Genomic DNA, 61,564 nt, shown 5'->3' with positions numbered 1-61,564 from the left:
GTAAAGGCTGCTCAGAGTAACTATACAACGGAAGTCCTTATCAACGGTAAAGTCATAAAGATAGCTTCCTACCGTAAAGCTACAAAGGCGCCACCTCAGCTTCAGCCACGATTTCCCTGACCTGCAGGATTAACCCCTACACCATTTCATTGAATAGTGCATCGGGTTGCCACACAACAAACCCGGTAAGCTTATGAAGCTCGTATGAGTAAACTCAAAACCACAAAGCAAAACACATTTCTTAAGTCACCACAACCTAAACAACGATAAGCACACATCTCACAATCATCCATTCCATATCCTTCCATATTGTGCTTACATAAGTCAACTGGTGACTAAAGCCTCATACTCAGAACCTCAATCCTAGCATCCAATTACACAAATTTCGGTCAAACAAGACTTCCTCAAGCAATGTTTGACGCCATCCTAACGCACTACAGCGAATTCCAAATCACACTCATTCCCTCCCCCCCAGGAGCTTTTTGTCATCAACATGACATCAAGGTGAAAAACAATGAATCACCTTCATATCCTCACCACAGAGTACAATTCATCACCACTATGGCTCTTAATATAAATCAAACCATCAATCAATACAATCAAGGAGAGACAAGGCAATCACATATCAAAACAAGCAAAACAATTCATAGTAACCCCTACAGATAATTTAGTTCAGGAGGTCACATTAAGTCAAGAAATTCAAGTCAAAGTAGTCATCAAAGTCCCACACTCTGACGTCTGTAGGTAGCCCCAACCATCACAGCAGTCCTCTCGATCTTTGTTAACTTAATAACAATTCAGCTCCGTTACCGAGCAGTCATCACACTGATCATCGCACAGATTTCACCAATCATCACGCAGATATTCATCAACCTACTGATCATCACATAGATTTCGAGGATCATCACATAGAGAGCAATTGTCCAGCTGATCATCACATAGATTTTTCCGGTCATCACGCAGATAGTAATCGTCATACTAATCATCACCCAGATATTGCTGGTCATCACATAGATAGCGATCATCACATAGATTCACGCAAATATCGCCAGTCATCACACAGATAGCGATCATCACATAGATTCATGGCTAGTCATCACACAGATATCAAGCATCCTACTAATATACCTACACAAGCTACACAGATATTTCTACACAAGCTTTACATGACAATCATCACAAAGATTCATCATACTGATGTCTTCGATTCATTACACAAATATTCCTACACAAGCTTCACATGGAAATCATCACAAAGATTCATCAATACATATATATTTCACGTAAAAAAAAAAATATATATATATATATACACACACACATACGTAGTCATTCACTTAGGAATACCACTAATATCAACTATAGTCGTAGTTAACCTAATAACTTCAAGACAATAGGGTAATCTCGCTCATAACAAATATCGATCATGCTCATAACAAATATCGATCCTGCTCATAACAAATATCGTGAGATTTACTCACTAAACGATAAAGGTAATCCATTCATTAATGAAGCATGTGAGATTACTCACCTCGAAACTCCCGCTGCGTGTTCAACACAGAACAAAGCAGCCAATCCACAAAATAGCAGTCCAAAAATACCTCGCCAAGTACCTAAGGAAGTACAGCTCTAATTCAGTCAACGAATCACAAGGAATAACGTTAGAAACCCTAAATCGAACAAAAATTCCCAAGGTGACGCCAAATGAGGCGAAACCACATCCGAGACCACCCAATGTCTTCGGAATACTTATACGATCGATATGACAAAATCACAAGTCGATCGGACGCTCAAATCCTCACGGATCGAATCATCAAACGGTCTGAAACATTAAAAATCATAACTTAATCATACGATCTCCAAAAATTGCATATTATACATCGAAACACTCGTATCGACGAGTAGAAGATATATAATACCAAAAACTATCCCTTACATGGCCCGAAGGCCACCATAACGCTGCCACAGTCAGCAGTGCAACCATCACAACCACTACTGGCCAAAACTCAAAACCACAACAATCAAGCCATCCAGAAATGGTCATCACGGAGAATAGAGCAACTTTCATACCTGGAGCTAAGTCTGGTTCGGCCCAGATCATCCTAGATCAAGCTTGTAAGATCAGCCAATTGCAGCCGTCTGATCGAGCCCCAGATTCGTTGTGCACCGCAGATTTTCAAACCTTGATCTTTCACTCCACACTCAAAATCGTCCTTCAAGGTAGGTATGAGGATGATCAGGAGGAGGAGGAGATTCCAAAACCATGAAGGATAGGCTGAGACGTCGCCGGAAAAGTGATCTTCAGACAGGGTCACGATCGCGTCGACTGTAGCTACTCCGATCTCCACTTTCCGGTGAACCACCGTGCAAACCAACACCACAGAGCAAAGCATGACGCTGGTTTGAGTAGTTTTCGGCTTGTCCCGTCGCCGGAGGTGGCTGGAGGTGAGAGAACCAGTCGGGTCGGGTCGGCGGGTTTCCGTTGGGTCTGGGTTGCGTGGAGGAGAGAGAATGAAACTTTCTGGAAATGGAAATATGAAATTATGAAATTATTTAAGAAAATTCCCTATTTATACCAAAATGGAAACTTCTTCCAATGGCCACACTACAAAAAAAAATTGCAATAGCCACGGCGCCTTGCCGTAGCGAAAAGCTATTTTGCCGTAGCAAAAAAGCATTTGCGACGGCTCTGCGACGGCAAAGCTTCCGTCGCCGTTGATGGCGTCGCCAATATCTTTTGCCACGGCATTTTGCCGTAGCAGACCACTTTTGCGACGGCAAAGAGTTTTGCGACACTTACTCTGCGACGGTTTTATGCTACCCCTAATGCCGTCGCCATTACAAAATATACTACGGCAAATTGCCGTCGCAGCATAATTAATATTAAGATAATTATATTACTTCCCGCCAAAATTTGTTTCCTACTAAATTTTTTTCCCGCCAAATTGTTTCCCGCCAATTTTTTTTTGCTGCCAAACTAATTTGCTTCCCGCCAATTTTTCAATAGGAAATTTTACTACGGTCTCGTTGCCGTAGCTTCGGTGTGGTGTTATATAGAAAAATATTCTTGGCTACCGCAATTCACTGATGTTAGTAGCTAACCAATATTTTTTTTTTAACAAAACCTGTATTTTTGCAATATCCAAAAATGGGATAAAAATATCATGAATACACAACACATATATTGTTCATTAGCTCATCTATTTCATTGCAATGTAATTAAATTGTTGCAGTGTCAGTATAGGTAATTAGAAGAAGTACAAATTAATTTATATATGCCCAAAATCAAGTTCCTAATGAAGACAACTAAGAGTAACACTTAACAAAAATATGCAATAACATATTGAAACTCAGCCCATTGCTCTATCACTGCTTGAATCTGGATTCCTTTCTTCTCCTACAGACTCTCTCCGAATTTCATGCATGGTCACTAGTTGCATCTGGAACCTAAGACATCAAAAAAAAAATTAAATATATCATGTATGGCTTTGCATATCACCCTTTTTCAATGTCACACCGTAACCCAATTTCAATAATGAACATCGCAGGTTACACCATTCTTTATAATCATATTACAAAGAGAATGGCAGTATGAGAGGAAATTTCAAACCAAGTGTCATCAAAGCTAGTGTTTCTTTTACAAGTTGATACTAGTATGTATATTCATCATTGATAAATTAATAAAGGTATATATATGTGAACAACAACAACGGGCAAACAGATGCTAACAAATATTGGCAATAATGTATCACTTGAAACAATTGTAGGACTGAGGACACAGACATCCAACACATGAAAAAGATAAGGGTTACCTGCAATTCCCCAAAAAACAAAATTCATGCAAGCTAGCTGAGTTCCTGTAGAAAAGAAAAAGAAACAAGCAAACTTTCCATCATTGCCAATTTTTTTATAACATCATTCAAGCATTAGGCATATAACTAATCTAATTAAAATTGAAATAACAAATAGAGGAAGATCCATAATGCTTTAATGAATGCACTAGTACACACTAAGAAGAACAAGTGAATAAGAATATTTACCTGTTCCCCCACCTAGCACGCAGCTCTAGAATTGCAATGATTGACTTATGGCATGGCAACAGAGATAATGAGAGATCCTGCAAGTATGAAGGGGCGTCTTCTTCCCATTTTCAAAGAGCAGTTGTCACTCCAAATACCACCGCAGGGTTGAACCTTAAAAAAACAATAAATTAAACAAATTAAGATAGAAGAGGTACAAGTACAATTGATAAATATCAATATCAGCATCAAAATAAACCCAAGTCCAGATAAAAAGAACACAACATATTAGTATGCAATGAGGACATTAACAACTGTATGAATGACAATCACAGCATATAGATGAATAACTAGTTCCCCAAAGTCATCACGTTATGCAGTAAATCCACTGATACGAGCACAAAAGAGGTGGTGAATTACAGCAAAGGCTACATATTCTCTCCTTATTCGTTTTATACATCCACAAAAGAGTCAGAATCGGAATGAAGTGAAGTTGCAACCTGAATTAAGTTGAACTTTTCTTGCAGTCTATATTAGTGTAGATTATGCAAGAAGTCATTATAAATCAGACTAGGTATAACCAAAATAAAAGCAAGATCCTATCTAATTTTTCTGAAGCAGATTGCAGTTTCTATAATTTCAAGTAAAATTGAATTCAGAAAAATGAGAGTTCATGAAGTCAAATTCTCAAACTCATATCGTTTGCTCACCAATTACTCAATTGAAAACCCTAAAATCACTTCAAATTCAAACTGACCCACAAATTGAGCACAAAACTTTCTAATTCAAGCCTTCAATTTACAAAACAATGTTTATATGAGAGATAGAACTTTCTAACCTTTTCAGTTAAAATAATGTCACTTCCTAGCTTTAGACTCAATGTCTCAGGATTTCCAGCCCTCTCCTTTCCTTGCAAGAAGATTGTTCCCAAATAAATGCTAATTACGTCATTGCCAATAGGCCTTGAACTGTTCAAAGCACAAGATATCACTATATAATCAGTAATTTATATATTCAAGACCTCAAACATATATAAATTCCTCATCCAACACATCCAGCACTAAATCAAGTAAACCATGAATCAAAAACTCAAACAGTATTCACCCCAAATAAGCTTACCTTATACACTGCTGATCCCTGCAATTCCCAAAAACAACAAAGCTGCAGGAAAAATGAAAGTAGGAAGAGACTACAGCAAACATTCTGTTATGCTGCAGCTTAGAATATATTGATCTCACATCACAATAGCGAAGACAATAACGAACAAGAACAAAACAGATAACTCTAATGCATTTGTAAATGAAAAGAAAAAGTAGTAACCCTTAGCATCCATTCCACTATGAAATCCAAAAATAAACAAATGACACAATTATCCATGGCATCTACCCCAAGTAAATAAGCACTAAGCAGAATCCCTAACAACTGATATTATAACTAATGACATACTTCAAGGTGGTGTTTGTTACGTGGGACTATTATCACCCACATTATTTTCTATAATAGTCTAGGACTCTTCTAACCTGGGATATGTTATGTTAATATCTGACCCATGTTTGGTACTGCTTAGGACTAAAGAGCAGAATAGTCAAAATAGTCTTATCCCATGTTTGTTTGTGTATTGGACTAAAAGTTGGTAATTTGCAGACATGAACAATTTTATGAGTTTGTGAGAAGAAAAGAAATTGGAATGAGAAAGCTGAAGACAAATCCAGAAATTGTATCCCTTACGTGACCAGTTACAGTGACATGGTCAGTTACGTGACCAGTTACTTGGTCAGTGACATGGTCAGTTACTTGACCAGTGACATGGTCAGTTACTTGACCAGTGACATGGTCAGTTACTTGACCAGTTACAGTTACTTGGTCAGTGACATGGTCAGTGACATGGTCAGTTACTTGGTCAGTGACATGGTCAGTTACTTGGTCAGTGACATGGTCAGTTACTTGGTCAGTGACATGGTCAGTTACGTGACCAGTTACATGACCAGTTACAGTTACTTGGTCAGTGACATGGTCAGTTACCTGGTCAATTACGTGACCAGTTACATGACCAGTTACATGACCAGTTACAGGTACTTGACCCAGAATTGATCAACATCCAAAATCAATGAAAACAAACAACCAAATAAGAAGATAAAAACACAGACGTTGTTGAAAGAAAGAAAAAACCCAGAATTGATCAACATTCAATTGAGTCCTCTAATCTCATTTAATTGAGTCCTCATGTGTGCCAAACGTGGGATGAGTCTTATTTTCTTACATAAGTTACTCCAATCCAGTCCAATCCCATGTAACAAACATAGCCCAAAAGTATAAACAGAAAAGCTAGTAAAAACAGAAACAAAATGAAGAAATTATACCATGAAATTAGATTGCTAGCAAGGTAAATATGCAGTTCCCCAACTTTAGATAACAGAATTCTCGTACAAGTCAAGCTTTAGATAACCACCGTCTTTTCCTTGTTTTCTTCCACACCAGAATTGTTTACCACTACCCTGTTCAGGAACCCCCAAAAAAAAAAAGGAAAGAAGAAATGCTTAATCACCACACAGAAAACAGAAAAAGTACAATTATAATAGAATCAACCACTAAACCTGAACCAAAGTATTACAATTAAGGAGTTACAATAGCCCATGGACAACGTATTAAAAAAAGAGATTATACAGACATTAGCCCATCGACACGAAAAAGAAAAAAAATGTGCAATTTGGGAAACCAAATTAGTTAAATGGAGAAGAACAGAGGGGTTACCTGGAACCATAATTGCTCAAATACCTGCAAATTTCAAAGAAAACCACAGGAAAAAATCAATTAGGTAGGAAACTCCATGGTATCTGGGTTTTTCATGTGAATCTAAATTCTTCAGTTACATAATCTCTGAAATGCCGCTTAGTGTCTTCTTTGGCAACGTGGTTCTTGACAGCTTTGAGAAGGTGGCGGTATGCCTTAGCAACTTGCAAAGCTTCAGCATTCATTTCCAACAACTCTCTAGCTTATACAACCTCTTCTATTTCTCCACCCTGCATCATCAATTGAGGGGTTTCTCATCATGAATGGGCATACTCATAAGTCAATTTTGAAAACTCCACGGTAACAACAGATAAACGAAAACCAATTCATAAAACACAGACTCTAATTTTGAGAAAGGCGAATACGAAAGTTAAAAATCAACAAAAACATTACTCAAATCTACAGGAGGAGAAAAACAACAGAAGAAGCAGAACCATTAGCAAAATTACACAACCAACAGATGCATACAGATGCTATAAGACATTAAGAGCTTAATTCGAAAAGAAGGGTTATGGGTGCCAATGAAACAAGATTGAAACTTGACTAGAGTCTAGAATCCAACAGTTCAAGCACAATGAATCATAAAAAGGGTTGAATTTCACAAAAACTCACAGAAATTAAATTAAAGCATGAAACTTTCTATGTTATCTAATTGAAAACTGCGAATTGCAAATCAAACGTATCAATTAAAGTTTGAAAGGGTTGAAATTTCATACCAACGAAGAGCGATTTAGGGCTAGATGTGAGAGAGGCTGAGAGAGAAGGCTTTGGGGGTTTTCTTTTGGTTCGGAAAGATCTGGTTTCAGTCTTCAGAGCAGCCGCGCGCGCAGAGAGAAAGAGAGAGCAAGAGCTACTGAGCGATGAAGAAGCTGAAGCCGCCGGTTCCGATCTGGTTCTGAGCCGCTGAGACAAAGTGATATGTATAAGAGAGAGAGAGAGAACGACAACAACTGAGCCGCTGAGCGAGAGAGAGAGAGGACTGAGCGGAGAGACTGAACACGGAGGACCAGCGACGGGAAGTTCCGATCCGATCTGCTTCAGTGAGATCGAGAACAGAGAGAAAGAGAAAGAGGGATGCGGTAGAGAACAGGGATTGAGAGAAATAGGCTAGGGTTTTTTTATGAGAAAATAGATTTAATAAGAGAATTGGGCTCGTAGTTGTTCTCTAGTTGCGACGGCATTTTAGACGCAGTCGCCAAGCATTGGAAGTTTGCGACTGCAAACGTTCGCCGAAGATAAATATTAAAGTTTGGCTACCCCATTGCCACGGCGTAGCAACTCAGTCGCAAGTTTTACGACGGCGTAATTTTGCCGAAGCAAAAAGTCAATTTTTTGCGACGGCAAAAGGGTGCCGACGCGAAACGGGGTAGCCGTTGCAATTATTTTTTGTAGTGCCATTACTTCTTCATACAAATTTCGATTTTCGCGCTCCACATATCCACGAACTTGTATCGACGCGCTCTACAACTTTCGTGAAGGAAGTTTTTAGAGAATCCCAACGTATAAAAAGTCAACCCTTGCAACCCCCTTAAAACCATATTCTTCGAATAATTATTCTCCCGAAACACTTCCGCTCCATCCACGAGCCACGAAATCGTCCAAAAATCAGAATTTAGATTCCGAAAAATCCTCGGAAAATAAATACGAATTTCCGGGGCAACACAAGTTCATCTCGAAGAAGATTAAAAAAGAAATTTTATGGCTCATAGTGTTATATTTTCCAACACATCAAATGTTGTCTATTTTTGAAAAGCTACAACACACAGTACATAGTCCAAGTCAAAAGTGGTTTGATGGTGGTCGTGCTCAGGGGCGGAGTCACGTGGGAAGCCAGTGGGTCTTGTGCCCCACAGACTTTTATATTTTTTAAAATCAATTTATGTATATGAAAAACTCAATAAGTAGCTTAGAGTTTCTCCAAAATCATTACCAACCAACTTGGTGTAGTGGCAAGCATGCATGAATTTTGCAGCTAGTTCCAAGTTCGAATCATGTTGGGAAGACTAGTTTTTCAATTTTTTTGTTCTTTTTAGTTTTAAAAGTTAAAAATAAACTATGAAGACTTGCTTACTTAAGAGACAGTTTTTAAGGAACTATGAGGGACAAGTGTATCTGACAGCTGAAAATAAATGCACAATTTTAAGTTGTTATAATTTTTGCTTTTATATTTAATACATGTGGTTGAGATGCATTTGTCTCTCACAGTCTCTTAAAACTGTCCTTTAGGTGAGCGAACCTGATAAATTATGTATCTATAATGAAAAATTGTCTAATATCTATAGCCACAAATTTTATTAAAATATGTAATTTAAAAAAAACATTAATCATACGACAATTTTATTTTAATTTATTATCTTTTACAGATTTGCTCACCTAAAGAACAGTTTTAAGAGACTGTGAGGGACAAGTGCATCTCAACTACATATATTAAATATAAAAGCAGAAATTATAACAACTTAAAACTGTGCATTTATTTTCAGCCCTCAGATTCACTCTTTTATTAAAGTTTTGACATATATTTTAAAATTTCAATTTTTTTTTTCCTAAAGCTTGTGATTGCCCCATTTGATATGCTTTGTCGTGCTGGCCTTGGCCAGTCACCGACTCACCGCGGCCTGGTCAGCATATGTAGAGCCGACGACAAAGTACAATGATATGATGGAGCCAATTAGTTAGTTAAAGATGAAATATAAAACAATGGCGACGCGCAAATGTTGTCGTGCCGTGGCTGTCAGACCTCGCGAAGCTCCATCAGGTAGAAACAAGGCACAGGCAGCATTGTAAGCACCCAACTCCCTTTCCCACATTGTAAACCCTCTTTTGTTGTTTCTCAGTTGCATCATCGCATACCTCATATTCTTGTGCTTGTCGGCATTTTGGCTGAACTTTTTAAGACGTTAGATTGGAACCCTCGTAGATATCAGGCCTCGATTGTGAAATCATTATAATATACGACTTGTATAGTGACTTTTCCCCAGTTGAGCCAATTGGCATGCATAGATTTATGGATTTTAGCGCATATAATCCGTGGTCATAAATCCAAAACATCAATCTGATTCATTGTTGCAGTGTACTACTCAATAGGGGTAATATTTTTATAATGTGCAAAGTGATGATTTGATAGATAATAAGGAGCTTGAGGGTTGAGGGAAACATTTTCACTTTGTTCATGCTTAATTTCTGAAGCTGCACTAGAATAGTGAGCGCAAATTGTGAGTTAATTTCCTTTTCAAGATGGCGAATACTATGTCTTCTTTTGGGGAGTTCAACTTTGGTGGATTTCAGGATAAACTTGGCTCCACTGTTGAGAATATGGAAGTGGAGAGCATTGGGGGGAAACAAATTTATGAAGCAGAAAATTGGGGTGGATTTGGTTCCCTTTGTTCTGATTATGGAATTTATGGAAATGGCTTCTCGGATTTTACCAAATACCAACAACAAGATCAGCAGCAGCAGCCACAATTGATTTCCGACTATGGGGTCTTCGATGACATGCAGTTTCAGTTTGGTGCTCTCTCCCCACCACTTCAAGCATGCTTGGAGGAGATTGCTAAGCTTGAGAGTATCCCAACTTTAGTTCCACATGTTGAACCACCCAAGAAAGAATTAAAGAGAGACTCTTTTTCTGTAGCAGGGCTTGATCTCTTAAACAACTATGGTAGCGGGTTTAAACGCTTGAATGGAGAAAGAATTGTTGAGCCTAACCCTTATCCAGGGTACACAGAGGTGAAGAGTAGCAAGTTATCAACAGAAGAAATCGTGAGGGTGGCAGGAGCAAGGTTCGTTCGTACTGCTTCCCAAGTGTCGCCGTCTGATATACCCTCCATGCTTAGCCATCCTTTTGAACTCTCCTTTGCTGGCCTCTCCAATGAGGAGAGTAGAGATGTAGAACTTGTGGAATTCCTTCTTGCTTCAGCTGAGAAGGTAGGATATCAACAATATGAGCGTGCAAGCAAGTTGCTTGACCTCTGTGAGAGGTTGTGTTCTGATAGAGGAAATCCGGTTGAACGAGTGGTTTTCTACTTTTGTGAAGCTCTTCGAGACAAGATTGATCGAGAAACTGGTAGAACCACACACAAAAAGCAGTCATTTGATATTGATAAGGCAATGATGATCACAAATGAAACCTCCCTTGCATGTCACAACAAGATCCCTTTCTGCCAAATTGCACAATTTGCTGGAATTCAAGGCATAGTGGAAAAGGTGGTTGAGGCTAAGAAGGTTCATGTAATTGATCTGGAAATCAGGAGTGGGGTGCAATGGACAGTTCTGATGCAAGCCTTAGCATCCCGTGATTTCCCACTTGAACTTCTCAAGATAAGTGCTGTCGGAACTTCTAAAGAAACGATTCAGAATACAGGTAAGTGGTTGGAGAGTTTTGCCAAAACCATGAACTTACCCTTTTCTTTCAAAATGGTGTTGGTACCAGATATGCTAGATCTCAAAGAAGACATGTTTGAGCTGGATTCTGAGGAAACAGTTGCAGTCTACACTGAGTTCGTACTGAGGTCCATGGTCCCGCAGCCAGATCGCCTGGAGTCTTTAATGAAAGTGATAAAGAACATCCATCCATCTGTAACAGTGGTCACCGAAGTTGAGGCGAATCACAACTCACCTGTATTTGTGACCAGATTCATTGAAGCCCTTTTCTTCTTTAGTGCATTCTTTGATTGTGTGGAAACTTGTATTGAACAAAATGAGCCAATTAGAAAGAGTTTGGAGTCGCAATACTTTGGAAATGGAATTAAAAATATTGTGGCAACTGAAGGAGAGGAAAGGAAGATACGTAATGTGAAGATTGATGTTTGGAGGGCCTTTTTTGCTCGCTATGGAATGGAGGAGATGGAGTTAAGCTCATCATCCTTATACCAAGCCGAGCTGGTGGCTAAGAACTTTCCCTGTGGGAATTCTTGCACCATCACTATGGATGGGAAAACCCTGATTGCCGGATGGAAAGGAACACCTCTCCAATCTCTTTCTCTTTGGAAATTTGTTTGAAAATAATAAAACGGCATCATTTCTTTCTTGGTAGAGCTTCAAGCTTTAGCTTCTGTTTTGTAATTATGATCAGGGTTACATAGGTTATTCTTTTGCTAACCTAGCACTTTATTCAGCTGAAATGGTGAATATCACTTATGATGAATGATAATTAAACATGTTCTGTTGTTTCGGTTTCTTTTTTATGTTTATTTATGAGAATCTATTCTCCTTTTACTGCTCCTTATAATGTTTCTCATGAGGATACAGGATATACAACAGGAGTGTAAATGCCAGCACCAAAATTCAATGGCTGTCACATATATTTCTCATTAGTGCATTTGCTCAAGTATATTGCAGCCTATATAGTTGTCGTGATCTGAAAGCTAAGTTCACCCTGCTTTGCTAACATTAAATCCAATTTTCATACTCTTATGAATTTTCCTGTGTCTACCAAGATGACCAATGTGCTATATCTGTGTCCTGAAGCACTTTATACGGGGAAAGAAAAAAAAACTGCTCCATTAGGAGAGAAACCTGTTTATGACATTTCAAATAGGAATATCTAAATGATTACTTTGTGTGTGTGTCTGTCTACGTGTATGTGTGTGTGTGTGTGTTCGCACACACGCGCATATATGTTTCCTACCAATCAGAATTAAGTCATTATTTGTCTCTCTTTTACCAGTCACTTTACTTCTTTCTTCTGAAGTGCATAGTAAGATTAGCATACTCTTCATATGTTAATGAGATGGGTTACCTTAGTTAGAGAGAAGAATGCTTCTTTCTTATCTTCAAATGTTAACGATGATAAACTTTCTTTTTCTATCGCTGGTGAAGAAGTGGACATCTTCTCAAATTTGAATGATGATCAATCTATTTCTGTGTATCACTGACAGAAGAGTAGCACTATGAGCAGCCACATAGGACACTGCTGACTATTTATATGCTATTTTGACATTCATAAATCATAACCCATAAATGAAGGGAGCTTCATAGTGTACCCAAGATGTGGTACACATGTCGATTCTCATTAAACGATTACTGCGTGCTACCAGGTAATGTCCGAAATTGAACAGAATCTGTTGTTGGTCTAATGTGTGTTCATGGTATGCCAGAATCTAGTTGACTGATGCTGTGCTCCTATCCATTTGTCTTGATAAAATATAATGTAGTTAATATGTCCATCAAAGAGATGGTCATTGTATTTGGAAGAGTCAAGCAAACTAGCTTTAGTTTCTGTTTTAGGATTGTGATCAGGGCCCTGTCCAAGTTCTTCTTGTGCTAACCTTGAGCTTTATTCAGCTGAATGGTTGAATAGCACATATGATAATGATGATGATTAAACATTTATCTTTGTATTGTTTACTTTTTTGAAATTATCTGCAAGCATCGATTCTTCTTTTTGTGTTATTCATAGTGTTTCTCATGAGGATACAAAATTTACGACAGAAGTGCAAATGCAAATCATTTGACGGCTGTTTCATTGATATCTCATTACTGAAGTTGCTCAAGTATATTGCAGCCTCATTGATTGTCGTGATCTGAAAGCTAATTTCACCCTGATCTGTTAATATTAAATCCAATTATGAGAATATCTGACTGGTCCTCTTTGTCTATGGAGATGATCACTATGCTCTGTCTCCAAAACTGCGCCACTAGGAGGAGAAACTGTTTATGACCAACGCATAGATTTTAAATAGGAATATAATCTCCACTGGCGCTGTACAACTGCAAAACATATCTCTAAAACCATTGTATGATTGTATCATAAGTTCATAACATGTGACTGCACCGTGACTGCACTGGCGGGAATCCAGAATTCACCATAGAAGATCAGATAAAATACATTTGATTCAAGTATAAATTGAAGCTAAATACCATTTGTGTAGATTTTAAGGTGTCCTTAAAATTAATATATAACTAGAACTAGATTACACTTAATATTTCCCTTTGCAGCCAAAATCTGTCCTATACATGAAGTATCTTGTGTGTCAAGCTAGTATTGAATCTATTGTGTTTTGCATAATTTACTCAACCAGATGGTTTGAATTTTGTACAGGAAAATATGCCATGCTGCGCTGCTGGATAAAAGCGTTCTTCCATTTTGTACTTTCATCTCTGTATCGTGTGATTTTCTTGCTTTGTCTTATTTACTTTCCTCATTCCCTTATTCTTCTACAGCTTATTCCCTTATTCTTGAACTGCACAAGATGCCGGCTGGTGTCCTGTACACATGCTTAGTCAAATATATCAGACCCTTGTTATGGAGAAAAGTACTTTATCAGAAAAGTAATGTTGCTTGGATGAAATCGTCAAATACTCCTTGCAGTAAGACACTGTATCTTTTGGATGTATTGATATGTGCACAGTTTGTTGTGGATCACAAGAATCATTTTTGGGTACCGGAATAATCTGTATTATACTAATTGTTTTTGACATTTCAGTTTCTATACAGCTGTTGACAGCTTTTCCACGAAAGCTTGTGAAACCCAAGCCTAGGATCAATGCTACAATTTTGTCAACCTATCAAAAGTCATAGCTTTCAAGGTCAGCTTATATATATATTGCACGGATCATGAATGCATATACGCTTCTACAATAGAACCCTAGCTTTATACACTTGAACCATGAGTTCTGTTTGCAGATTATCAACTGTAGAAATAATGAGAGCAGCAGGAGCAAGGTTCATCCAATTCTCTTCCCAAAAGTATGCCGATGACTCCATACCTAAACATGTTTTAGGCTGTGCTCCCATAGGTCTCTCAGACCAGGAAGTCAAAGAGGTTGAGCTTGCACACCTTCTTTTAGCTTTTGCAGATAAGGTTGGAAAGCAACAATATGATAGGGCGAGAAAACTGCAGAATCTATGCCATTTCCTATCTTCCAGCACTGGAAATACTGTTCAGAGAGTTGTTTATTATTTTTCTAAAGCTCTTCGAGAAAGGACAGATAGGGAAACTGGGAGAAACACGTCTAAGGGCTCAGAAAGTAAGGATTTACTTGCAATGCATTTAGAAAACACAATTGCTTGTTGTCCTGCTTTCTTTGCTTGTTTCCTCAAACTTCCCTTCTATCAAGTAACTCAGTTTGCCGGGATCCAAGCAATTGTGGAAAGTGTAGCATCGGCCAAAAGAGTTCATTTCATTGACCTTGAGATCAGAAGTGGGGGGCACTGCATAGTGTTGATGCAAGCTCTTGCGTCAAGATGTGAACAACCAATTGAGATGCTAAAAGTTACTGCAGTTGGAAGTGGAACTGCATCAAGACAAAAGCTAGAGGACACCGGCAAAAGGTTGGCTCAGTTTGCTGAGGCATTACATTTGCCCTTTTCATTTAAAATAGCAACGGTTACAGACATCAACAACCTCAATGAAGATGGATTCGAGTCTGAGGATGGTGAAGCAACTGCAGTCTACTGTTGTCTAATGCGAAGCAGCATGAGGACCCTACCTGATTGCTTGGAATCTGCAATAACAGAGCTCAGAAAGCTCAATCCATGTCTAATGGTGATCACAGAAATCGAAGCAAATCTCTATTCACCAGTTTTTGAAGACCGTTTCAATGCAGCGGTCTTCTACTATAGTGCTTATTTTGATTGCCTTGATGTCTGTATGGATAATTCCAGTCCATACAGGAGGGAATTGGAAGAGACTTTTTTGGCGCAACAGATTACAAATATTATAGCAAGTGAAGAAGAGAGGAAATTCAGGCACATGAAGATTGATGTTTGGAGGAGTTTGTTTGCAAAGTTTGGAATGGTGGAAGCGGAGCTTAGCTTGTCATCGTTGTACCAAGCAGACCTTACTGCTAAGCAATTTGCATGTGGGAAATCATGCACATTGGATATGAATGGGAAATGCCTCACCATTGGATGGAAAGGAACAACAATTCTCTCTCTTTCTTCTTGGAAGTTCCATGCAGCCTAAGACTTCTAAATATCTCATGTAATGAACATTTTGGGAAGAGCAATTGAAGATGAGCAGAAATATTTTTCTTTTTTGGGTTTTCTTTTGTAATATGTTTATTTTTTCCCCTTTCCTTTTTGTAAAGCTTGCAGATTCTTGACATGTCGTCCCAGCTTTACCATTCATTATCTGATCATAACCTTCAATTGGTAATGCATTATCTGTTGATAACCTTGGATAGTTGACTAATAAGGCATTAATTGTCTGATGTCCTCGATCCATTGTCCACGATACTAATACTATTTGATTCTAACAGTTTCAATTCAGATATTTTAATTGGTTCCTCAGTATCAATAGTCTTGTTACTTTCTGTATACAATGAATCTGCTATTGGCTTGTATGGAAGGATCCCTGGCCTCTTGTTTTCAGTGAACTGCCAAGTTTGACGTTTCTATCTGTCTGGTGTCTGGGAATAGATTCTTATATACAGCAAGCTTCCGAGGAAGATGGAAAAAGTTACAAGTCATTGATCTAAGATACTGATACCTGCTTCGATTGGCAATATGACAGCCCTCACTGTTTTTTATGTCGAAGGTGGGATTCCGAGTTCCATAGGTAAACTTTGCAACCTGAACCTTTTCTACGTACCTATCAATTGAGGAATAACTACCTTACCTCAGGTTCCGAGAAGAGGGAACTGCATGCATTCTAGGGGTCCATTGCCTAGTCTGCAGTTCTTGGATTTGGGAAACAAATCAAGAATTATATGGTTAGTAATTTACCAGAATGGTTGGTTCAGCTTGACGGACATTTGAACCAACTGTGGACAATATTTTACTCATATATTGTCCCGTACGTACCAGTTCTTTGTGGTCATTGCTTCGTATTTCGTGGCTGAGTTTTCGACTGAAGAACTGAATGGGACACTGCCAGATGGTTTGGGAACTCTTTCTTTCATGGCTGATATTTTGATGTTTCTTTCAACCATTTGACAAGTCCAGTTCCTAGAACTATGCACTTGTATTTGATTCCCAAATGGTTTTGGGAAATTTCATTTAACCTCGTTTCTGTTGTAGGAGAATAGAATTGTGTGTTATCATTGATTATAGAAGCCCTTTAAATAAAGGGTTACAAGGTACCCAAAAGGTAATAGAATCCGATTACAATTGAATACCTAAAACACATTCCTATTACAACTCTAAACCCTAGTTTGTAGAGGCACACATTATGTTGATATCCTTCAACACTCCCCCTTGTGCCGCTCAAACTTGGTGATGACGCTTTGATTGTTGCCTCGTTAAAAACCTTGCCAGGTAACAAAAACCCTGTGGGACAAAAATAACCTTGGTCGAAGGACAAAAAGAGCACAACACGTCCTTCACTCTTCGAGATCGAACATGTAGACATCATGCCTCCCCCTGATGTCAATATCTCCCCCTGATTGCTACAATCATGGGAGTTCGGATAACTTTCTCAATCCGATGCTCTTCACATGTTTCTCGAAGGTGGATTTTGGTAACGACTTAGTAAATAAGTCCGCTACATTATCCTCTTATCGGATTTGGTTCACTTCAATATTTAGAAGTGCTTGTTGTCATTTTGATGGAGGGGAGGAGGAGCACGGAAGGTGGCATTTTGCCTCGTGGGGTCCGATCCCACACTTCCGTCGTCTCTTTTCTCTGTAGGGATAGAACAAGCCCATAGACAGTGAAATCCCTGCTTCTATAAAGCAAAATCCCATATCCTGGATTCATTGATCTTTCAAATTCCATATTAAATGGAATAACTCCACCTAGCATAGTATGAACACCCTATCCTGGGATATTCCTCCTAGCTCCTTAGTTCAGCTGAATATGCTTCAAACACTGCATCTAAGTGACAACAAAGTCCCCAAGCATTGCCGCATTCGAGGAGTTTAAGTCTCAGAAATAACAGCCTAACAGGAAGTACCGTGGATCAGGAAAGACTTTGAAGTCTTAGAATTTTAAGTTTGAGGTCAAATGAAATTTCTGGAGACTTTCCGGCCATGCTATCAAATTGTAGTTCATGACGAGGCAGAAAAATTACTTGAGTAGGAGCACTCCAGCTAGTTTTGAACATCTCAAAGCTATGGCCCAGGTGAGAAACTTAAACCACTAACTATACTACGAGCCCTGGCTGGTCACTAATATGAAGAAACTAGCTTAACCATGAATTCAAAAGGATTGCCACAGACATACATTACAGACTCCTTGTAATCAGCATTGACATGGATTTAAACCCAAAAAAGAACAAATAAAATAATATTTCTGAAGTTTATTATACAATACAGAAAATGTTCGTCCTTGCATGGTGCCTAGGGTTCACTATTAGTCTAGTAACGATGGATCATTCTAAAATCTAAAGACATTAATCGATCATGCCCAAGTTCATGTTGTTTTGCAGGGTACATCCGGTACATGGAGTTTCATGTACGTACCAACTCCACATTAGAATGTCTAAGGATGTGGAAATGGTAGGAAGAACAACGGGATACAACATTTTATATGAAATTACAACAGAACAAGGAACCTCGGTGAGGAACCTCTATGAGTTCAATGGAACTGGCATGAAGTTGAGCTTCCACCTGATGAATATAAGTAAATTAGTAAAACATCAAATGAAAGAACAATCCTTGAGTACATAGTATTTTCTTCCACAATAAAGAGCAATAACCAATTAGATAAAACTTGATCATGTAACACAATAAGTTTCAAACTGTCAAATCCTAAGAAAACCACATGATACTCCAAATATTAGAGTGAATTCTAAAATCAACATCTTGAACTGGACCACCCTTTCCTCTAGAGGGTACTCATGACCAATTTCCAGAAACCAAAAACTACCACCTGAAGGTAGAGTACTTTTAAATTTATATTTGCAAAGAAATTTCTGAAACAGGTCAATACTTCCATTAAATGCAGGATCTTAGTTTAGAGCAATCATTTTAATTGATGCTAGTACAAAAGTTGCAAATGCCATGTGGCTCATAACCACGACTTGATTCTCTACCGGGTAAGACATAAACAGTTATCCGTATTTCACTACGATCGCCCACTTAACATTAGGTTACAACAATTCAAGCATGCACACACAAAAACTAAAATGAAAATTAAATATTATGTAACAGCAAGAACAACAACAACCAGAAGTTGTCCTAAAAAATTCCTACTTTCATAAACATTTTACTTTCCCAGACTTTCTTCATAAAATCATAACAAAAAGCCTTAAGGTTAGATGCAAGAATGTCCCGCCACTTATATTGTCTAGACTCTATTTTTTTTTTTTTTTTTTTTTTTTTTTTTAAAAAAAAAAAACCCCACTCCATTCCCACCCTTGATGGGGCTCGAACTCCTGACCTCTTATATATGTCCCGCCACTTATATTGTCTAGACTCTAGAGCCACGTTTCTCCATAAGTCTTTATCCCATAAGTCTTTATCAGTTAAGTCCAAACTATATCTTCTTATGTAAATTCTTAGCCTTTCCTGTCTTCTCTTTGCTTCTTCAAATAGATAATACCACTCTAGTGACCCCGGCAGACTCCATTACCAAGAAGTGATTCTGCTTTACCTTATCGTCCTGACAAATCACAATCTATTCTGTGAAGCATCATGTAGGTGATAAGATGATCATCAGACCACGATTTTTAGATGGTTAGTATACTATTCCACAAGTAAAATACCAACCTAAAGATAGAACCTGAAGAGGCTAATGCCAGGTTGCCGACAATGATTCCCTTAAACATTAGCGTAGCAAGTTCCTGGTAGCTGTAGATGTTGGAAATTTTATGTTTTAAAATTAAAATATATTTTATTTATTTCTTTATTTATTTTGGGGGTTATTTTATTTTGTGTTTATTTCTCTATTTATGGTTTAACGGTTTTATGTTTTAAATATATGATTATTATTTGACCGTTATATGGTTAATGAGGCTATTGATGGTATGGTAAGTGTGCCCTATATAAGGGTACGTGGCTATGGTTGGAAGGCATATGGTGAGACATGAAACATGCACATGTGTGGGAGTTTAGATTGTCGGATAATGAGGGTATACATGCATGACCGTATAATCCACCATAATGCAACCACTCTAGCCAAATACCTCTACCAAAGATATTCTTACAAACTATACATATACATACTTTACTTATACACCGTTTTGAGTGCACGGGTGATAAAGGTTCAATGGGGCTTCTTAGCTGCACGACGGAGCTCGAAGAGTTGTTGTATCTTGGGGGAAGTTCATCATTCAACCCTGTGCAGTAGGGGACGAATCTTCTCTTAGGACAGTGCGCTTGCACGCCTCGACTCGATAAGTTTTCCTATATAAAACCTATATATTATATTATTTTCTTACTTTATTTCATTTTCTTATCTATATCCCTGTTTTTATTTCCCAAGATATTACCATATTATTTTATTTTAATGTTACAGGAATTCCGTCGCATATTTTTTTACAACAGTAGAGACTAGAGAGCCCTATATAGCTTTATACATCATATATCGTTGGAACAACATATAATACTTCCATGTAACCCTGTAACATAAGGCTCAAGATTCTTCCTAACCTAGCAACTATTCATCCATCCAAATCAAACCGTGGCAGAACCTAACCAAAAGGACTGCTTCCTGCTGCCTGTTTTACTTGCAGCAACTGACAACACCGAAAACCAAAATGCAGACGAACAGATGAGCATATTAAGAAAGATTTCAAAGTATAACATCTATATAGGGAAGTAAAATCCTAAAATAATATTAGTATTTATTTTGGCAGCTGAAAATTTCTTGAGAACAGATAAAACAGGTTCATCCACAGTTACAGAGGCAGGGTTTCGTCTTTGAAGGATGGTTTACTGTTATGGCATTGTCCTAATGGTTTGTTTCCCTTTTTCTTTTTTTCCCCTTTCCACCACAGAAGCAGAGAAAAATCTTGGGAATTCCAGTTGATTATCCATATGTAGCGTGTGGTGTGCATAAGTACATGCAAAATGATATCGATCTGCACTTTATTTCTGAATTAATTTGGTCAAGCATTTGAGAAAACTTCCATATTAAAAAATAAATAAATTATATATATATATATATTATATGGGTAAAAACTTCAAATGGTACTTGAACTATTGCGAAAGGTATTTTTTGGTACCTATGAATTTTTTGTACCCCAAATAGTATCTGAAGTATTGCGCCATTACCAAATATTACATACGTTAACTTTTCCGTTAAAGTTGCCTACGTGGGATGTATTTTTTGAATAAAAACTTCAAATGGTACCCAAACTATTACAAAATGCATTTTTTGGTACCTGTAAATTTTTCCTTACCCCAAATGGTACCTTAAGTATGTATTTGGAGTTTTATCTTAAGGTACCATACTCCAAATGTATACATACTTAAGGTACCATTTGGGTTAAAAAAAAATTTATAGATACCAAAAAATGCATACATACTTAAGTCCTCGTTTGATTCACAGAAGGAAAATCAATTCCCTTATCTTTCCCGTGGGGAAAGGAAACTAAAGTTCCCGTCAGATTTCATTTCCTGTGTTTGGTGAAGAAGGGAAAGCATCCAGGAAATACCATTTGATTTCCCTTTCGATGTTTGGTTGGTGCAGGAAATTAAGGAAAGTAAAAATATATCAATGTTTCAATAATACCCTTCTATTTTAAAATAAAAACAACCTAGAATGAATTTTCAACACTACCAAGGGTACTCAAGCAATTAATGCTAGGGTATTATTGTCCAAAATTATTGCAATTAATGCTGGGAAATGGGATATATAGAAAACTCAATCCCACGAAGTTTGAGTGGAATGAGTTTACCACCAACTTTCCCCTATGTCAGGAAAGCATTTCCGGACTTTGTGGTTACCAAACAAAGGAAAGGAATAACTTTCCTTTCCAAGTCCTCAAATCCGCGAAACAAACAAGGCCTAAGGTACCATTTGGGGTAAAAATGAAGAGTTTTTATATTAACCTCCAAATTTACTCACTTGACCTCTATGCTTTTTACACCTCTTATCAAATTTTCAAATACTAAATTTACTCACTAAACCTCACTAATCTTCCTCAAATAACCTCACTCATATAATTTACAAATAAATTATTATCTTTAAAATATCAATGATTTAATCACTCTATAAATCTTAACTAAATATATATTTCTTAATCAAACTTGAGTTTCAAAAATTAATGTCTAATCAATAAGAAAATGACATGACCTATTCTGTTTTTTTTTTCTATATAGGCTGTGCAAAAAAAAAAATCATTTGTTTTTATTCTCCAAAGAAAAATCATTTGTTTTTTTTTTTTTTCTGTATTTTTTGTACCACATGATTAATTATTTAATTTTTTTTTAACTGCTAGTTTTTTTTTTTTTGCAAATACAATGGATTGACTTAGATTTAGGTCATAAATTATAAGAGGATTTATTTTTTTTCCCTCACCAATATGTGTTCAACATATATATCATAAATTTTGGAGAAATTAATGGTCACTCCCTATAATTTGAGGGTGACAACAGTTCAGTCCCCGCTATTTCAATTTTAACAGATTACTCCTCGCACATTCCAATTTCGCTCAATTTGGTCCTTTCGTTAACTGTCCGTCTAATAGCTCCATTAATAGGGTGACGTGGCGGTTTTTTCCATGCCAACTCAGCTGAATAGCAGGGCATGTCAATGGTAAAATGACAATTACACCCCTTGCATCATTTTCCCTCTCCTCCACCAAAAGAAGATCAAAATCCCTAAAAAATTCACAGGTTCAGTACTATTTCTGTAAATTAAAGCATCCATAATTTTCAAGCATAAATGGAAGGAAAAAGTTTGAAACAAACATACCTACATTCATAATAAACCAAAAAATACATTGTATTTTAAACATTAGCAAGCCATTGAACACCAACGCTCTAACTTACCAAAAACAAACATTAGAGCATTACATCCTCCAATTGTCCAACTACTAATATGTTTGGAATTAAAGTTAGCTCTAATCATCTTATCAAAATATTAGAGATAGCAACCAAGTGACACATCACAAGGTTGCCCAAAAACAGGATGCATAAAAGATTTTGCTTGGCTAGCTAATATCAAATCCCATAACTTGAACTATTTTCTAGCTCCATTACCTAAGTTCTGTCTAACCCTTTGAGAGCACCTTGATGCTGCTGCAACCTTCTTGGTTGATGCATTGGAACCTTGTATAGAACTTGAACTTGTTGGGGTAGATGCAGCTTGGACAGGCCTTGAACTTTGCTAGGTAGATGCAGGTTGTACAAGCCTTGAACTCTTTGGGGCAGACTTGTTTGCTTCCAACCTTGTAGCCTTTAAGGCAGCTTTCTTTTTCTGGACACAGAGAACAGCATTTAATGTTACCCTTGCATACTTTAGACCACAGTAGCAATACATACAAAAACAGTAGACAAGAGAGAGTGTAATGTTACCCTTTGATACTCAGCCATTTCTTTGGCTTTCTGCCTCAACTCATTCTTGGTCATGGATGTTTTTTTTCCTTGCTTGGACTGCAGTAAACAATAAGCAAAGTAAATGATAATTCAATGCAAGTTAAAACCAAAAAATGGCTCAAGTTTAAAATATAAGTTACCTGATTTTTAGAGGATTGTCCTTCTTGTGTATTGAGCTTCCTCTTCTTATTAACAGCAGCAGCCTTTTCCTTTGGTGGCAAATGTCTTTGACATGTTTTCAAGTTGTGACCTACTTGCTTACAATTGCTGCACCTTAGAGATCTTTGCACCCTTCCAAGTTTAATAGCACCATCTTGAAGCTTTTCTGTAGCATCCTTAATTCTTGCAGTTTTGGGCCTACCGGGCTGCCTTGAATATTGTGGAGGAAAAATAAGAGGATCTTCAGTTCTTGAACACAAATCCATGCTATTTACCGGCTGGATGAGGTTGCTATACACACTCATATAAGGCAAATAGTCGATTTTGCACAAACCCACATCTGATCTTTCATCACTTTTCCAGGACACAAAATCTAATATGAGCTCTTGGGACAACCTCTTGAAATGCAAGTATGAGACCTTTTTGCTTATCACTAATAAATGTCCACCCTCTTCCTTCATGCTCAATGTTCAGATCATTCACCATTAACCCTAGAAACCACGTCCCTGAATCCTTGCTTTCATTTTCAACCGTGCATACGCTATCACCCATGATGTGTTATTCGCATCAATACCTATTGCTGTCAAAAGTTGACCCCCAAAACAACTCTTCAGATGTGCACCATCTAAACCAAGAACAGTTCTACAACCAGCCTTAAAGTCATTCTTGAGAGCCCCCAAATAAATATACATTCGTTTGAATACTGGAAGGTTGCTTGTATTGGGGAAATCACATTTAATATCAATTGTAGTGGTTGGATCAACTCTCTGAAGCTCTCTTCCATAGTCTCTCAGCCTAGCATATTGCTCTATTATGGATCCTTCTACTTCCAAAAGAGCAGCCCTTTTAGCTCTATAAGCCATAGACTTAGAGACCCTTGCTCTAATGCTAGCTGACATTGTCTTAGCTAGAGATTCTGCATCACCAAAATATACAACACATGTTACAAATCAAAAACAGTTCCAAAAAAACTGCTACGTAATTCAGATGTACATTAAGAAAAGATAGTACCTAGTTTCCAGCTCTCATTAAGAGCAATCTAATCTTTAAATTTTGAAGTTAGATACTTTTGTCTAACCATGCGGTTGTTGAACTTCCTAGTGCATTTGTGTATTGGATCATATCTTTTGACCATCAATGTGCTCTCATGCTGCATTTTAGAGGCAAACAACTCAAATGGACAGTTGTCCTCCTTGCAAACCACCCTTATCCTTGTTTTGTCATTCTTAATGAACACATATTCCCAACCTCCTTGAATAGCATGTTCTCTCAATGCATCCCTTTATATCTGCGATGTTGCAAATTTCATCTTAAGTTTGAAAGTAGGATGCTTCATGTCTGTTTTGGGGTTGAATTCAAGCCCCACCTCTTCGCGTTCCCCATCAGAATTTATCGAATAACCTAACTTCTCATCATCTGAAATCATCAACACTAAACATGTCCTCTTCATCAACCCACTGTTTTGCTTTTTCAGCCACATTTGACCTGTCCACAAATCCCTCAGATTCATCACTCAACCATTCTTCATCATCATCTACCCCATAGTGATCGTACTCGTCATCATCTACACAAAGATCATAATCACTGCCCTCATCCTCCTCACTATTTCCTTCATGCTCACTACATTCCTTACTTCATAATCCAAACCACCAAAGGATTGAAGTTCATCCAAAAAATCTATATCTACATCAAGAAGACCACCTCCTTCATTTTCTTGAACATTTGTCTGCTGGCCTATCCCACTTGATTGTTGTTTAGAAGATCCTATTCATGTACTAGAAGGCCCTATCCCACTTGACTGCTGATTTTTGCTTGTGTCATACTCCGACAGCTTCTGATTTTTTCTTGTATCATACTCCACTAACTTATGTTTTCCCCTATCTTTAGGACTAAGCCCACCAACAATGCTTGCTTGAGTAGGTACAGTCTCCTCAACCTCTCTAATCACGATTCCCTTGGTTCTACCAGTTCTAGGCTCTTCGAGTATCTCTTCAATCACACAAGAAGGCTTCCTTCTAGGCTCATCATCAGGTAACTCTTCTATAATCACACCACTGCTACGACCTTCACTAAACAAGAACTCTTCATACATAAAGATGCCATCATCTTCGTCTCCAAACACACTATGCAGATCCATGTGGTCCAAGTACAATACGATCAACCTCCAATGTGGTACAGCACTACACATGGTGACAACATCCAAGTCTATTTCCAACTTCATTAGCTCATCATCTTCATCACTGACCTTATACCAGTAATCAATCCTTTGATTACTATAAGCTGGATTGAGCGGTCTCATCATGTTATCTACCTCAACAAGCGACATTCTAACTTTGTCGACGTTGTCGTAGAAATCCACCTTCCCTCCAACGTATTTTCTGTCCCGTAGGCACCCTCCATGATACACCTTGACTGTGAAATCGTCGGGATGACCTACAATAAGTGAACAAATATCATTAGTCAACATCCCATGAATATTCCCAACCAACTAATACTTTGCTGAATAAAGAGCTACAAGCCAAATAGGAAAACAAATAGCCATTTACAGTTTTCCAATGCTTCACACATGGGAGATAAAAGAAAAAGGGGCTTTGTTTACTGCAGAACTAGGACCACAACTAAAAGCTACACAGAAAGTACAATATTAAAAGCCAAACCCAGATTCTCCAACCACAACTTTGACAATATTAAAAGGCAACAGATACCAGCTACAACAATCACTCGAATGCAATTGCAATTAAATAGCCAACATCTTCAAACCTTACATCTCGAAACCTATAAACCTAAAGTGTAACCCAATTTTTTTTCAAAACCGTACAACTCGAAACCATAAAACCATAACAATAAACTGTTTTCAAATAGCAACAATCCTTTGAAACCCACAAATATAGTTTAAAATCAACCCCGAAACCCTTGAATTCAAAACCCCCAAATTTTTTTCCCAAAATCCAAAACCCTAGAAAAGTTCGATTTTCAATCAATATAATTTTGGAGACCAAATCAAAACCCTAGAAACTTACCATAATCAGGGATTTCATCCTTCTCCCCTTCTGAAACTCGAGGAACCCACAGATCAACGTCGTTGACCACCATATCGTGACCTCCAAACGTCCGCCTTAGATTCGAATCGGATTGTGGAGACGACAATATTCGATGATTGATAGCAGACGAAGGTTTATGGTTTTCAAAGGGTTTGGTTTTGAATGGCATTGGGCTGATGGTTGTGTCAGAAAACGGAGGCCATTGCTCCAGAGTTCATAAGGTTTTAAATTTTAGATTTTTTTTTGGGATATTAGGAACTGGGTTACAGTTTGGAATGGATCAAAAATGACCGTAATAGGCTAGGGGTATTCACGACATTTTACAATATGAGGTGGCACCACATGGCGTATCCAGGTACGTTGCCACGTCAGTAGCTCACAACCAATTTGGAAGGAAACGTTAGTAATGGACCAAATTGGGCGAAATTGGAATGTGCGAGGAGTAATCTGTTAAAATTGAAATAGCAGGGACTGAACTGTTGCCACCCTCAAAGTATAGGGAGTGAAGTAATTTCCCCAAAATTTTTATGTCACATGATCTTAATCATATTTTTAATTCTTATTAAATATATGTGAATGTTTTAATGAGTATGTAGTGAAATTGGAATATTCCATTATAAGAAAGAACGAAAAGAGCACCAACACAAAAGTAATTGAAAAGACAAAGCTCCAGAAAACCCGGAGCAAGAAAAAAACCTAGGTTTTTAAGAATTTTGCTCGTCCGGCGGTGCTCGAAATCTGTGAGGTTTTGCTTCGCCGCCAATGGGCTGCTACCAGATAGGAGTTGCAATTTTCTCGGGGAGGTCTGAGGGGAGGTGTTGAATCTCAAGGTGTTGGACGGGTGGCAGTGGCAAGTTCCAGATGAATTCCCTGGATGTGGTTTGTGTTGTGCACGGTGGCAGACTTCGGCGTGGGCTCTGCAGATCTGGTTGGCGGCGGGATTCCGAAGGGGAGCGGCGGCGTGGTTCTAACAAGCTGTGCGGCGGTGAAGATCTAGAGGTGGAGTGGCGACTTCAGACTCTGTAGGGATGAGCAGTGAAGCAGGCCAAGGTGAGGAGTTGCGTAGCGGGTCCGGCCGACGAGGCTTGGTGAGGCGTGGTCGGCGCTGCGCGATGGCTGACTGGTGGTGGCACGCGGCGCTACACGGCAAATGCATACGGATGATGATGTGTGGGCTTGCTCCAAATCCTGTTTTGGACCTTGGGAGTTTGGGCTTTCTCCTTTTGAGCTACCTTTGTGGGCCTTTAATTTGGGCTAGGGGTTTGGGCCTTTAGCTTTTTAGTTTAGTCATTTTGATTAAAATAATTCCCTACTTTGTTAGGGAGCTATGCTTCTAGGTTTTAGTGGGGCGTCATCGAGTCTAGTTTACTTTGCCTATTTACTATATAGTAGTCAATAGTCTATAGGCTCCCTTCATGAGCATGGAACCGTCAAATGATTGGACCTAATCTATGTATCACTGTGCTACTACCACAAACTCTTTATCTACCCTATGATGGTAGCGGGAGGATATGTAATGGCCATTTCCGGCTTTAGATGAATGATAGTCGCCCGATTTGGGTTTGTTAAAAAAAAATGTAGTGAAATTGGAAAATGAAAATAGATAAGGAAAATAATAAGAAATACAATATAATATTATTGAATTGAAAAGTCTATATAAAATAAATATAATATTTTTTGGTATAATTATTGTCCTTAATAGTCATTTTATAGTAGGTTATATATGTCATTTAATAATTCATAATAAAGTGAGGTCAAATGAGCATATTTGGAGATCTCAATAGAAAGTCTCAAAAAAGAATTATATGTACCAAAAAATGCATTTTGCAATAGTTCGGGTACCATTTAGAGTTTTTATCAAAAGAAACACAAGTCACGTAGGTGACTTTAATGGAAAAGTTAATGTAGGTACTATATTTGGTAACGGCGCAATACTTCAGGTATCATTTGAGGTAAAAAAAAAATTCGTAAGTACCAAAAAATACCTATCGCAATAGTTCAAATATCATTTGGAGTTTTTACTCTATATATATAGACACACACATACATAAAGAATTCCTCATCAAACAGTAGCTTCATAAATTGTATGTCTTTACGATTCTGACAACAATAACGAGGCCAAAATTGATTCTTTATAACTGTTTTATACTGCAATAAGTAATTTCAAACAAACATGGCCACTTTTTGAACAACCTAAAAAGAAAATGGTAATAACATACAGTAACATAAAGCATTCCTTATTTGCTATGCAAAAAAGCGTATTCAGTCCAAACTCCAAAAGGCGAGATAATCCACTTACTTATTTGATGGAGTGAGCAGAAAGTGCAGTGTTTCCAGAAAACTCCCTCCTTTCTTAATGATATAGAAGGAAAACACACACTGTGTGTGCATTTAATTTTGAAAAAAAAAAATATTTTAAAATAATGAAACCAATTTTTATCAGTTGAATGTGAGGAGCAGTTGAAGTTAGTGGGTGATAGTTTGGGAGAGCAGATGGATAATGTTTATTTTTAATCTTTTTTATTTTGTAATTTACAACTTTATCCTTGCACATTTAAACTTTTTTAATATTTGAGGGCTATTTCAGTAAAAAAAAATTGTTTTGGCTAACAAACCATTTTCTCTTAATAATAGTATAGATTATGGGAGGTAAATGTGAATTAATAAGTTAAAATTAAGTGAACATGCGCTCTCTCCCTAAAAGCACCTAGATATCATGGACATTCCCATGCATCTATAATTGCCAAAGCATATATATAACGATGACTCTCTCTCTCTCTCTCTCTCTCTCGTTGTTTACCAGTGACGACCCTCAACCTTTTTTTGCTTTGCGACACTCGATTTATAAACAACATATATCCAAACATGCTCTATGATTGTCGAACGCACATAATGTGGCAATGAGACTTGTATTCCGTAGTTAGTTACTCCTTAGATACCTCACCATTTAGACAGGTAATTGGACATTGACTAGCTAGTAAAGTCGTTGTATATCGTATGAAGGTTAGCTAACCTCTAGGCTCTAGCTACCCGTGTTGGACATGGTTGATAACTTGATATACAAGTGCTTCATCGGGTATAACTGTATAAGTACACTAAACATTAACTAACCAGTGACCGAGTCATGTACATTGGCAATGGCGGAACTATTTGGGGGCTGGAGTGGGCCCTGCCCCCGCCCCCAAACAATTATTTTGGAAAATGAAATTATTCTGTTGGTAGGCTTGTATTTTTATCATAATTAAAAGTTATTTGACTAAAATTTACAATTATGGCCCCCTCAAATTGAATTTTTAACATTAATTATTCCTAGTAAACAGATAACAAAATAATTATCTTAATTAATAGCCTTATGCATCTTATAGAATTCTATAAAATATAAATTAATGAGTGCATTTGAAGGATAATATTAATGCATGCTTGATATATGGCTTTAAAAATGAAGAAAAAATAGTTTTCCTTTTTTGTTATTCAATATTTGTTTGTATTTGAATTTTATAGTAATTTCAATTGTAAAAAAAAAAAATGTATCAAAATTTTTGGCCCCCTCAAAGAGAAGTTTCAAGTTCCGCCACTGTAACATTGGGACCATAAGTGTACCAAGCCCCATCTGATTTTTTTATTATGTTTAAATTATGTACATGAGGATAGTATAAATGCAATTCAGTTCCGTAAAATTGCAAAAGTTTTGGCTGACCATAGTGGTTGGCTAGTCTTGTGACAAAATTGCAACAAAATGCTTTATTTTTTATATTTTGGACATTAAAATATTCTTTTTTCTTTTATTTTTTTTCAACGAATGCCCTCTTTGGTCAGCTAGTCTTGTGACAAAATTGCAACAAAATGCTTTATTTTTTTATATTTTGGACATTAAAACTATTCTTTTTTCTTTTATTTTATTTTTTTTCAACGAAAGCCCCCTTGATATTGCAATCAAACTTGCTTAAACCATAAAGGTAAACTGTTACTGAAAATCTCAGCTAAAATTACTTGTTAATTAAGCCATAAACGGTCCAACTTAAGATACATCATGCCAATATCAGTATCTCAATAACTTGACGAAATTTCATGTTTACATATATCGTCATCGAAATATTTAATGAAAATAAACTTTTATTTTTACTCGAGTAAATTCCGACATAGACATTAAAAGAAAAAAGTATGGTTCTTTTTCTTTTACTTTTGAAAGTTTCTATTGGGACCTCTAAATCTGCTCACTTAACCTCACTCTATTATGAATTCTTAAATGACATGTATAACATAGTATAAAATGATTATTAAGGACAATAATTATACCAAAAAAATATTATATTTATTTTATGTGGACTTCCCAATACAATAATATTAGATTGTATTCCTTGTTATTTTCCTTATCTATTTTCATTTTCCAATTTCACTACATACTCATTAAAGCTTTCATATATATTTAATAAGAATTAAAAATATGATTAAGATCATGTGACATAAAAATGTATGATATATATGTTGAACGCATATTGATGAGGGAAAACAAAATAAATCATTTTATGATTTATGACCTAAATCTAAGTCAATCCATTATATTTGTAAAAATATATATATATATATATATATAATTAATCATGTGGTACAAAAAATATAGGAAAAAAATAAACATTAAAAAACGAATGATTTTTTTTTTTAGAATAAAAACAAAATATTTTTTTTCTGCACAGCTAAAATAGAAAAAAAAATTAAAAAAAAAAACATAATAGTTCATGGCATTTTCTTATTGATTAGACATTAATTTTTAAAACTCAAGTTTGATTAAGAAATGTATATTTAGTTAAGATTTATAGAGTGATTAAATCATTGAAATGACTAAATTTTTTATTTTAAAGATAATAATTTTTTTACAAATTATATGAGTGAGGTTATTTGAGGAAGTTTAGTGTGGTTTAGTGAGTAAATTTAGTATTTGAAAATTTGATAAGAGGTGTAAAAAACATAGAGGTCAAGTAAGTAAATTTGAAGGTTTCAATAGAAAAACTCTTTACTTTTACATTCTTTTTATTTTTTTAATAATTTTCTATTGTTTTAGGGAATCAGAAATTGAGAGAAAATCGTTGTGTGTTCTCATTGTTAAGAGGGGCCTCTTTATATAGAGGATTACAATGCATAAAATCTAAATCATACAGGAAAGTAATCGTACATTGAATAGGAATCTAGATCCTTCTAATCTAACCCTATTACCACTAGGTCAAGTAACCTAGAGTTTAGGCCAAACACAAATTAGAGATTTACTTGAACACTCCCCCTTGTGTTGCCCAAACGCGGTGCTTCTCTTGTTGCCTCACTAAAAACCTTGCTGAGTAACAAAAACCCAGTGGGACAAAAATAACTTCAGTCGAAGGGGAAAAAGAGCACAACACACCCTTCACGTTTCGAGATGAACATGTAGACATCTTCCCCAGATGTCAACGCCTCCCTCTGATGACTAAGATCATGGGAGTTCAAATAACTTCCGCAAGCCAATCCTTGCCACATGTTTCTCGAACGTGGATTTGGGCGATGACTTAGTAAACAAGTCTGCCACATTATCCTTTGATCGAACTTGGTTTACTTTGATATTGAGGAGCTTCTATTGTTACTGATTGTAAAAGAATTTAGGCGATATGTGCTTGGTATTGTCGTCTTTGATGTAGCCTTGCTTCATTTGTTCAATGTAAGCAGTATTATCCTCATAGATGCTCGTTGGCTCATCTGTGGTAGACTTCAGACCATAATTGCTTCGAACATGCCTAACTATGGATCGAAGCCATATACATTCACGAACTACTTCGTGAAGAGCAATAATCTCTGCATGATTCGAAGAGGTAGCGACTAAGGTCTGCTTTGTAGACCTCCAAGATATCGCGGTCTTTCCCATGGTGAATACATAACTAGTTTGGGAGCGACCTTTATGCGGGTCAGAGAGGTACCCAGCATCAGCAAAACCTGCCAAAACACTTATATCGTTTGGGGAAGGGGAAAGAGGACGCATGCCACAGTTGGCGGCGTTCCTGGTGTGTGATGGATCGAATCCATCATCTCTTTGTAGGGATAGAACAAGCCCATATCAATCGTACCACTTAGGTATCGAAAGATATCTTTAACACCAGTGCAATGGCGTCGTGTTGGCGCAAAGCTATATCTAGCTAACAAGTTCACAGCGAATGAGATGTCCGATCTTGTGCATTGTGCTAAGTACAATAATGCGCCTATTACACTTAGGTAGGGCACTTCTGCCTCTAACACTTCTTCATTGTCATCTGTTGGACGAAATGGATCCTTCTTTGGATCAAGACTACGGACGACCATTTGGGTGCTTGAAGGCTTAATCTTGTCAGTGTTGAAACACCTAAACATCTTTTGGGTATAAGCTGATTAATGAATCAGGATACCATCTCTGCTATGCTAGAGTTCTAAACCGAGGCAAAACCATGTTTTCCCAAGATCTTTCATCTCAAACTAGGATTTCAAGTGTTCAGCGGTTTCCCTTAACTCTTTGAGGGTGCCAATTATGTTCATGTCATCGACATAAACCGCTACTATTGCAAATCCGGAACTTGTCCTCTTTATGAACACACATGGGCATAGTTCATTGTTGACATACCCCCTACCAATCAAGTAGTCACTTAGACGGTTCTACCACATCAGTCCGGATTGTTTCAATCCATATAATGAGCGTTTCAATCTTATAGCAAACGCGCTCCATGGTTTAGAGCCACTTGATTTGGGTAACTGAAGTCCATCTGGGACCTTCATGTATCTTTCTGCATCTAGATCTCCATATAGATACGCAGTAACTATATCCATAAGCTGTATGTTTAGTTTTTCGGAAACTACCAAACTGACAAGGTATCGGAACGTTATGACGTCCATTTCGGGAGAATAGGTCTCCTCGTAGTCGATTCCACGTCATTGTGAGAAGCCTTGTGCCACAAGGCGAGCTTTGTACCTTACAATCTTGTTTTTCTCATTACGCTTTCTAACGAATACCCATTTCTGACCAACTGGTTTGGTGTTGGGAGGTATTGGTAAAACTTTGCCAAATACATTTCTTTTCGCTAGAGAATCAAGTTCTGCTTGGATCGCAACTTTCCAATTTGGCCAATCAGCTCTACGTTGGCATTCATTAACAGAGCGTGGTTCGATGTCATCGGTCTCAATAATCTCACGCGCCATTGAATACACGAATACATCATCAATGATGATAGAGCTTCTTTCCCACGTCCCATGTACACTAGTGCAATTTACAGAGATCTCTACGTTCTCATGGATAAGTTCTGACATTGAGGCGTCCCTCAATGATGTCTCTTGGACATAACCATAATCCCGAACATTTTCATGGGACTACGTTTGAGTATCGATGATCAAAGGATTTGTTTGTGCCTCATTCGCTCTCTTTCTAGGGCGAGAATCCTTCGAACCAATCGGTCTACCGCTCTTCCTTGCTGGACCTGCGGCCATAGATGCCACATCATTGCCATTCTGCGCAATGGCGCCATCTCCTGGTGTCACAGGTATGGCGTTATGTCTAGTATTCCGGACATCAATCCTTGCAGGCACGTTTGCAGCAGGTATGTGTGATCTCGTCACTTTGGCAACATCAGAAAACGCATCAGGCAGAGTATCTGCTACGTTCTGGAGCTCGATTATTCGTGGCACTTCAAGTTCGGATTGCGCGGTACGGGGATCGAGATGAGACATAGTGGGGACAGACCACGACAATTTATGTCGTTCCTGTTGAATATCTGTGTTCTTATCTCCCCCTAACGATGGGAAGACTGTCTCATCAAAGTGACAATCCACAAATCTAGCGGTAAAGAGATCGCCTGTCAATGGTTCAAGATAGCAGACGATAGTTTGAGATTCATAGCCAACATAGATGCCCATTAGTCGTTGTGGACCCATCTTAGTACGTTGTGGCGGCGTAATAGGCACATAAATGGCACACCCAAATATGCGTAAGTGCAAGATATCAGGCTCGTACCCAGTCACTAGCTGTAACGCAGAGTAAGATTGGGTTGCAGTGGGTCGTAGAAGAATTAGCGTCGGTGCATGCAATATTGCATATCCCCAAGCAGAAACAGGGAGATTGGTGCGCATAACCAATATCTGTGCTATCATCTGTAGTCGTTTGATAGCGGATTCTGCGATACCATTTTGGGTATGAACATGGGGAACTGGATGCTCTGCATCAACTCCCAGTGACATGCAATAGTCATCGAACGTTTTCGATGCGAACTCCCCAGCATTATCAAGTCGAATTGACTTAATAGGATGGTCAGGGCAGTAAGCCCATAGACGGATAATCTTGGCGAGGAGTTTAGCGTTAGCAGCATTTCAATATGGGGAACTGGATGCTCTACATCAATTCCCAGTGACATGCAATAGTCATCGAAAGTTTTCGATGTGAACTCCCCAGCATTATCAAGTCGAATTGACTTAATAGGATGGTCAGGGTAGTAAGTCCGTAGACGGATAATCTGGGTGAGGAGTTTAACATAAGCATCATTTCAAGTGGACAACAGCGTGACATGTGACCAGCGTGTCGACGCATCAACCAATACCATAAAATATTTAAAAGGTCCGCATAATGGTTGAATTGGTCCACAGATATCCCCTTGGATTCTCTGTAGGAACCGAATGAGTATTTTAGGATCCTTTGCGTAGGACGGTCTCGGTCCAAATGTCCAGAAGGAACAGGCTTTACAAAATGAGCGAGTGGCATTAGAAGCAACCAATGATGATTTTGGTTGAGTTTGAGCGTCTATAGCGCTATTAGAAGCAAAATGTGTGACTACATCACTCATCATGGTGTTGGAACCATGGAAAGTGGCATCCATGGTGTCTTGGCCATGGGGAGAAACATCCATGGCGTCATGGCCAGGATTGGCGCCATTTACAGCGTTGTCACATGGGACTTGGGCGGCCCTATGGCGCCCCATGACGGCTGCAGCGCCAGATGCTGCAATTGTTGCAGTCTTGCTAAGTCCGGGAATCAATTTTCGATTCTTACTTCTTCTCACTCTGAAGAATGGATGTCCGTGTGAAGTCTTTTGTGTACGGATCATCATATCACGACTAGGATGTCCTAGTCGGTCATGCCAAAGTCAGTATGTGTCAGAATCCAAGAGATCTTCTCTTTTGACATTATTGGATTCAATTGGTCGAATTGTAGTGACATAAAGTCCATTAGATTGACACATAAGCTTCTCTAAGATGCGCTTTCATCTGTAATCATTAGAGTTAATGCAAATGAACTCTTTTCCGTTCTCATTATGCGTTTCCGCATGGAATCTGTTGGCTCTTATATCTTTAAAGCTCAATAAGGTTCAATTTGCCTTAGGAGCGTAGAGAGCTTCAATGACTTTAATCAAGGTGCCATTTGGCAATAGGAATTGGGTCATTCCATGTCCTTGAACTAAACCTGATGGCCCAGCCATCGTAGTCACAGAGGAATGTGTAGGCAACATCTCTAAGAATAATTGCCTATGGCGTAGAATGGTGTGCGTAGTCGCACTATCCGCAAGACATTATAGTTCGCTAGAATCCATTCCTAAAAGAAAAGCTCATAATTAAAAAGGAGTCATAAAGAAAAAAACTCAACTTTTATTAATAAGCCAAACAGAATTACATCATTGTTTCTTTGACCAAAGAAAATCTAATCCAATAAACTAGCTAATGCAAAACAATGGTAGTCGTCTAACTCTTTTCGGTAATTCCAATGCAAATGTGACCAGGTGAGTAGAGAGATGTCAGTGGAGCAAGGCTCGCTTAAGTACTACTTATCTCAAAACCTTCCTAGACATCACACTTACATTGAGTACGCCTACTTTGAAGAAAGACTAATACCATTGGCATCTACTACAAAAATAATATGGCAATTGTGTGATAACCCGGTTTTTTTAAGAAAATATAATATAGTTTTTAACAAAGTCCTTGAATTTTGAATTTAGTTGGGGAAAAAAAAAATCAAGAAGGGTTTGAAATTACAGAGAGAAACCTAGAATTTTCTCATCCTCTTTGTCTCTTTCGCAACCGACTCATTCCCCCTTTATGACACGTTTACTTACTTGGAATGGAAATAATCATGAATCGGAGACAACTGGAATGAGAGAAGAAAGGAATCGGTATTGATTCCGGAGGAGTTGATTCCTAAACCCATCTCTCCCCTTCGGAATCAAATTCCCGAATATTCAAGAATCGATTCCTTATAAAAAGGTGGGACCTACACCAATTCTGATTCCTTCATGTGTTAGTAAACGCAGTAATACTTTTACTTGGAATCATTCCAATTCTTTTATGTGTTAGTATGTGTTAGTAACGCATAAATAAATTTACCCTTTAATCATTCCCTTCCATTCCAAGTAAGTAAACATGCTCTTATCTCTTCTATTTTGTAAAGAATTGGGGAGAACGAAGAGGAGAGAAGGAAAGGAGAAGAGAGAAAAAGTCTGGAACACTCCTCATGACTTGCGTTTTTCTCTGTCGGTCTCTCATCTTGCTCCACCGTACATCACTTCCGAACCACCATCACCTCTACGCGAAAATGTCATCAAACACCATGCATGCTTGTTCAGGCAAGATCTCGAAAATTGGAGATGCATAGTTTGTTTCTTCTCGGATTGCAGAACTAGAATTGGGTAATTGTTTCTGGTTACCTAATTTCATTTTAATGGCTATCAAGGTCTGTACTCTCTCTTATGCCTACAATTTCATGTATGCGTACGGTTTTTATGCAGATTGATTATATAAATATGTATATGATTTGGGTTGTAATTAACCGACATATTGGGTGTCAAAATGATTATTGCTGACAGATTCTGAGAATTGAACTGAAATTGAAAGAACTTTTGTGAATGCTAATGAACTTAAATCCAGTTAGGCCCGGGATATAAGTAAGGAGGGATAGAGCTCCCTTGGGTGAAAGACCCTAAACCTGATTGGGGCTCGTGGATTCGAGCGGATAATTAAGGAGGGACAGAGTTTCCCTAGGGTGAAAGACCCAAAACCCAATTGGGATTCCGCTTAGTACGGGGTGTCCTCGGTGGCCTTAATCTGAGGTTGTCCGCTTGTTCGGGGTGTTCTCGATGGCCTTAATTCGAGAGGTATTGGGCCTAACTGGGGAAAAGTGAAAACTAAAGTTTGATAAACTGTAAAAGAACCAAATGGCTAGAAGATTGTACTATGGCCAATTGGTGTGATTCTGGTTTGAGTCGGTGAAGATGACTGACTCAAGTGAAGTGGTTATATAATTCAACTGAATATTCATTAGTCACTTTCCTGAGGTCAGGGTGTGACAAAATGGTATCAGAGCAGGAAGTAGATTCCCAGGAATAACCTGTGGGAAGGAAAGAATTTCCATAACAATGGTTGGTAATGGAATGGTTTACCACTTCAGTGGTATCAAAGATTTTGTTTATTCTGGGTGTGTTGAAGCTTTAAATAGTTAGAAGTTAAGTATAGTGGTTTCTGTCATTACTTATAGAACTAAATGTAATTGTTTAAAAAGCTTCCACTTGGATTAGGTGATAGTAATTTTGCGCCATGATGTATTTGTCTGTCAAGAATGAGGACAGTCACTAATATTACTGTTTGTTTGGTTGTTTTTCATGATCTGGTCAAAATTTTCCTTGTGGGTGGACGTAGATTTGGAACTGAGTGATTGATAACTATGTTTGTTTCCGTCTGATAACTCATTCACAATAGATGAGGAAGATTTTTAGTAATATCCCTGCATCATTCTGCCATATTTATGGTTCCATTTTGAGGTTTTGCCTTTGCAATTAGATTATTATGATTGGCAGATATAAAGAATGGATGCGTTAATTTGTTGCCAAAGGGACAAGTATAGCGACAATTCTACAATGGATGTTGTCTAATGTGGATTGTTGAATGTTAGAATTTCCATTTAGATTCAGTGGTATGCTTACATTGCTAGCATATGTCATTATATTTGATAAATATGGAATTCTGTGACCTTTACATGAGGTTCCTTTTCCTTCTTTGCTGCTGAACATGTTACCCCTATAAGTAAAGGGATTCATATTGTCAGGTGGAACGCATGGCTTAATAATTTTTTCTTGTTTGTCCAGTATTATTAGGAGAAAGGTTCATCTCAGTTTCAGATATATTACTGTTGCGAACCTTGTAAAGATGCTTTATTGTTGATTACTGGCGTTCTTATTTATTGACTTGGATTTTCAATAGTATATGTTAATGGTTTTAGTCCCACTCAAGTATGTTTTAAGTTTGCTCTCTTTAGTTTATCCTACTAGTAATTGGAGCTCATTTTTACTAATGAGTATGGTTATTCGATTTGGAGTAATTTATAATGGCTTTAACTTGACAGTAAAAAGTAGCTTGATTTTTCTCCGTGTTTAATATAGTGTGTAGCAGGGGTTGTGGCTAAGTGTGTGGTAGTTGTTGACTGGTGGTAGTAATGTTATGGAGATGTTGAGCTTGTGAAGGATAAAACCAAATCTATGCAAGACTAGACCTAGAGTAGTATTGTTGTACTCTTTGTCTAGTTAGATTATCTGTGATCATTTGTGCCGGGTGATTTATAACTGCCAGTTTCAAGAGTTTTTAATCCTAAATTTAGTGAGAGAAATTGAGAGATCTGGTGAAATTGAGAACGCAGGGGTTCAAAAGAAAAGATTCATTGAGTAGGATGAAGTTAAAAGGTTTGGTATGACTTATGAACCAGGGATGACCTTATGTGTTTCTATATCAGCTTGTGTTAGGTTGATAGAGTCTGTCAAGTGACATTTATGGCGCATTTTGGATTTTTGCAGTTGCTTGTAGTTTCTGAGCTGTAAGTTCCATAGTTCCTTATTTCTGTGCGTTTTGTTCTCCCTCCACTGGGCTTTTCTCTTTGACATCATTTATGTCATTGACATGAACATCTTACCAATATTGGTAATTCGGTTCAACTTATTAGTGGCGTGGTAACAAATTGTCTCCTATCTCCCACTAAATCCTTGCCTTGGATTCAATTTGTTACTCCACCCCCATACACAGGGTATTGGCATAAGATTTATAGCTGGTCTTGTAGAAATTATTAATAGTTAATAACTTTATGAGGAACACTGTGTGACTGAACCCAAGGAAATTTATTTTTGCCACTGTAGCCATTTTGCCTTTTATGTAAACTGGTCCTGTAACAGAAACTTAAGGAGTGTTAAACTTTGAGCCAATTAGACAGAGCCTTTTTATCTGTCAGCCTATTAGTCAGTTGCTTGCTAAACTTCTTATATATTTGGAATCTTGACAGCGATAGTCAATTGTACTCTCATCTTTAGATGGACCAAAATATGTAACTCTTTGAATTTGTATAGTTATTCTGCATAAACACATGCATCGATATTCTGTTTGCTGTCAACAATTGCAGAAATGTATGTGCTACCAACTATAGGGGGGAAACGCAATATGCATTCCTTTGTGTAATTGTATAATGGTAGAGTGAAGCCTAAAAGTCTGCATATTATGGTCAAATCGGGAAGCAACACTACTCTTCTTCTATATGGTACCAGTGGAATTTAGTGGAAGGGTACTATGGAGAGGTGAACTCTGTTTCTGAGCTCATGATGTTTGTTTATAACTTTATATGCATGAATTTCTGATAGTGCCCTGTCAATACAGCAAAAGAAACTTTTTGTTTTGAATTCGGGGTTTATTGATTACTTGATAGCAGATAAGATGGCCCAGGCCCCTCTGCTCTGCTAGGATTAAGAGTGGGATTTCTATGGTTTTCAACTAATGTTGTGGATTTTTAACACTGATAATGTGAGAGCCCAAGCTCCAGAGGTATACTCTGTGCTTGTTTTTAGAAGCAAGGTGTTATTATTTTCATATCTGGAATGGCAAATGCAAAGAAAAGGATGGTAATTGTTTTGGTGAATCAACTTGAGTGCATCTTAATTATAGGGAGGGGATAATGGTTGAATTTTACTTTGGCTGGTCCATGACTCCAATATCATTTTTCTATTTACCTCACCTTTGAAGTCGCAGTAACTTTCTTTGTAAATATGATGTGAATTTGTTTTGTTTCCCAACTTGAGAAATTTGAAATTCTGGAGTTCTTTTATTGCTTTTCAGATTTTGAAACTTGGTTAGAAGTTTTAGTAATGGTATTTAGTTTGACAAGAACTACCTTACTTTCTGCCACTGTATATTTCTGAGCTGTGTACTTGTGAATCCCTACACTCGTTGGAAGGATGATCATAAACTTTGAGGACTATTTTGAGTGTCTTAGAACTTTCTTTGGATTGTTGTTACTTTGATTATATGTGTTGAGCAAGTTCTGTTTTTCAATTATGAGCTGTGGTGACTGAGAGATATGCTCTGACAACCCGTATTTTTGCTTCCTACTGTTCTATTTTTCTCTGCAGCGATGTGTATGATAGATGATTTCATCTCAGTTTTCTAATCCTTTTGAAAGCATATATAGGCTAGCCATTTTGTCTGGATTGTAATTGATTGTGCATTAGTAAATAGTAATATATACAATGACATAAATGTTTCCATCTTTGAATGAGCATCATGGTGGTTTTGTTGACTGTGAATCCATGGTAGACACTAGGCTAATTGATTACTATCTATGTAGGTATTCCTACCTGCTATGATTTTGGGTATTGGTTTTAAACTGATAGAAAATTATTTTAGTTTCCTTCTCAGAATAGAGTGCTGGTGCAGTTTCATTCACTTTTCCCTTTTCTGGAATAATAAGTCCAGTAATAGGGGTTGGATTTCCTCGTTTTAGTTTATATGCGAATCTCATAACACTAATCACCGAATGTGTGTAGAATATTTGGTTTCCATTTAACGTTTGTGTGAATCTAAATTGTTCTGGTTACTTTTGTTTGTATTTAGTGCAGCTATTGGGATTTGATATTCAGTCTCTTTGGATAGCATTAAGATTGAATCAAAATACTAGATTTGCATTTAGTTTCTGAGGTTTGTGACCTCAAAAATTTATGAATCAATGTCTTCTTAGATGGTTTTGGGCTATATCAGGCCTGCGAGCTCATTAGTGTATAGAGGACTGGTACATATTCCGTGGTAGAATTCACCTTCCTAATTTCTTGGGTCAGCGAGCTCAGTGAGCTAATATATCAACCAAGAAGAAGGTCAGAATTTGCATGATATGATAATGGACCTTCTTCAAATGTATACTTCGTTAGTTGACAAAAATGTATACTTTGTTCACCCTTGGTTAAATTGTTCCGCATCTGTGGGTATCATACTAGCTGTTTATTAGTTATGGTTTATGATATACAGAGTATGAGAGTTTGACCGGTTAGGAAATATAAAACCTGGTCTCAAAATTCAGTGGTTGTTTAATATTACTCTTACACTATACAAGTATGCCACAATACGATGAGTTGCAATTTTGACTCCGTTATGAATGGGCTAGAGGCTGTATAAGACTAGAATTTATACACAGCAAGTTAATTTATAGCCATTAAATATGGCAAATTTTATTGGGAAGTGTTTACAATTGGATCATCTTAGTATCGACAAATTTCGAGGACGAAATTTTTTTAGGAGGGTATCTATTAAAAAAATTTTAGTAGATACCATTATATACTTTTAGGATGTTGCAAACGCATACAAGATGTATCGTGAAGCAAGGGAGGCAAACTACATGGAACAAGAAGATCAAGATGGCGATCTGGATTTAAGGGTGGAAGACTACAAGGATCAAGACCCAGAAACTAGCGACTTTTTTTTTTTTTTTTTTTTATCAAGAAGAAACTTCATTAATAATGAACTGGATACAATGAGTTTTGGCATCATCTCATACACAGAAATGGCCACTGGACTTCACACTGGAACTCCAAAATGACTGACTAACGGAGCCAACAAGGCCCTGACTCAACTACAGACTTAACTTGCACTACAACAATAGGCAAACACAAAATTGTATGACAGACAAAAGCGCAGAAGCAGTGAATCCTTGACATCTCACCTCTCATCCAGCCAGTAAGAACTCTAAACTAGACAACTTACTTGTGTCGACACTAAACTCACCCACCGGCGTTTGATTGACCAAGCCAACCTCATTGTGACCTAAACCCGACCAAAAGGGTTGCCAGACAATCAGACCTTGGACTAAAAAACTCAACACCATCACCACCCTATTGTCAACACCATCCATCCACCACTGCTCCAAATCGCCATCGCCTTCGACCCGATCTCAGATATGAAGGACCCACTAGAAGGCCAAGGATGATTGTCTATAGCCAGACATTTTCGCCATCGCTACTGACCTAACTCCAGAACAGGAATGACCTCTCGATCGACGAAGAGAAGATTGTCTATACCAAAAATTGCAGTGCGACCCAATAGCTAAAACTAAAAAAAACCTACAAAAGACTTATTGATGAAATAAAGAAACCAAACACCAAAAACTCTCAGCAAGCCGCCACACCCACCACCACCGCCATTGCCGATTGACCCCCAACAGCCCTCTCTACCATCGGAATCGCCTGACCACCACCCTCCACCCTTTGCCACCAAGACCACCCCAGGCCTTTCCTAAATCGGGTCCATCCCATATCAAACCACCCCCATCAGATTGGACCCAAACCGATCGGGACCAACCCAAGCCGCCACCACAACTCCCCCAAACCGCCACCACCACTCCCCGATCCCCCGAAGGAACATTGACTGAGGACCCGGCATACTGCAGACTCGCACGGGGTCACCAAGCAAGGTTGGATCGGAGACGAACTCCGAGGGAAATCGCCAAAACGGCAAAGAAAAGCAAACAAGCAAAACGGAAAAGAAAACAAGATCAAAAACAAGTACCCTCCCTCCTCTCTAGCTGGAGATCCCAATCAAATTGATCGAGATCTGGCCAGAGAGGGGGAGGAAGTGGGGAAATTGGTTTCGGGGGGTTTGTTTAGAGAGAGAGGAAACTGGCGACTTTGATTAAGTCTTTTTATTTTTTATTTTATTTATTTATTTATTTCGACCTTTAGAGTTTTTAAGGGTAAGGTTAGGGCTACGTGCTGATAACATGTTTTAGGGAATCATAAATTGAGAGAAAATCTCTGTGTGTTCTCATTATTAATAATGATCTCTTTATATAGAAGATTACAATGCATAGAATCTAAATCATACAGGAAAGTAATCATACATTAAATATGAATCTAGATCCTTCTAATGTAATCCTATTACCACCAAGTTAAGTAACCTAAAACTTGAACACTACTATTGTGATTTTGTATTATCTATTATTTGTTTTAAATCGAGGTCCTTCTGGAGTAAGGGATGAGAAAACTATATAATTAGATACAAAAGCTGTCTCCTACTCTATTTCCTCCGCCGTTTCAAACCCAAACCCCCACATTCACAATCTCCCTTCTCTTCCACAACAATGGCCGAAAACACTGAAATTGTAAGCAGAGATGAAGGCCCTAAAAAACCCATCAACTTATTCGCCCTCTTTCCTAAGTTTAAGCTTCAATTTCCATTCTGGAAGCAGCAAGAACAAAAACCAGGGGTGGTGCCTGTTGAAGATGAAGCTACCAATACTGGCACTCAGAAACCGGTCACTGTGAGGTTCCCAAAAGCCCAACCCGTTGTTCCTACTGTGGCTGCTGAGGTTGAAGAGCCCGTGACCAAGACTTCCAATCCCATTATAGTCTGGCAGGTATGGAATTTTTTTTTTTGTCTTTTTTCTATGTATACATGGCTTTGTATTGGTTTAGTTTTCAATGGTGAAGCCTTGTATGTTATGATTCTGGGTTTCGAATTGGGTGGATTTTAAATTTGGGTTTACTGTCATGATGTGTGTGGTTGATTTCCTTAGCATCCACTTGTTTGAACATTCAAGTATTGCTGTGGAAAGTTCATTCCAAGAAGAAAAGAAAAGAATAATGGATAACAGATTAAGAAGATTACTTGTTATATATTGGGGCAGGTGTTTTTGGATTGTTATGTTATGGTTACGTACGCTTAAATCTGTACCTAATGCTGTTGGTTTGAACTTTGGATTAAAACAAACCGAAGTTGTATAGAAAGTGGTCCAATTATAGGATTTTTTTGGCACACATCGATTGATTGATAAACCCTTTTTCATCGTTTGCATTGCTTAACTGAGACATGGAAGTCAAATAAAAGGATTTCTAATTTGTTTGTGCCCAAAAGCGAACAAGTCATATTGTTCTTTGGTTGTTCTCAAGGAATGCCAATGTAGTCATCTGTAGTAATCCTTGACTTTGTGATGGTTTGGTGAGATGATGAGGCTATAACTTGCTTGCAATAGAGGTCTGTCTGTATACGGTTAGGTGGTAACGAATAGTAAAATGTATGGAATTTTGGAGGAGGGTTACGATCACAAGGGTTTGAAAGCCATTGTACCTTAAAAGGTGCTCTGATAAGCTCCAAAAGGATTTAAAAAAAATAGTCTGGATCTTTGGATGATTCTTCATGTCACGGTCATGCAAGGTGGTAACTATTTTAGGCTTTTTAGCATGGTTGCAATTGAATGTCTTGGGATTCATTAGGACGGGTAGTGGAAATGTTCATATATTTAAGGTTGGCTGCATGAAGGATGTGATGAATTACTCCACGAGACCAGAAATGACCTGCGCAGAATACTGAATGTGTGGAATGGCCAGTAGAAGGGGGTGATTTAATCAATGCTGAAGTTATGGTACAATATTCTGCCTAATGTACATTAATAGTTGGTACCAAGACTTTAATTGATTTGTGTTGGAACACCCTTCCATCTGACTTTTTCAGCACATTATTGAATGTAATCACAAGTCATGGTTGGTTAGTTGGCTTTTAAGGTTGAGAGTGGAACCTTTAGTTCGTAATTGCCTTAAAATAATGTTTGATTTCATTATAAATTAAAGATGGAGAAGAAAAAAAGAGAGAAGAAAGAAGTGAGATATGTCTTGGGTGAAGGGGAAATGTAAAATGGTTGTAGAATATAATTTTCTAACTAGAATTAGTTTTAGTTTTACATATTATTTTTTCTTGTCCTCATCAATTTATTTATTTCTCTCATAATCTTACTCGAAAGGGAGGAAATGTGCAATTTTTAGAAGTTACTCAGATCAACTTTCGTCTCTTTTGGCTCACTTGCTTTCATATTGTATACCTTTACCGTTATCAGATATGTTATGGGTGGTGAATTATCATTAGAAAAGGGAAAGAATATGGTGAAAAATCATTAGAAAAGGGGAAGAATATTTTTATTTTCAGTCCCTTTTCATTTGGCATATATACTCTTAATCAATTTGCATGTTACACATTATGATAAACAAGCTATGTTTTTATATGGCCTTGATAATTTTATTCTTTAAGGTGAGAGCCTGGAATGTAATGCCATGCAATTTCTGTCTTTTTCTAGTGTTATAAAGTTACTAGAGTTGGCCAACAATTTTGGTGGCATGCAGTTTAAATTTTTTAATATTATTTTCAATACATCTAGCACAGAGGTCGTCCATTGTTTTCCTTAAATATATATATATATATATATATTATTTTATTTTTGTGAATGTCATAACAAATTGTCCAGTGGACCTTTTTTTTTCTCTGTCTTCTTGCATTTTCAATTTTTCCAACTATTATTTTCTCAATTCATATTAATTAGTCTTTAATAGTTTATACTTATCACCCATACGAAGTCAAATTTCACTATATCAATGTGTGTTAAATAAGTAGATAAAGAGGAGGTATGAGTGGGCTGTGGAAACGTAGTGCCACACATTTGAAGTTTGGTTTTGTGACATTTTGCAACTTTGCAAGGATAAGAAATCTCTAGTTTACTTGTCTGCGTTTGCTTTTCTTAGTTGATGTTATAGTTGTCGGAGTGAATGATTCGTGCTTGCGTGGTGGGTACTTTGGCAAGATGGTTCAGTTCTTTTACATTTTGTATGATCTGTGAAATTTTTCAGACAGAGTGGGAAGAGAATTGGGCTGCGTCCTTCTGAAAGTCATTCCGATTGAAGTGTTACTTGTTTAATGAGTTATTATCTACATGCTTTCAGGTTTATGCTCTTGGAGGGTTTCTGGTCTTGAAGTGGATATGGGCAAGATGGCAGGAAAGAAAGGATAAAAAGGAGGAGTCTTCTGATGATGAACAATCTTCTGCTGATGAATAGGCTTTTCTTATGCAACAGTGAACCTTTTATGTTAAAATGGCATATTCACAATGCAAGTTACTTTCTAGATTCATGATATAGAGGAATTAGTACATCTAAACTCATGGTTTGTAAAGAAAGTGTTTAATTCCTGTCTAATTTTCGGCCACTTTCATTTTTTTGGCTTTTTACTTTTTCAAATTCTTCTATTACTAGTTATAGATTGCACTACGGTCGGCTCAACATCAGAATTTGCATGTCACTTGAAACTATGAAGAAAATACTGCCTTAAAACCAATTAAAATATGAACAGTTTACCCAATAACATCCCTCCTACAAAGAAAAAGGCAACTCCATATGAATATGCTATCCGAATCACATAATTTATGCATAAAAATGTCGAAGGAACCAAAGAGTCTATTCCAACTGATGTAAATGATTCTTGTAATTTCCTCATATCTGAGAAGAGTTCTTTCAGTTTGCTTTTCCAGCATCAGAATCAGTCATACTATCATGGTTTCTTTGTATTGGAAGATATCTGAGTTCATATTTTAGTAGGTCATCCTTTTAAAGTTATTTAGCAATACCAGTCCTTACTTAGAACTCAAAGTGACCATGCCAGGGTGTAGAAACCATCATCTTACAGAATACCAGAATATGACAATACAAATCAACTGAAAGACTAAACAACTTACTGTCTACATGAATGCTGTATGATACAGTTGTACAGCTTTCTCATAAGGTTCTTCATTTTCCCAGTCAAAAGGAAGGAAAACTGAAGTTGTCAAACTCGCGAAGCCTCTTGATAGCAGCTTTTGCTTCACCTCTGGCCTCACCACCATCGTCAGATTGCTTAACTGTTACAGCAAACTCTGAAAGTCGATGCAGGTTAGTTTGCATTTGTATCCATCGGTTTAAAGTTGGGAACCTGTACATCAAACAAGTAATACTACATATCATAAAGTAAGTCAGATGAGAGAAATCATTTCCAGGCAAGAAGATAACCTCTCAGATTGATTAAGAGCAGACTCATAAAACAACCGGTCATCCAAGGAGCTCTATATAGAGGAACTACCGCCATTGTACAAAATGCTGCCCCCAAAAACACATGTCAGGACTGCCCTCACTGGGGATGGTTTGACCTAATGTTTTACTATATCTAACTGCAAAGGGTATAGAGGCAAAGATGAAGAACACGAGTAACAATTAGGCTTAGCTTCATTGGAAGATAGGTTTTCTGTGCCAAACATTTGGAAGTTTTGAAACTTGTTTGCTTGTCATTGACTGCATTTTTTTTAAATATACTCCATCTGATATCAAAGTATAGGACACCTTGGTTTTACAAAATGTTCAAATTTCGATCGAAGAACATGAGTGTTGGACATATTATATGTATTTATACGTATGGATGAAGGTTGCTCTACTGCTGTAGTTTGTGAGGCACCAAGTCTTGTTCACTTATATGTTTCTGAAACCTCCATCTTCAATTATCATTGTGAGTCAGCGTGGAAGTGTGGAGGAGGAGAGGTGGGTGCGTGGAGCTGCGACTGTGTGAGCCAAAGATAGTGAGTTGAAAATATGGTGAGACAAAAAAGAGAAATAGCATTAAGGGTGTATTTGGAAGTTTGTGTGTAGAAATTTAGAGAGGAGGTCTAAAGTCTAAACACTAATATTGGAAAAGAAGAAAAAAACAGAAGAAGAAAAGACTAACTCATAGACTATCATCGACTAATTCTTAACCTAAACTGTAAAGCCTCCTAGTTAGTCTCAAATTCAAACAGTTTCTGACATCACCTGTCAATAATAATACTAATGCTTTAGTTTAAACGAAACGAAATTAGTCTAAATGGCAAATCGCAAAATGAAACAAGTAATGTGGAAATTCAAAAACTGCAATACATGGTACTTCGAGTACCGTTTGAAGATTTTACTCTAACTGCTGTAAATATAAAGAAGCAATACTATATTGCATAAACATTATTTTTTGCATAAACAATTACAGCAGGTTTTAGTTCCCAATTCCATGGACATAACAAGCATTACATAAAGATTATAATTTGCCCACAAGCATACATGCCTTGATTGTAACTGATCTAATCAGATCATGCCCACCCCAAGCTCTTTGAAGTTCTTTAATCACATCTTCAGACAACAAATCCACACCCTGGTCTTTAGCCGTAGTGACTACAGAGTAAGACCTCAACATCCTCTCAACCCCCTGAAATGACAATTCCCTTGGTATTTCAAGTGTGATAGGTTCACCTTCACGACCCAATCCAACGCTCTCAAATGGAAAAGGAAGTGTCCTATAACCCTCAAATGCGTACTTTGCCCTCGGGTCCCAAAATGGAATACAATTTTCGTGTAAACGCTTCATTGCAAGATCAAAGTCAGGGCTTATGACCATGTTGTCCATGCTGCTGTAGGACCAAACAGCAATTATGCCTCCTGGTTTACGCAGAAGACGTTTGACAAGCGAGTAGAAGCGTGGCAGATCAAACCAGTGAACGGCAGTAGCCACTGTAATCAAATCAACTGAGTTTTCATGACCGCCCCCTATTAAGTCAACCATTTCATCGTCTGAGATTGATGTTGGAGTGTGAACGTATCGAACTCGAGGGTGCTGGATGGCATGGTTCAATTGTGCTTCACTTATATCACTTCCAACTACTTGGTCGTAATGCTCTAAAAGCTGTATTTAGTGACATGAAGTTTAGCGGTATGCATACATTTAGGAAAGAACATAAAAAAGCCAAAAAGGTCCCCAGATATATATATATATATATATATATATATATATATATATATATATATAAATTGTATACTGTCCTTAATCTACAGATTCAACAACAATGGTATGTTTTATTGTACAAATTGCCCACAATAAACTTACACCGACGGTAGCTTGGCCACTGCCAGTGCCAACATCCCAAGCTAAAGAGTGTTGTGGGGTGAGAGCAGCGAGCTTTGAATACCATTCCTTGGGATACGTTGGCCGAGCTTCCACGTATATCTCTGCCTGATACGTTGGCCGAGCTTCCACGTATATCTCTGCCTGCTTGTCAAATGGACGTGCCATTTTCCTATTTCCGGCCACTACATTAGTATCAGATAATTAAAAACCTTGATATGCGCATGAAAATTTATATAAAAGCTGAAACATATATATAGTTGTGCGCAGCAGATGAAACAAAAAGAGAACGTACAAATGCATCATAGAAAAAGTACAAAATGATCGATGAATAACCGGAGACAAAAAAGAAGAGTTAAAATCAGAGAAATACCTGTTGGAGAAGGTAGAAGATTGAAAGAGCTTGCCAGAGGTGGGAGGTGAGAGGCTTAATTATATAACGCGGTCTGTGGCTCCTGTGCAGAGAGTGCCAGATTAATTCATTATCCTTCGGAAATATAGTGTTGTAGTTGGATTGGCCAACCATTTATGACTTCAGGAGACAAAAGCCAATAAGAGTTCTAATACATCAAGTAAGTGCCAAGTTCAACGAACTCCAAGATTCTTCATGCGCAACCAAAGATAATGGCTGTCACGAGGGGGAATTCTGATGACTTTGTGTCCGAAGACTCGAGGTATTGCCGTATTGGTGACTGAAGGAGTGAAAGTTGACTCATCTTCAATTGTTTAAATTTTGTTTAGGTCGTAAAAACCAAATGCTCCTAGGGTCATTTTACTTTAGGGTATTTTTAAATGTACCCAGCAAAAGTCTTATTACACCTAACAATATAATTTTCATCTCTTATTTCCCACAGTACCCTTTCTTAAATAAAAAAAATTGAAAACCAAAACTAACAAAGGGAATTTTTATATACAAATTCCAATTTCTTTAACACACACCCAAGATTTTTGTACAATTTTAAATTTCCAATTTACCATCTTCCCAACTAATAAAAACAAAAAAAAAAATTCTAAATTCATCAGAAGAGTGCAGTATGTCAAGCCCGCTAACAAGCAATCAAGCCAAAATTCATTGGCAATGAAGAACTTTGGGAATTTAAAAATCAAAGTATTAGCATCTAATAGAAATTCAAAAGGTTTTTGCTAGTTTCCTCTATGCAGCAGTATCTATCTTGAAAATTTGTAGATGTTGTTGTCTTATTGATCAAGTTGAAACCTAAAAACTCTTTATATTACAGTACGTACAAGAACAAACAACTAATGTTCAGTCATCATGTCATACTGGAATAGTTTCGAATAAACAAAAGGCATGCACTAGGACTTGAACATTGAAAGAATTTTAGATCAAAGAACCAAAAAAAAGTATTGAATTGGAAGAAATTCAGTAATTATTCATTAATAAAACAAAAAAAAATTAAAATTTAGGGCCAGGGTGGACAGAGAAAAAAAAAAAGGAAGACAATAGGTTGTTATTGTAGCTACTATATAAAATCAAGAAGAAAGACGAGGGAATATATGCAGCGAGGTATAGAGACAAGGGAAGGGAAAGGTTAAAAGAGGAAAAAGGCCAAAAGAAATGTCGATGGGTGTGTAATTTTTTTTTTTTTTTTTTGGAAATGTGGTTTGGGAGGCTCATGCCCCCGCCTTAGATTATTATTAATAGTCATAGAATGATACAACATGGAGGACATAAGGCCTGTGCCCCATGAGTTACAACAATAATACTTATAGAGAATATTCCGAATAATAACAGGACTCTCATCTAACCAAACTATCTCCCACTCATACCTCCTTTTCAGCGGTAAATGCACTATCAATGTTGAGCTTCAGTCGTCCACTTGGTGGACAGCGCCAATGCATCTTTGTCCGCTTTTGCTTACTGATGGAAACAGGCTGAAACTTTTTGTATTCCTCTAGAAATGTACAAGCCCTTGTTATGATATTTGGAGGCTAAATGCCTTCTTTCCACACAATTCTATTTCTTTCTAACCACACCACCCATAATGAGACAAGGAATAATTCCAAAGCACTAGTAGTCAAGGTATCAAATAGTAATCTGATCCATTCATTTAGTGGCAGAGCCATATGACCAGTTGGGTCAATGTTGAGAGGTGAGTGACGCCAAAAAAACTTAATTGCAGGACAATCCATATACAAGTGTTTCCCACTTTCCACACTATTAGAACAGAAAACACACTCCAAGTCTGGAAGCTGGGGTCGTCAACGGGCCGGGCCGGGCCGGGCTTTGTTATATTTTTAAATAATTACAGGCCGGGCCGGGCTTTATTAAAAATCAAAGGATCCAAGCCCGTCCATATAAAGCGGGCCTTGCGGGCTTTTTCGGGCAGGGCCGGGCTTGGCTTTGCGGGCTTTTTTGGATCGGGCCTTGCGGGCTTTATTTATAAATAAATATTTAAAGACACAAGTTTTTTTTTTTAATCAAGCTTTGGAAATTCAATGGATAATGATCAAATACAACCAAAGATAACATATTTATATAACTATATTGTACCCAAAAAAATCTATATTTATATATAGATACTGATTTATTGATAAATAAATTTTTAAAGACACTAATTTTTTATAAATCTATATTTATATATCATACACTTCAAAGAGCAACCCCTATCAATTCAAAGAAAATGTAAAAACCGACCGTTGGATGAGTTTATTACAATAAATTATGAGTGTGGTAAAAAATTTAGCCAATTTCACCATATTTTCGAAACCGATCGGATTGGTCAACCGTAGTCACTTATATGTTTTATTGGTTGACCGATGGCGTGGCAACCTCGAAACGTGCTTATTTTTTCACATCACGTTTGTATATATTCAATCGATGGATGTGCGTGGACATAAGATAAAAAAAAATTAATTTTAATTACAAACACATTGGACTATACCAATTTTATTCCTAAAGTTGTATGACTTGTACATTGCATTTAAATTGTTTGAGTTCATTCTAAAGCAACCATGAAGTGGAAAATGAATTCGGAGAAACCAACCGCTCGATGGAGAGATTGTAATGTTTTATGGTGGTTGTAGAAAATCCAGCCAATTTGGTTCTCGTTTCGAATTCGATCAACTAGGTCAAACATAGTTACTCTTATAAACCTATATTTATATATCATACACTCCAAAGAGCAACCCCTATCAATTCAAAGAAAATGGAAAAACCGACCGTTGGATGAGTTTATTACAATAAATTATGAGTGTGGTAAAAAATTTAGCCAATTTCACCATATTTTCGAATCCGATCGGATTGGTCAACCAATATGTAGAATATATATATGCACATTAGCACATATTTTATATAGAAGTATAAGAACTTCCACACACACACACACAGAGTCATATATATATATATATATATATATTTATAAACACACACACACACACACATATAGATATATATATATAGATATCTATATATATATATATATATATATATCTATATATATGTGTGTGTGTGTGTGTGTATCTATATGTGTATATATATATATATATATATATATATATCTCTCTCTCTCTCTCTCTCTCTCTCTCTCTCTCTCTCTCTCTCTCTCTCTCTATATATATATATATATATATATATATACACACACACACACACACACACACACACACATATAGATATATATATATATATATATATTTGTGTGTTTATATATATATATATATATCTATATATATATATATATAACACACACAAATATATATATATATATGTGTCTATATATATATATATATGTTAAAGGAAAAACATATTGTGTGCCTTCGTCAAAGCAACTGACGGAGAGGGAATCAAGGAATCAGTGATTACCATCAATCAACACAATTATAGATCAATCAGCATTCAATGTATTTAACGTAATTAATATTCCTGTTGTAACTCTATCCCTATATAAAGGGACTATGAAATGAAATGAGAGACCAATTCCAATTCTATTTTTACTTTTACACGTTATCAGCACGCTTAGAGCCAATAGCTAAGAAAAAATAATTTTCTAATTTCTTTCTTCTTTCCGTTGAAAAATAAACTCAAACCCTAGAAGAGAAAAAAAAAAAAAAAAACTCTCTTCCCTTTTTCTCTTCTGCCGCCACTAAAAAAAAAAAAAAAAAAATTTCCCTAGGCCTCTCCGGCCAAGCACGCACAGGCTCGCTGCCTAAACCCACCACCGAGCCTAGCAGCCCAGTCACAGCAACATCTCCACCGGCGCGAACCCACCTCTCTGCTGCCCCGAACCGGCCTCACCTGAGCACAACTTAGCACGCCGCCTCCACTGCCGGATCTCCGAACTACAGCAGTAGCAGCCTCCCACCTGCTCAGCCTAGTCGAACGCCTCATTAGCGCCGCCGACGCGATCCACCATTGCTCCTCACCTACGCTCACAGCCGGCGCTCTACACCGTCACAGCATCCACGATCGACCAGAACGGTCTCGTCTTTCAGCGTCGATCAGTTCCCGGCGTCTCCAGCACACCTCACGCCTAGCAAACCAGTTGCTAGCGGCCATCACCTCATCTGCCCGCCTCCAGCGCACTGATATCTCTGCAAACCGACAGACCAGACAAGAACCCTTGCAGATTCCGATACCGGACAACCTATACGACGACCTCCATTCGTTTCCAATCGACCCATACTCGCCGCCTGCAGCCACGTCGTCCCTCGAGCTAGACCCATCTCGATCAGAAGACTTCCAGATCAGAACCAGACCTCGCTATGCACCGGCCTCTCCCCTTCACAGAACAAGAACTCGAGAACCCCGGCAGAGTTTGCTAGATTTTCCAACACCAGATCGTAGTTAACTGACAACCAAAAAAAAAAAAAAAAGTGAACCGACCCAAAGAAAAGGGCGGCCCAGAAAAAAAAAGTCCTTGTGGCCCAGAAAGAAAAAAAACAAAGGCTGACTCGGCCCAATTGTAAAAAAAAAAAAAAAAAGGGCCTTGAGTGTTACGCTGCCCAGCAGGAAAAAAAAAAACAAACAAAAGAAGTAGGCCTGCGGCCCAAAAAATATATATATAAGGCCTTCTGGCCCATTGATTGAAAAAAGAGGAAGCGGCCCAGTTTTTCTCAAGCCCAAAAACATCGCTACGCACGCCTGCATCAACACCCGCGTGCGCTAGGATCGTTTTATTTTCTCAAAATCAAGTATGTTTTTTTTTTTTTTTTTTTTTTAACCAAGCATGCTTTATACCATATTGTTTATGCCTTTATTTTATTTTGTTATTAAGCATGTTTAATTAGATAATTTTGATTTTTTTAAGCATGCCTTATTATTTATGTTTTATATCATTATATTTAAGCATGTTGGGTTATTTATATTTTACATAATTATGTTTAAGCATGTTTTAATTATGCTATAGTTTATACTTTATTTTTGAACATGCCATCTATATCTTGTTATATATTATTTCTGCAATTGTGAGCATGTTTTATGAATTTTATTTACTCTTATATAATTATTCATACGCATGTCTTTATATTATGCTATTATTTATCTTTTATTTTACGCATATTATATTATTGCTATCATTATGTGTAACATATATTTTGGTATATATTTGTAAAATTTGAGCCTGCAATGTAGTTTATTTTTATATATGCTATGTTTTATTTATTATTAAAAATGTGTTATAGTTATTTTTGTAATACAACATATAAAATTCCATTTTGCCATGATAATGAAAATTCATGCGCATTATACAAACACTTACTGTGATAAAGTATTTTCTCATAGCATCGAAAAAATGTGACCATTACGAATCTTGGTCTTGAAATCTAATTCATATTTTTGGAAAATAATTTACGTGGATGTCTTTATGACTGCGTAATTTATATCTTCTCTCTTGTTTTATGTAGATGGCTGATCCAACTCGACCTGAGTTTGACATCTTGGACTCAGAAGGACTTGAGTACCATCGTTGGGTTTCCGATATGGAAACTGCCTTTGTGGCAAAAGACTACACTGCCACCATTACTGATCCCAAAGATGATGAACTAATAAGGTGAAAGCAGATGCCTTAATTTTTCTGAGGCGACATATTGATCCTAGCCTATGCTGGGAGTACCTTCAGTTGAAGACAACCAAAGCACTGTGGGATGCCCTTAAAGGACGTTTTGGGAACATTCACGATACTTTGCTCCCAGGACTGGCTGTTCAGTGGAATGGAATCCGCTTGCTTGACTATAAAAAGGTCAATGACTTCAACAAGGACATGTTGCGCTTAAAGGCACGTCTCAATTTCTGTGGAAGGGAAATCACAGAAGATGATATGATCTACAAGACTCTTACCACCTTTCCTAATTCAGCTTTTATACTAGCGAACCAGTATCAGTTGGATTATGACAACAAAAGAATCACAACCTTCAATAAGTTGATAAGCCTACTACAAGTGGCTGAGAGACAAAATAAGATTCTCTTGAATAACAATGCTAGGCCCACTGGGACAAAGAAAATTCCCGAAGCTAATTATGGAAAAATGAAAGGTGGAAATAACTCCAATGCAAGGGGGTATAGACGTGCTGATCCCTACCCACGTGACAACAATGAACCACGTGGAAAGGGACATGGGGATCATGGAAACAAGATGCCAAAGGAAAGAGTTGACAATGAACCATGCTATAGGTGTGGATTCATTGGGCATTGGTACAAGAACTGCCAAGCAAACAACAGAGTAGCAGCCAATTACAAGAGGAATAGAGAGTCTAAAGAACAAGTGGCTCACTATATGGAAGAAGGAGGTGAGCTAGACGTCAACCTTACAGTTGCAGACTCCAATCGCAAAGAGGAACTTGCTAAGTCAATGGATGCTCTCAATCTTGACTGATCTGCTTTATTCATTTTATTTTCCAAAAACAGTTGTGAAGACATAATGCCTCATTTTTAATTAGACTATTGTTTGGTCTTAAAGTTTATTTTCAATCATGGATTGATGAATAAGATTTCTGAACAAGACTTTGATTTGATTATCGTTGGCTTATTAATAAATTTTGAATTTTATTTTGAAGCACTGAATTTATTCAAATTTATTTACTACACATATTTACATGGTTCGACATAGCACTATAAAGATGTAAAGCAATACATCTAGAGAAAAATGATTAGAATGAAAAGAATACCATTCTACGCAAATAGAAATACTCTAAAGAATATGAGTTATATTTTCTAAATACCTCCCATTTATTTGTAGGAATAAATGGAGGAGAACTTGAGTGCTTAGATGATAGTGGGACTACCCACACAATATTAAGAAATAGGCAATTATTCATTGAACTAATAGCCTATAACTCCTCTGTGACTACGATGATTGGATTATCAAAACTAATAAAATGGCGAGGAACTGCCAAATTTTTGCTGCCTAATGGCGCAACATTTCAAGTCACCGACGCTCTATATGCACCAAGAGCTAATCGAACCTTGTTAATGTTTCAAAGCTATTTGTGCCAACGATTATTCAGTAAAAACACACTGTGAGAATGGAACTGAATACCTTGATATTACATCTAATGACTGTGGAAGGAAACACATCTTAGAGAAAATTATGAGTCAATCTAGTGGACTGTACCTCCCTACGATTTGGATCATTGAAATCCTTTATTGTCACCAACAATGAAATGTGGGACACTGACTCATACAGGCTTTTGCATGACCGCTTATGGCACCGAGGTCGTGACATGATGATCCGTATTTTTAAAGAACTCACACGGACATCCCTTCTTTCGAGTGAAAAATGAGAGAAAAATCCGCCACACTGCAAGGTGTCGGTTCTAGGATTGCTCAAATGTAGTCATTGCTTTTCTGAAGTACCAAAAGCACTACCTCCCTCTCATTATGCCTCATTGACTATTTCAAAGGTACATCACTCGTTTTGCAAAGCTTGCTCTTTAGCAAAAACAGGATCGAGACCTTCCTATGCTAAAGATACAAAACAAAACATTCCATTCTTACAAAGGATACAAAGAGATGTATGTGGACCTATCCATCCAGAATGCGGACCATTCAAGTACTTTATGGTTCTGGTGGATACTTCGACAATCTGGTCACATGTCGTTTTATTGTCCACAAGAAATGCTGCAATACTCCTAGCACAGATTATACGTTTAAGGGCTCACCACCCTGATCACCCTATCAAGTCTATAAGGCTTGATAATTCTTGAGAGTTTACATCAAAAGCATTTGATGATTATTGCATATCTATTTGGATCAATGTAGAGCATCCTGTACCCCATGTGCATACACAACATGGTCTCGCAGAAGCCACCATCAAAAGGCTACAGATGGTGGCTAGGGCATTGATTATTCGCACCAACCTGCCTATATCTGCATGGGGTTATGCAATATTGCACGCAGCTTTACTTATTCGTTTAAGACCCACAGCTAGCCAACTGTTTTCTGCATACCAGTTGGTAACTGGATATGAGCCTGACACTTCACACTTACGCATATTTGGTTGAGCAGTATAGGTGCCTATTGCGCCCCCACAGCGCACCAAAATGGGTCCTCAGAGACGATTAAGTATTTATGTTGGATACGAATCCCCAACAATTATCCACTATTTGGAACCCTTGACAGGCGATCTCTCTACCGCTAGATTTGCGGATTGTCAATTTGATGAGACAGTCTTCCCGTCGTTAGGGGAGATAGGAAAAATGATTTTCCAAGGGAACGACAGGAATTGTCATGGTTTGTCCCCACTCTGTCTCATCTTGATCCCCGCACTTCACAAAGTGAAAGTGAAGTGAAAAGAATAATCGATCTTCAGAACGTAGCAGATTGGATGCCTGATGCGTTTACTGATATCGTAAAAGTGACGATATCACATATACCAGCTGCAAATGTGCCTGCAAGGTTAGAAGTCCCCAACAAGGGGCACGATGCCGCAGATAGAGGCACTGCAACCGCACTTAGTGGAGGTGTGGTTGAGGCCGTGGCTCCCCAAGGAAGAGGGGGAGGTCACTTGGTTAGATTGACATTCACCCAAGGAAGAAGAGGGTGGGTAAGGCACAAACCAATCATCAATGTATAGAATCCCTCTCATGAGATTGTCTCTGATTATAGTTATGTCCATGAATCAATACTGGAGGACGCTCCGATGTTAAAAATGATTCCAGAGAACAAAGAAATCTCAAAGGATTACGAGAGTGCGTATGAGTTGATAGAAAGATCTTCCATACACATTGATGATATATACCGTTGCTCAAGGAATCATAGAGCACGATGATATCGAACCACGCTCTGTTGAAAAATGTCAACAAAGAACAGATTGGCCTAAATGGAATGAATCAATCCAGGTAGAATTAGATTCTCTGACAAAGAGACAGGTATTTGGTCCGGTAGTGCTAACCGCACCAAGTGTAAAGCCTGTACATAAATGGACTTTTGTCAGAAAGCGTAATGAGAAGAATGAAGTCCTAAGGTACAGGGCTTGCCTTGTGGCACAAGGTTTCTCACAACCCCCTGGAATTGACTACGAGAAGACATTCTCTCCCAAAATGGACGTTATAACGTTCCGCTACTTAGTTAGCTTAGTAGTTTCCAAAGGACTGGAATGCAGCTCATAGATGTGGTTACTGCATATCTCCATAGGGATCTAGATTCAGAGATATATAAGAAAGTGTCTGACGACCTTACATTACCCAAGCCAAGTGACTCTAAACCACGGAGTGCGTTTGCAACTAGGTTGAAACGCTCACTTTAAGGATTAAAACAATCCAGGCGGATGTGGTATACCCGTCTAAGTGACTACTTGATTGGGAAGGGATATAAGAACGATGAATTATGCCCCTGCATATTCATAAAGAAAACAAGTTCCGGATTGGCAATTGTAGCCGTATATGTCGATGATATGAACATAACAGGTACTCTTGATGAAATAAGAGAAACCGCGAGCTACTTGAAATCTGAATTTGAGATGAAGGATCTTGGGAAAACTCGATTCTATCTAGGCCTTGAACTAGAACACCGAGTTTGTGGAATATTAATCCACCAGTCTGCATATGTCCAAAAGTCAGGCGATATAACATGGACAAAGCACATCTTGCTAGCACTTTCATGATCGGTCGAAGTTTGGATGCCAGGAAAGATCTATCTCGTCCAAAGGAAGATGACGAACTAGTGTTGGGAGCTGAAATTCGCTATCTAAGTGCAATAGGCTCATTATTGTACTGAGCCCAATTTACTCGACCAGACATTGCATTCTCAGTGAACTTGTTAGCTAGATTTAGCTAAGCGCCAACGTAGCGTCACTGGAATGGTATCAAGAACATCTTCGATACCTAAAAGAAACCATTGACTTGAGACTGTTCTTTCCCTACAGAGAGACAAAAGGGACCGCATATGGAACTGCAATCCCTAAAGGAAATGTTGATGGCGAAAGCGCCACTCACTCCACTGAAACACCAAATGAAGTTTTGGTTGGTTTTGCTGATACTGGGTACCTCTATGACCCACATAAAGGTCGTTCCCAAAATGGTTATGTACTCACCATTGGGAACACGACGATATCTTGGAGATCAACCATGCAAACCCTTGTGGCTACCTCCTTGAACCACTCAGAGATCACTGCTCTACTTGAGATGGTTTGTGAGTGTATATGGTTAAGAGCTATCATTACACATATTCGAGGGACTAGTGGTTTGAGTTCTATCACTGAAGAGCCTACTTGCATTTATGAAGATAATGCAGCTTGCATCAAACAGATAAAGCTAAGATGTATCAAGGGGATAATACAAAACACATATCGCCAAAGTTTTCCTACAATCAGCAACAACAGAACCTCCTCAAGATTCAAGTGAATCAAGTAAGGTCTGAGGAGAATGTGGCAGATTTGTTCACCAAATCACTGCCTAAGGCCACAGTTGAGAAACATGTGAAAAGCATAGGAATGCGAAGACTTTCCAAACTCACTTGATTAATGTAAAGATCAGGGGGAGGTGTAGACGTTAGGGGGAGTCTAACACACACATGTCATTCTCAAATGTAGAAGGAGCGTTGTGCTCTTTTCCTTCGACCAAGGTGTATTTTTGTCCCACAGGGTTTTTATTGTTACTTGGCAAGGTTTTTAGTGAGGCAACAACTCATGCACCATTTCGTCTTTGACTTGGCACAAGGGGGAGTGTTAAAGGAAAAACATATTGTGTGCCTTCGTCAAAACAACTGACGGAGAGGGAATCAAGGAATCAGTGATTACTATCAATCAACACAATTATAGATCAATCAGCATTCAATGTATTTAATGTAATTAATATTCGTGTTGTAACTCTATCCCTATATAAAGGGACTATGAAATGAAATGAGAGACCAATTCCAATTCTATTTTTACTTTTACAATATATTTATAAACACACACATATCTACATATATATATAAACACACACACACATATATATATAATATTTTATGGGTCGGGCTTTTAGCCCTCAGGGCCAGCGGGCCTCCATCGGCCCACTTGATCCGTGGGCTTTTTGATGAGGCCTACTGTACCTTAATCGCCAAGGCAGCTCTTGTGGGTAATATTCCCTTCACCAGATGCCAGATGGGTGTGTATTAAGAAAAGAGGGATGTGTATATATAACTACTAATAACTGCACGTGCACTCTGAGGCATCTTCTTCCTCTTCCATTATTTCTTCTTCTTCTCCTTTATGTATTCTTTTCTGCTGGTTTTCTCTCTTTCTCTGATATCTCTTGGAGACAATCCAGATCAGAAATCCAATCTAAGTTTAGTTTCATTGTTATTGATTCATTTTTCTAACTGATAATCAATCATATATATCAATTATTATATAACTTATATGTATTACTACTAACTACCGGACCAAACCAAAGCATATATAGATCATCATTTCTACATTTATTTCCATCATATACTGGACAAAGAGTGTGATCAGGTGTGTATATGTGTGAGTGCGCACGAGTACTGTATGTCTTAAACAATTCATAATATGTTAAATTACATGCATAAGCAAACCTCGCCAAAAGAACTGATAATGGGAACAGACATCAGCAATCAAAGAGCATATACTTCAGAGTAGATTGTAGCGAGAATGAATCTTACATCCTTGGGCCACTCATAGACAAGGGAGAAAAAGTTGAAATCATGAGTTGTATCTGTGCCAATATAACGTTCACTGCACTGTGAAGAATAAATTGTGGCTTTAATACGAT

At 37.7% G+C, this 61,564-nt stretch overlaps 4 protein-coding genes and 2 long non-coding RNA genes across 9 annotated transcripts; 4 read left to right on the top strand and 2 right to left on the bottom strand.

The window, feature by feature from the left end:
* Positions 1 to 3,267: 3,267 nt before the first annotated feature.
* LOC112189328 lies at positions 3,268 to 8,064 on the bottom strand. Its single transcript, XR_002931833.2, has 7 exons — positions 7,526 to 8,064; positions 6,771 to 7,039; positions 6,380 to 6,514; positions 4,858 to 4,987; positions 4,041 to 4,193; positions 3,813 to 3,857; positions 3,268 to 3,447 (listed from the first exon to the last, which is right to left on the bottom strand). It is a non-coding gene; the product is annotated as an uncharacterized LOC112189328 (long non-coding RNA).
* A 1,351-nt stretch (positions 8,065 to 9,415) lies between these two features.
* Positions 9,416 to 11,966, top strand: LOC112187146 (DELLA protein RGL1). 2 transcript variants are annotated; one of them, XM_040512753.1, is made up of 2 exons: positions 9,416 to 9,589; positions 10,095 to 11,966. In XM_040512753.1, the coding sequence occupies exon 2, from the start codon at positions 10,122 to 10,124 to the stop codon at positions 11,805 to 11,807; it is 1,686 nt and encodes a 561-aa protein (XP_040368687.1). In that variant the 5' UTR covers positions 9,416 to 9,589; positions 10,095 to 10,121; the 3' UTR covers positions 11,808 to 11,966. The 2 variants fall into 2 exon arrangements, with proteins under 2 accessions (XP_040368687.1, XP_024181578.1); XM_024325810.2 differs by having other exon boundaries at positions 9,416 to 11,966.
* A 2,486-nt stretch (positions 11,967 to 14,452) lies between these two features.
* On the top strand, positions 14,453 to 15,715 carry LOC112182133 (DELLA protein GAI1). Its single transcript, XM_024320579.2, has one exon. It carries the CDS (start codon positions 14,453 to 14,455, stop codon positions 15,713 to 15,715), a length of 1,263 nt encoding a protein of 420 aa, XP_024176347.1.
* Positions 15,716 to 36,778: 21,063 nt separating this feature from the next.
* Positions 36,779 to 40,454, top strand: LOC121051443. The gene is made up of 2 exons (XR_005805739.1): positions 36,779 to 37,067; positions 39,774 to 40,454. It is a non-coding gene; the product is annotated as an uncharacterized LOC121051443 (long non-coding RNA).
* A 3,220-nt stretch (positions 40,455 to 43,674) lies between these two features.
* On the top strand, positions 43,675 to 46,664 carry LOC112193171. 2 transcript variants are annotated; one of them, XM_040512317.1, is made up of 3 exons: positions 43,675 to 44,042; positions 46,393 to 46,553; positions 46,605 to 46,641. In XM_040512317.1, exons 1-2 carry the CDS (start codon positions 43,767 to 43,769, stop codon positions 46,504 to 46,506), a joined length of 390 nt encoding a protein of 129 aa, XP_040368251.1. In that variant the 5' UTR covers positions 43,675 to 43,766; the 3' UTR covers positions 46,507 to 46,553; positions 46,605 to 46,641. The 2 variants fall into 2 exon arrangements, with proteins under 2 accessions (XP_040368251.1, XP_024189012.1); XM_024333244.2 differs by having other exon boundaries at positions 43,676 to 44,042; positions 46,393 to 46,664.
* A 1,763-nt stretch (positions 46,665 to 48,427) lies between these two features.
* Positions 48,428 to 49,929, bottom strand: LOC112193150 (putative methyltransferase DDB_G0268948). Of its 2 annotated transcripts, none has more exons than XM_024333205.2 (3): positions 49,770 to 49,929; positions 49,379 to 49,581; positions 48,428 to 49,177 (listed from the first exon to the last, which is right to left on the bottom strand). In XM_024333205.2, the coding sequence occupies exons 2-3, from the start codon at positions 49,562 to 49,564 to the stop codon at positions 48,536 to 48,538; spliced, it is 828 nt and encodes a 275-aa protein (XP_024188973.1). In that variant the 5' UTR covers positions 49,565 to 49,581; positions 49,770 to 49,929; the 3' UTR covers positions 48,428 to 48,535. The 2 variants fall into 2 exon arrangements, with proteins under 2 accessions (XP_024188973.1, XP_024188982.1); XM_024333214.2 differs by having other exon boundaries at positions 49,379 to 49,568; positions 49,770 to 49,925.
* Between the last annotated feature and the right edge of the window lie 11,635 nt (positions 49,930 to 61,564).

The sequence above is a fragment of the Rosa chinensis genome, chromosome 1 (genome assembly GCF_002994745.2).
Source record: "Rosa chinensis cultivar Old Blush chromosome 1, RchiOBHm-V2, whole genome shotgun sequence".
Taxonomy (NCBI): Eukaryota; Viridiplantae; Streptophyta; class Magnoliopsida; order Rosales; family Rosaceae; genus Rosa; species Rosa chinensis.
The sequence above is the reverse complement of the archived record's forward strand: the minus strand, read 5'-3'. Positions and strand labels throughout refer to the sequence as shown.

Bases quoted from the DNA above. Each gene is read 5' to 3' on its own strand.
- LOC112187146 (XM_024325810.2), top strand. From the start codon at position 10,044: ATGGCGAATACTATGTCTTCTTTTGGGGAGTTCAACTTTGGTGGATTT.
- LOC112193150 (XM_024333205.2), bottom strand. From the start codon at position 49,564: ATGGCACGTCCATTTGACAAGCAGGCAGAGATATACGTGGAAGCTCGG. The intron at 49,178-49,378 runs GTAAGTTTATTG...CACTAAATACAG, and splicing joins GTGGCCAAGCTACCGTCGGT to CTTTTAGAGCATTACGACCA.
- LOC112193171 (XM_024333244.2), top strand. From the start codon at position 43,767: ATGGCCGAAAACACTGAAATTGTAAGCAGAGATGAAGGCCCTAAAAAA. The intron at 44,043-46,392 runs GTATGGAATTTT...ACATGCTTTCAG, and splicing joins ATCCCATTATAGTCTGGCAG to GTTTATGCTCTTGGAGGGTT.
- LOC112182133 (XM_024320579.2), top strand. From the start codon at position 14,453: ATGAGAGCAGCAGGAGCAAGGTTCATCCAATTCTCTTCCCAAAAGTAT.